This window comes from Diospyros lotus, chromosome 5 (genome assembly GCF_014633365.1).
Source record: "Diospyros lotus cultivar Yz01 chromosome 5, ASM1463336v1, whole genome shotgun sequence".
In the NCBI taxonomy this organism is placed as follows: Eukaryota; Viridiplantae; Streptophyta; class Magnoliopsida; order Ericales; family Ebenaceae; genus Diospyros; species Diospyros lotus.
The window spans coordinates 26,158,839-26,230,927 of NC_068342.1; the positions used below are offsets into that span (position 1 = coordinate 26,158,839).

The window sequence follows — 72,089 nt, forward strand, 5'->3', positions numbered from 1 at the left end:
TTACTATAAATCAGAGAGACTGTTCTTCCATTTTCATATTCTTTCTAATCTTTGTTTGTTTGAGAGAAGCCGCTTATTGTCTGAGTGCTATAGTGTAAGCTTCTTTGAGTGATCTATTTTTTTAGCTTCTTAAGCTATTGAGCTTTGTGCTTGAGCCCTAAAAAAGCACACGTAAAGGTTTAAGCTAATCCTTGTAAAAGTTGTGTAAAGAGGTTTTAACTTATCCTGTTAAAAGCTAAATAGTAAATTGTTTTAAAATCCTTAATGATGAGTTATAGTAGTAGACATAGGTAGTGGGGCCGAACCACTATACATACAGTGTACTACAATTTTCAATTTGTTTACATTCAACAATTTTTTCTTGAATTAATTGTGAGCTTAATTCACCTTCTCCCCTTCTTAAGCTTATTGTTTCTTTCAATTTCGTTCATCAAAATTGGCTATATTTGAGCTTAAAATACACATATAACCATTGAAAAACAAAAAAAATAGAAATATCTTATAGGTCACAGGACTTAATGCTTTCATCATCTAGAAAATTCAACAAGTGCATTGAAGAAGCAAAAGGAAAATGAAAAAGAACAAAAAGAAAAAGAAATAGTTGAGCTGAAAGCCATCATCCTCTAAGATCATATTGCTTCAAATATTTCATTGCTTCAGAGAAAAGAGAGCTTCCACTTTCTATTTTTTAATTCTCTCTATCTGTATTGTAAAATCCCTCATAGCTTTTTTCATATTCTTTTAGAGGATTATTTGTTGTGTGAACTTTTGTTCCACATTTGTTTGAGAGTGTTTTCTTTGTGAGCTTTTGCTCAATACTTCTCTATCTCAACTTACTAAAAGGTTACAACTAAGCCTTATAAAAGCTATTGTAAAAGTTGTAACTAAGCTCATTAATAGCTATTGAAAGGTTGTAGTGGAGCCTATTTGTAATACCCAGAATTTGACATATATAATAATTTATGGAATTTTTTCGAGCCAAAATGAAATTTTTGGTACATGAGGGGTAAAATTGTAATTTTTGAATTTTGGCCAAGAGTGATGAAATGATTGAGGCAAAGACATAAATTAGAGTTAAAGGTGAGGAAATGAGGTTTAGGGACTTCTAAACCCAAGAGATTCGCAAAATAGGGGTCAAACGTGGTTTCTATGTAGTTGGGTCTAAGTGTAGGTCTTGAAATTTTAGCAGATAGGGTCAAAAAGAGGTTTTTCCCAAAGTTTTGAGATTGATATGAGGAATTTGGAATTCAGGGGGCTTGATGGAAGTGTTGGAATTCTCAAGGGCTTTGTGGAAAGGTCCAAACTATGTTTAGAAATTAATTTGGGGGTTGAAGTGTAAATAATAAAAGTCAGGTGGGAAACCTGCCATTTTCTAGCCAGCCGCCCAGAGACTGTTGACCAGCCACCTATGGCCATTGGTAAGGTTTCCCAAGGGGTCCAGAGGATGCCCTAGGTCATGATGGTTCGACCTATGGTGGCCATTGGCCGAAATCGGCCATGTCTTGGTTGAATTTAATGCTGGAAGTGACCAAAAAATTTGGCCAGCAAAACGTGGAATTTTTCTCATCATTCAGGGCTACTCGAGCCATTTAGTGTCTAGATCTAGACCTTAGGGGGTGAGTAACTCAGGAGTTGGAGGTTAGTGACTGAGAGTTAGCTACAAATAGAGAATTCGGGGTTGAGCGTTTTATTAAATTTTTTATTCAAATTCGTGTTGTTTTAGTAAGATTTGAACATTCTTAATAAGGGGCTTTTGTTCCTTGATTTCTAAGGAGTGTTTTTGGAGAATTTGGGAGGATTTGGTGTAGGTTTTAAGGGGTTTCAACAAATTGGCCGAAAAATTAAGTTTTGCTGGAAGCCGAACCTGCAATCGCCCTTTTAATACTTTTTCTGGTGGGGGTTTTAGGCAACTCGAGGTACCCCTAGGACTAACTTGAGAATGGCTACAAGGTGGTAGGGTCAGATCAAGCATTAGAGTAAAGTTTGCAGTGGTCGAAACCCAGGAAGATAACTGGAGAAGATGTGGTGTGTGGGTACACGTGAGGACTTCACCCTCAGTCCACGCGCCTAGCACGTGAGGTACGATTTTTTCCTGAAATTAATTTTATAATTTTTAAAAAATTATTTTAGAAATATATGTAGGAAAATATTTGAAGAAAATAGATGATAAATATTTATTGTGTAATTTTTGAAGAAATAAGAGTTTAAGGAAATTAGAGAAAAATAAGGAAAAAATAGAAAAATATAAAAATATTGATTTCCTTGGATACGATGTTGATCAGGAGGTGATTTGGCTATTAGGATCGAGGATTGCACGATGTTCAGAATCAGCACGTGTTTTGAGATTTTAACATAAATCGTGTTAAGGTGAGTGGTTCGATCCAGCACTTGGTTTTGGTTTATTATAAATGATTTTGGTGACTCATGGTTGGTTAGTGAGTGGTTTTACCCTCCAAACCTGTGGCTCATGGTTGGTTAGTGCGTTTACCCTCCAGACCCTGAATTATGCCTTGTGAGTGCTTCACCAAATTATTTGATTCAATAGCATATTGAGCATATTATATTCTGTACATAATGAATCAACTGAGTATGTTTCATAAAAACGCATGGCATGTGGTTTTCATGGCATTGATATGTTAGGGCTGTGTCATTGTCATAATGTTCGGTGAAATGGGATGGGGTCTTCTTGAGGATATCGCTATGTTAATCCTACTGGAGCTGTGGAATAGGTTTCCATAGGTGACCGCCGATATGCACCCTGGGGATTGAGTATGCTGAGGTGTTTTCTCTAGGTTGAATGTTTATTTGTATATGTCATGCTCATGATCATATATGCATTCTATAAGTCTATTTTTATGCTATCACTTAGATGTTTCAACATCTAATCAAGATTGTGCCCTTGGAACATTCAAATTCCATACAGGGATTGCAGTAGGGGCAAAGGCATGGCCATTTGAGGATCGCCGGAGAACGAGCGTGATAGTTACAATTTATATTTTTCAAGTTATGTAATCCTTATTTGATTTAGAAGTCAATGTATTTGAACGATTGCGATAATCTATGATATTTAGATCTTGTTATCTCCACTGCATAATGATATATCTTACTTGGCTTAAGTCTATTGAACTTGTTAGTTAAGTAACCAAGATTGGGTGTAGTGGCCCACTACCGGATAGTCCCGCTAGCATAGGATATCCGAAAGGAGGTCATCACAAGTGTGATATAGAACAATAACATACAACACCATAATACTATCCTTAGATAAACTCAGCGGAAGCTAACATAAAGGTTTACAACATCTTAGACCATAGTCTAAACAAAATGAAATACAATGGCACTAACAAATTTTACAACATAAAATTTCCTCACACTTGCCCTCATCACAAATGCTAACATAAACCATCTAATTTGGAAGGTCTCTGTACACTTCTAACCCTGGGCTTTAGCCCCACTGGGCTCGCCCTCAACCACTGCTCTACTTGTACCTGGAATGACATGAGAGTAAACAAGGTGAGCCACAAGGCTCAGCAAGTGTATTTATAAAGCATGGAGATATAGAATCAAAGGCAGGGATAATCAAGATAGAATAAACAACTCTATGAGGAGATATTAGTATAACGCGACTCATAAGTTCTCGGTTTACATTAATTTCCCATGCCGTGATTATTACATATATTATGCACTCGTTCCCATGCTCATGCATATGCACCAATAGTAGGGAATTTTTCTGCATAATTCTCAAGGCTCTCACGGCCTATATATATATATATCCATTCATGAATATATATGCATCATGAAAATACATCAACAAATGATAACAATTTGAGCCACGCCTTCTGGGTTGATGGCCACCTCACCCGCGTCAAGCGCTCATAGGATATCCTTTCTCATCCACGGACTTAGCCGTCGCGCAAAATAATAGGTGCGCAAATCAGTATAATCATGCATCACATATGCATATCCCCATTTCATGTCAATCCTCAATGATTAAGAAAAATCTCAAATCATGCTTAACATGCACAATTACATAAATTAAAGTGTGCACTATCTTATGATCACAGGGTAAATTTTAATACATTTATTGACTCATACTTATAGAAATGCCCAAACCAATATTTACGGTATATTTTTACCCCAATAATAATCGCAAGGAATCAAAATTTATACATGCAAGAAACACTAAATCTTGCATGACACTAGACCCTAATGAATAAATGTCATTCCTTAAGAAATGTAGGGTGACACAAAACCTTATTTAGATTTTTGCAATGTTCAACAAGAAAACGAATTAATATTGCAAGATTTATCGAAATAAGGAAAATAAAACCCTTTTATCCAACAATGAGGGTTATCAAGAATAATTCAAAAAAACAATGGAATAACTATACAAAAATCATAATTTTAAACGTAGGAAGGATAGACTACATAGGAAGAGTTGAATAACAACATATTTCAGAAATTTCCAGATTTCAAGCATATTTTCAAAAATCCAATCTGGGCTCAATATTTGGTCAAATACCACAAACGATATACCAAATCAAAGTCTAATGAGTCTAGTTTCTGGAACATCAACTGGATTTGAAATCGGAAATAACCACAAGGAGATATTCCACAAAAACCGAAACAAGGCAGAATTTGTAACAGTAATTTACAGAATTCTACATAGAATTCAACAAGGTTGTTATGGGTACAAATCATAACCAAAAATTTCAAATCTTATACCGAATCGAAGCCCATGAAGTATGTTTTATAGAAAAAATAAATGGATCACAATTTGGATATAACCACAGAGCATTATACCCCAAAAACCGAAGCAAGAACAGATTATTCAAAAACAGAGCAGAAAATTTCCAGATTCTGGGCAAGAATTTACAAGGATACTGTAGGCTCAAAACATAGCCAAAAATTCTAAAACATTTACCAAATGAATATTATCAAGTCTAGTTTATATAGAAACAAACGGATCTTGAATCGGATATAACCACAGAGAGTTATACCCTAAAGAGTACAACAAGGTCAGTTTACTCGAAAGCAGTAAAATTTCCAGATCTTAGCAGGGATTTACAAGGCTATAACATGATCAAATCTTAGTCAAAAAAAATCGATTCTTGTGTCTAAAATTGAGCTTAAGATGTCTAGTTTACAACCCAACAAACGGATCTCAATTTGGATATAAAAACAAGGAGTTATAGACCAAAGAACATAACATGGTCAGTGAATCCGAGAATAAGAATTTAAGAGCAACAACTTAAAAATGAAGGAAACAAGCCTTCTAAGATGGAAACAAGGTTCAAGAACTTGCATTAAAAGATAAAAAAGAGAAGAAAAACTTACACAATCATAAGGAGAAGAAGAAGAAGAAGATCTTGAATTTGAAACAAGAAGGAAGGGAACTTGCCTTAGATGGTTGCAATCCAAAGAGATGAAGACACCCCTTGAAATTGAAAATTCCATAGTCTCCACTTAAAGCTTCAATGAAGAAGAACAATGGAGGAAGAAGAGACAATCGGGAGAGGGAGAAGAAGAAGGGAACAAGAAAGTAAGAAGAAAGAAAAGGAGGAAAAAAAATGTGGGAGACTTGTCTCCCAACTCCTTTCAATCCATCTCCCTTTTAATTTTCTCTAATTTACCGTTCATACTAACACACACAATTCACATATCTCTTACCCATTTTGGTCATTTTACTATTTTCTTAATCTTTTTTTCTTTTTAATTAAGATACCATTCTCTATGCCCATGGCCCAAGCCCAAGTCAAAATATATAGCCCAAGCCCAAGTCAAAATATATGGCCCAATCCAATTAAGGCCCAATGGACTTTTCTTGAGATTTGGGTTCAACCCAATTCATTTACACTTAAGATTTAATTATTTATCAATGGTCTAATTCAAATAAGGCCCAAACCCATTTAGCCCACAACTTTGAGACTTTTTCACACCAAATATTATTTTCATTAATTTACCCCCATTACCAACTCATATAATATTTTTAACAATTAATTAATAAAGGCAACAACTCTAATGTGCAAACTAAAATACCCATAACACCTAGACCCACTAACGGGTCGTTACAGTTTCTCCCCCCCTTAAGGGAATTTGGTCCCCCAAATTCATACTTAGTCAGTCAAATAGCCGGGGAAAGAGACGTATCATCTCATTCGAGCTCTTAAGTAGCCTCATCTGAAGAATGACGTTGCCACTAGACTTTAACAAACGGAATTGACCGATTTCGCAACACTTTTTCTTTTCGCTCCAAAATGCTAACAGGCATTTCTTCATATGAAGCATCCTGTCTAACCTCTAAAGCTCGATAATCTATCACGTGTTGGGGGTTTGACACATATTTCCTCAATATAGATACATGAAAAACATTGTGCACCCCCAACAACTGAGGAAGTAATGTTAACTTGTAAACCAAGGATCCATTTCCTCCAAAATCTCAAACGGCCCGATATAGTAAGGATTGAGTTTCCCTAAAACTCCAAATTAGCACACACCTATCATGGCATTACCCTAGTCCATACCTCGAGCTTAACGAGATATTCACCACACCACTCTCCTAACTAGGAATTATTTCATGTTCAACAAAGATAATGAGACTTTTCTTACTATCCGACGTCACTTGCCAACTGGGATCACTTCCCTTACCTAATTACCAACCTAGCCTCAATCATCTTTGTTTAGGCTACAATCTCCATATTCTCAAACTTATTGGGCTACCTCGATATTCGTGCCTTACATTGAAATAAGCGCATCATCTTGATTTGCGTGTTAACTTCAAAATTTGAACAAGTCACTTCATCTTAAGCCCCGAAGCACCTTTGACTGAGCCTCAAAGCACTTCCTTGGTATGTGTGCCTTGACCTTGAAACGCATGCAAATTCTCGATTCTCGTGCATCACCTCAATTCTGGTGCACTATCTCGATTTTTGTGCACTGTCTCAAAACACGTGCCCGAACCCTTTTTTTTTTTTTCCAAAATCTCCGAAATATTAGTAAATCTCCATTTCCTATTTTCTAGGAATTTTTCCCATATATATATATATATTTTTAAGGATTTTCTGGTATATATATTATATATATATTTATATATATATTTTTTTTACATATATATTATTATTATATATATATATATTTTTTTTTTTCTCCTTCCTTCTCATTCTTCTCCCGAATTCCCTTCTTCTTCCTTCTTCCTTCTTCTTTCCTCTTCTGCAACGCACAATTAGGGCAACAGCCACCGTGCACCGCCTCCATCGGCCGTCTCCACCATAGCCATCGCAGCACCTGCGTAACCAGCAACCGCAAGCCATCGCGTGACTTCCTCATGCCCTAGCCGCCGATCACCATCTTCTTCTTCCTCTTCCTTTTCTCTGCAACTCACAAATCGGCCAATCAGCAACCGACCGCGAGCCTCGCCACCACCTCCGACGGCCACCATCGCCGGCTCGGCAACCACCCCAGCGTTGCATCGCCATCGGCCGCAAGCCATCGCTTGGCTTCCTCACGCCTAGTCACTAATCACCAGCTCCTCCCAGCCATCACTGCCGGCACAATCGGCCGACACCTTGGCCAGATCTGGTCACGCAGTCACCGTTGCTTACTCCCTCGCACAGCCGTCAGCCCTCGCTCGGCTTCCTTCAGCCGCCACAGCGACCCTCGTCGCCTCTGCAACTGCTGCCATATCGGGGTCGATTCGACCCAATCGGTCTGACCCGACCCGACTCGGCACGACCCGACCCGATCTAACTCGGCCCGACCCGACCAAATCCGACTCAGCCTGACCCGACCCGATCCAACTCGGCCTGACCCGACCCGATCCAACTCGGCCCGACCCGACCGTACTTGATCCGCTTCAGGTTTGACATCTGACCCCTATCTAATTTGACTTATCAGATTAGATCTAACCCATATCTGATTTGATCCATTCAATTAGATCTAACACATATCTGATTTGCTTAGATCTAACCAAATCCATATCTATCATGCCAAGGCACAACACAATGAACCCCCGGTCTCGATGTGGTGCCTGTGTAGTCTTAAATAGAGGATGTCATCCACAGTGCATTTTTGCTCCTTATTTTCGTTGTGAGAGTGGTACTGCTCATTTTGCTACCGTTCGTGAAGTTTATACTATCAGAAATGTCGTCAACCTCTTGACTCCGCTTTCGGTAAATGACCGATTTTGGGCTTCCGATACACTTCTCTTTGAAGCTCAAGCCCGGCTTCAGGATCCTGTTTATGGGTGTGTATCTCACATTCTTGCTCTTCAGCAACAGGTTAGTGAGCTGCAAGCCTATCGAGCTTATTTGCAAGATTCACTATTCGCATATTATTCTTCGCATCCCCAACTTGTTCCTCCATTTGATCCAAATTTCAACTGGAGCTCTAGTCCTCCCACCATCCCAAAGGCTACTCTACCTCACCCTGGCGAAACGAGCAGCAGCCAGATGCCGCTCTTGGATGACCTTGATGAGCTAGGTCCAGTCATCTTTGGCCACCGCCGACGTCCTTCAGCATTGGCACATTATCAGTTTTTATGGTTTGCCCCCCTCTTTTTTTTTTTTTTTTTTTTTTTTGACTGTACGGCTTGATCTCTTGTATTATATTTGAACATATGGAATGAATGTTATGTTTTGAGTACTTTCACATTTCATTCCCTTGTCCTTCCCTCGATAGCATATCAATTACAAACAAATTATATCAACCTCTTGCAATTTTTAATAATTAATCACATCGAGGTAAATGATATTGAATCTTAATTATCATCTCATTCGAAGATTGAAAATTTACATCCTAAGTCAGGCTACACAAACTTCTGAACCGCCGCGCCATGCTAGTGGCACTACCATGACACTACAATCCCCACGAAAATTAGGCTTAGTCCAGACATAACCTATAGTTCACTCTAAGTCTTCGGCGTTTAATCGTCTCTACAACAGACTGGTTATTCCATATAGAGGGTCACGGTCCCTCAACATGAGCTAACCTAGTGGCCACCTCCCACCTGCATTCAGTGGTCCCTAGCATTAAACCCGTCACTGATAGGCATCACCTGTAGTATTATTCCATGCTAGAGCCATTCCTCATTCCGTGGGTTTCACTCTCTATGGACATCTTGAGACAATACATGGTCTCAATATTCGGCGAACCACTTCATCACCTCTTCACTGCTATAAAGGACTTAACCCCTCATTTTCAAACACAATCAAATTATCTTTTGAACGTTATCTTAGCTTAACTTCATTCAAACCACTAAACACACCCTTAACTCTACTTGTCATTCCTATGTGTACAAAGACTCCTCTCATCCCAACTTTTGCTCTTATAACCTACCAATAATCCCCCGTCCAGTGTCCCCGGTCCAGTACCCCCAGCCTGTGGCTAATACACGGTAACTGGTCCAGTACCCCCAGCCTTAGGCTAGTACACGGTCCCAACACACGGCCCGAGTTGCTCTGATACCAAAACTGTAGTGGCCCACCACGGAAACAAAAAACCACCAACAATTTTAAAAGATTCACTCGCTACACACAATAAGTACAACAACTATATACAATAGATCTATTTAAGTACAACACATTTGATCATTTAGAAAGATCGATCTTGTCTTGTCTCATTACACAATACCATTCAAAAGCACATACAAATCAACCCTAAACTAAAACATGTCCAAGTGACCTCAGATAACCCTTGATTAGGCCACCATACCATTCTCCAACCAAAATTGCATATCATATTTTTTCGATTTGCATTGGAAAACAATAGATCTATTTAAGTATGTACGTTAATTATGAAATTGCATAAAACATGTCCAAAATTTCATAAACACTTACATCAAAGACCCTCCACAGTATACAAAAACAATTGTATACAACTGTATACAAAAACACTTACATCAAAGACCCTCCACGGTATCGTAGTTTTACTATTATTAGCATCCCTCAAGACACGCATCCCAGAAAATTGTCAAGGCAATGGATATAAAGGCTTTAACACTTTCTGAATACTCATTTCAACAAACTCATTACCTAGCTCTACTCCCCCTACAGACTTGGTCAGATCAATGGACACAATGATTGCCTCAGCAACAATGTGGCAAGGTATTCATCCATTCATCAAGTGAACAAATTCACCAATCTATGTTTAAACAAGCATAAATGATTTTGAAGTATATTTTACATTTCAATATATTAACTATTTGGTGGTGAATTACCTCTAAATGATGACCACATTCTGGTGTCGATAATCCAGCGCATTCAGCTTCGGGTGATGGTGTGCTTGCATGTGTGGTAGAAGCACTAGCATGTGAGGATGCCTATATTTCAAAATAGTTTAGTTAATAAATATAGTAAACATGCAATTTTAAATCACGAAATGCACTAATGGAATGACATACCTATCTTGGTTGTGGTGTATTGTCTGGAGTTGGTGGTGTATGTCCCATTGCCTCAAGTATTGCACGAACTTGCATTTGAACTTGACTTTGGATTTGAGCTTGAAATTTTTCTTCTAGCTGGACAGTAATTTGCGCACGCATTTGGTCATACTGCTCTTGGGGCACCTGATACTGTTGTCTTCGCCTAACCTTAGTTGGGCATGTTCTAAGTCCTCCCATCCTTACCCTGCCATGCCCATCTTTGCCTAGTATTTGAGCAAAGACATCCTCTAGCGAATCTGGGGTTTATTCATCATCAAGTATTTGTGACAACCTTTCATCCATTTGTTCCTTAAGAAACATTTCACAAGTTAGTTACATAAGTCGACAAGTAAAAGAAACAAAATATATCTATAACTTTCAAATTTTAGAAAGACATATGATTACATATGAAGATGTAGAGTCTACTATCTCTCCGCTCTTTTTGGTGTGTCTTTTTAAAAAGCTTGATTCTATCTGGCTCATCTCCACTTTCAATAGTCATCTAAAAACATATATAAGAGATGAAATATATTAAATGTTTAAAGTTTAGGCATTACTAATAATATTATCAATAAATATATATAACTAATATTCATTCTATTCTTACTTGGTGCCTTAACCTGAGGATGTGATCGCCTACCGCTGGTGTGACCCATCTTTTGCTTATCTCAATTGACACTATTTGTCACACTACATTCCTACTTGTAATATGATATTAGAATTAGGTATATATAATCCATCTGATATATCTACCATACATAAATCATACATACCTATGCTTGGTCACATCCCCAATACTCCACAAGAACCTTCCACTGTTCTAGGTCCACCCCAAGCGGTATTTTGGACAGATGAGCCGCATGTGTCTCATGGCAATCATAATGCCTCTTCAAGGTGGCTTTGTACTCTCTCCACTTCTTGGAATCATGTTGCAAACAAATTAATCTCCATGTTGTGGGTACATCAGTGTTATCCTGCAATGATACCCTTATTAGAGTATAAAAGTTTAGGGTCCAATAGCTAAGAATCAGAGATATTATTTACTCACCAAGACCTCTTTCCATATGTGCTCCTTATATGGTTCCATCCCTGGTGACCTCCAATCAGTAAATGTAAGGGGAACAATACTCCTTACCATCACACCTAGTTAGGTTTTCAACTTAGTTGCCATCTCCCCAACTGGTTGTCCTTCAGCATCTAAATCAATATAAATCTTTTCCTTTCCCCACTTTGAAATTTGTATTGATATTCCTCTTCCTTTCTTGGCCGTAGATGACATGGAGCTTGTACTTGCTAAAACATAATAACACAGTAAATTCACATTGAATTAGGAAAGAATAGTAATTTATTGTTGTTCATATAAATTATTGGTATTTACCTTACTGACTATGTGGGTCTTGGGGGTTGGATTGTGAGTGGATCAAATCCTCTTCAGGATGCTGGGGATGTGATGGGACTAGGTTTGGGGTTGGATGATGGATGAAACTGATTGTGAATCATTGTGGTGTGAATCTGTACTACGTGACATGGATCCAATTGGCCAACAAGTCTGCCTCTTAGGTGCTATCAGTGTAATTGCCTATTATTGATTTGAATGTAAAAAATAATATGTTAGCATATCAATTTAGGTTAAACAAAAATAACATATCAAAACATAAAAAGCTAAAAACATAAACATATATACATACCACATCATTAAATATTATGCAAGGAAGACATATACATGCCATTTCAATATTAGAAATCATTATCATCACTATGTGCAATATAAGGAATGGAATTGTTGTTGTCATCTAATACATCAACTAGCATACCATCCTCATCAGATTCTCCTAACTCTACATGTAAGGACTGATCACTGTTGATTTCAACATGATTACTAATTAAATCACCTTCCTCGTCACAGCTCCCTGCCACATTTCTTTGACCCATGTTATACAAATCTCTAGGTGTCATCTTCACGACAACGTGCAATTCTTCATTAAGAGGATCAGCCACATACCACACTTGTGATGCTTGAGTTTCAAGTTTAAAAGGTTCATCTGTTGGTTTATTCTCTTGATACATTAAACAATTAAAATTTACAGTTATGAAATTCAAACTGTTAACCTTCATCCCTTTGTTATTGTCAACCCAGTCACACTTAAACAAAACAAATTTGAATTAGTTAGAGTACCGTATCTCAACAACATCTGTTAAGACTCTATAGAAGGTAACATCACCACTAATAGGATGTTTATCTTTTGAACTAGCATAATTTTTAGTATTTGCAGTTAGTAATACTCCACTGTTTTGAGTCATTCTTCTCCTTTCTCGACACCTCGTGTGGAATTTGAATCCATTTATGATGTACCCAGAATACTTCCATGCCCATGAGTGAGGCCCAGCAGCTAATGTTTTCACTTCATTAGGTACATTGTGACCACTTACTTGCAATTCATAAACCTGTTTTGTAACATGTTTATAATTCGTTACGCAAATAAATAAATGCAAATTCTAAGATGGTTAGACATGGATGTTTAGGGTGTGGTGGCAGCATGTTAAGACGTCACTTACATGTTTTTCAAACTATGATGGGAAGTTTTCGTGGTGCTTTTATGTAATTTCACGATTGCTAGCACCTCTTCTTTCCAATCTAATAGATTGTAAGTGTGTCTTGCATTGTATGCAAATGATAGGAATTATGAAAATAAAGTACAATCTTGATTTTTTTATTATGAAACAAAATTGATCAACCAAATTAGGTTATAATAATCTTACTCTCGATAAGACCAAATTGTACCACAATTTGCTAGCATATAACGATGAGCTTACTGCAATGAAATCTCATCCAATGTGACTAATTTCCCTTTTTTTGGGATAGGTTGACCATGTGCACCCTCATAATTTCGAACCGGCCTATTAAACTTTGTTTTCACGTCATCCAAGTACCTTGCACAAAAGGTCAAACACTCTTCTGCTAAGTAACTTTCAGCAATAGATCCTTCTGGATGACTTCTAGTCCTTACATACTTTTTCAACGTTAATAAGAACCTACATGATAAGTTATATTGTTAAGTAAATCCACAATATTTACTTAAAAATGAACAAAAAAATTCACAAATAAAAAAAATCATGGCTTATTGTACCTCTCGACTGGATACATCCACTAGAACATTACTGGTCCCACAATTTGGACTTAGTCAGGCAGGTGAACAACTAAATGCTCCATTATATTAAAGAAACTCAGTAGAAATATTTTCTCGAGGTGACAGAGCACCAATATAATGCGTGACCTCAATTGGTTACACTTGTCTACTATAATGTTTTTAGAACACAACTGTTTAAAGTAATTGCATAGTTCAATCAAAGTTTTACTAACATACTTCCTCTTGAACACCCTCCTAATTGCCAATGGAAGCAAATGTTGCATCAAAACATGATTGTCATGGCTCTTAAGTCCACTCATTGTGTGTTCTTTGAGTTGGACACGATGTGATATGTTTGATGAGAATCCATCAGGTGATTTTATACTTTTCAATACTTTTAAAAATATATGTTTTTGTTCTCGATTCAACGTGAAAGATACAGGAGGTAAATACTTCTTCCCACCTAAACGATCTTCAAGATGCAACTTTTTTCTTACCCCTAGTTCTTTCAAATCAAGATGTGCTTTCAAGTTGTCCTTTGTTTTACCTAAAACATTTAATAACGTCCAAATTATGTTGTCACAAACATTTTTCTCAATGTGCATGACGTCGAGATTATGTCAGATCAAATTGTCTTGCCAATATGAAAGCTCAAAGAATATACTATGTTTTCTCCAACCGCCCATTCCTCTCCCAGCATTAGCTCTAGAATTCTCACGGTTTCCATACATCTTTTTAAAAAATTCAACATCTTTGAATACACCGTAGCCAGATAACTGAGAAGGAGCAACATGATTCTCAATGGTTGCGTCAAAATTCTTCTTGTCTAACCGAAAAGGATGACTCATGTCCTCCAAAAATCTACAGTGACCCATATAACAAAACTTACCACCATGTTTTAACCATTTAGACTCCTCCTCTTTCATGTAACAAGGACAAGCAACTCTTCCTCGAGTACTCCATCCATATAAATTAGCATACGCAGAAAAATCATTAATCTTCCACAACAATGTTGCATGCATGTGAAACGTTTCTTTTCTTAAAGCATCGTAAGTTTCTATCCCCTCGCTCCATAATTCCCATAACTCTTGAATCAACAGTTGCAAAAACACATCAATATTTGTCTCCTGGTGCACGAGATCCATCAATCAATAAAGACAAGATGAAGTAAGGTTGTTTCATACACAACCAAGGCCATAGATTATATGGTATTAATACAACTGGCCAAATGCTATAGCTAATGGTCATTGATCGAAACAGATTAAACCCATTAGAATCCAAACCAAGTCTAACATTGCGACTATCTTCAACGAATTTCAGATGTTGTTCATCAAAAGATTGCTAAGCCAATGAATCAACAGGGTGCCTCGTTATACCATCCTTTGTTCTACCTTCTTAATGCCACCTCATTAATGATGTTGTTTTATTAGACATAAATAATCTTTGTAGTCTCAAAATCAAAGGAAAGTATCGTACTTGTTTAGAAGCGACTTTTTTCACCTTCGTTATATCGTCATCTACGTGCAATTCGTATTCTTTGTACCTTGACTCCCTATAAAAAGTACATCTGTCCAACTTTGATGCATCTTTCCAAAAGAGCATACAATTGTAGGACATATATCATACTTATAGTACTTAAAACCTAAATCCTCACTCAATTTCTTAGCCTCCCAACACGATCATAGCAATGACACTCATTCTGGGAATGCCTCATTCAACAACTCAAGCAACATATCAAATATTTTATTCGAAAACCCACCCAATAGCTTTAAGTGTTGTAAACGAACAATAAATGATAATGTCGTGAAGTTCTTACAACCAGGCCATAACTCTATTTCTGCCTTCTCCAACAATTCATAGAATCTCGTAGCTTCTTCACTGCTTCCAACATTGTGTCTGGGAACTCCATGTGTATCATGTATCATTCCCACTATATCATCTCCAATATTACATTCCTGATCTTGAAATTCTTCTCGACTATGATGAGGCACATATAGCTCTCCATGAACCATCCATATTATGTAATTAGTGTCAAACCCATTCAGAATGAGTGTTCCTCCACAACATCTCGTTTCTGAAAATATCTATTAACACATTTAATACATGGACAATATATGCTTGCCCTAGGAGCCTTATGTCTATAGGCAAACTGAAGGAACTCCTGAATTTCTTATGCGTATCGAGGATCTAGCCTGTTCTATATGTTAATCCAACTCTTATTCAGCTCCATTAAAATAATTTATATATCAAACCTGATAAGAATAAGGATTCAAAGGGTACTCTAAGAATCGGAATAAAGATACATTACTTAAACTAAATAAAACCATACAAATATTGAATAGCTTGGTTAGTCAAAAAACCTAAATAGAGAAAATAAAGATATGATGACATAGAGATTTCAACTCCTAATATCCATTGAATTAGTTAGATTTCTCACCACCATTACGTACCCTACATTATTTTAATTATTTCACAAGAGGCTAAAATTTCCTATTTAATTATATAATAATGGAACAAAGTGTATAAATAGAGGACAATGTGAGTGATTTTTATCACATCAGTTGCAAGTGCACCATGATTATCATATCAGTTGCAAGTGCACCATCACAAGCATGCATCTTCTTTCACTCTCTTTGAACTCTTATTGCTACTATCTCAAGTCCAACTATCCTAGGAAAAAATTGCTTAGAAATAGTTAAATAAATGAATGAAAGTGCCTCGTAATTTTTTGTGGAAAGCTTTGTGTGTTATCTAATCTATTGCAAATTGGGGTCATCAAGTAAGGGATTTGATGTGTGCCCACCCTCTACCATTCCCCAAAGGTTGTAGGCAATAAGATATGCTTTTATTTTCATTGAAAAAAATGATAGTTTTCACTAGAGAAAGCTGGTGGAACTGGTAAAAAGAAACACTGTTAACTTAAGCCATTTTGGAAAAACAAAACTCCCTATTGGAAAAAATTCTCAAGCTCCATTGATTCTATACCAAACAAAATTCTTGACCTTTAAAAAGGGTTTTGATACTAACTATAAACACTCAAGGAATAAAACAAAGAATAGAGGAAGAAAAAGTTAAAAATTTCTCTAAGAAATTTACATAGATTGTCTTTATATAGCAACAATAAAAGAAAAATGAATCAAAACAAATCTCAACTAATACTTATCTTAAGCTAGTTGCATTCCTAAAAACAAGGATAAGATCAACAACCCTTTCCTATTAGTGTAGGTGCTCTAGACCCAATCAGATTGGGCATGTTGTACACTGACAATTGTAATCATGTTATTATTTGAATAAGGAGTTGTTCAAATTCACAAGAAATCATTCTATTAGGTTCTTGTTATTATTTTAATAGCTGAATGAAACTAGATAGAAGTCCATTTGATGTATACTGTGATTAATTTATAAAGATGTGAGATGATGCATCACAGTTTCTAGACATCATTAAACGTCCCAAGTCATAGCAATGTCAAGAATGGACATTGAAAATTACAGTAAGACTTGTATGTGCTATGTTTTTACTATGTGATAGCAATGGAGGTCTCACACCCATAGGCATGGGGATGCCTAGACAAGTACATAGGTGACCAATGTTGTAGAACGTGTCACTGGACATGACTTGCTATGAGAATCTATTTTGGTTATATGTTGATGGAATTCTCATACGAGATGGGTGTAACTAATCCTTGGACCTGAGGTTGTCACAGTCATCTCATAAGAAGATTGGTATGCTTTGACATCATTTCGATGGGCCTAGACAAAGGCTGCACGTGGGCGATCGTTGGGTATATCGTGAGGCTTATGGAGATGGGTGCATAGCCAAGATGGGACTCGTCTATCCCTTGATAGAGGATGATGTATCTAAGGCGCCTTCAGTGGATATTCACTTTAAATCCATAGCCATGGTGAAAGAGATCAATAAGGAGTTATTGATTCACTTTCTATTAAGTAAAGATATCCAGATGACCGAAGAAAAACTTATGTGATCATAATCAAGAAACACATTGCCAACTTGAGATCAAATAGGATACATTAACGAGAGGATCGAACTACACGATAACCATGCTCGTGAAATGTTATTTGCGGATTATGAATCCTTCTGAATAATTGGGTAGGCATGATGCCTTGCTAGAGGCCAATCTTGTCTTATGTGTTTGTACCGACACATTGTCAACATATTTGGAAGCCTAATGAGTCATACGCAATAGACATGGTCCCTAACTTAAACCAAGAGAGTGGATGTGTGGTTAAGTGGGACATTTCAGCAAGAAATTGTGCCGTCATAGGTTCTCACAGAAAAAGAACAAATAGACGTAATGTCGTCGATATGACGAGGAGTCATCATAATGGAAAGAGTTTCCTAAAATGGCAATTGATTAAATTAGGAAGGAGTTTCTAATTTAATAATTTTCTATTTGTTGGAGTGGCAAATAGGAAATAAAATATATTTGGACTTAAGTTAATATTTGGACTAAATTAGATTTAAGCCAAATATTAAATTAAATATTATATTTAGACTAAATTGGATTTAGACTAAATATTAAAATAAATATTATATTTAGACTAAATTAGATTTGGACCAAATATTAAATATTATATTTGGACCAAATTAGATTTGGACTAAATATTAAATATTATATTTGGGCTTGAATTAGATTTGGGCCAAAATATTTTATTTAAACCTATAAAAGGATTTGGGCCATTTAATTATATTTTTAATTAGACTAGAATAATCCAACTTAAATTAGAATTAATGGGCTAGCCCAATCCATTAGCATTTTAGAAACCCTAGGATATTTCTTTATAAATATCCCTTTATGGGTTGCCCAAAATAGAAGTGAGTTTTGGTATCATTTTTCAAGAGTTGAAAAACGTATTGTCATTCACTCTTCCCTATTTCTTTTTGGCATCAATTTGAAACGAGCGCCTTCTTTTTCGTCCATACACAAGCCACGAAAAGGAGAACGACTCGATAATCTAAAGGTTAGATTTATTTATTTGTTTGTGAATGATTTGATTTCGACGTTGATCCAATCGCTGGGATCAGGGTAAGGTTCAAAAGTTTTAAACTACGCTGCTTGCCCCGTAGGGATCTTGCTTTACTTTCATTTTCGACAAACCATACCTAGATAAAACTAAATTTGAAAGCTAAAGATAAAAATTAAAAAAATAGAAAATATCTTCATAAAATATCCAAATAAATCTAAACTCGTTAACAAATAGATTAAAGCATACATTGTGGTTGGGAAAGACAAAATTGATTATTGCCAAGCTAGAGAGAAGAGACCACACAACTCACAAAACATAGGTATTCCATGAGAATAAGTAGCCAAAATATCATAATAGGTTTTTCCAATCTATATATGCAAATTACACCAAAAGCGTTAAAATTTGTAAATCCTCATCTAATACACAAAATTATTTGTACATGAAACCAATTCAACATTGTAGAACCATAACGAACTCTTCAAATTATATAAATTATTTGTATAAAATTATTAGTACAAAATTATTTGTACAAGAGCGAATCACAAAATTATTTGAAATTAACCGATTCAACATTGCAAAATCACAAAATTATTTGTACAAAATTATTAGTAGTTACCATACTAAATGGAGCAGCAGGCAGCAGCGAGCGAGACGAGAGCGAGGGCAGAGAATGAGTAACAGCGACCTAGAGGCGAGAGTGAGGATGAGCTAGAGGTAGGGCAGTGAAAAAGAGGAGGGCGACTAGGCGAGAGAGATAGAGACTAAGCGAGGGCGAGGGAGAGACTGAGCGAGACCGATTGAGGGCAAGGGCGAGAGAGACAGGGACTAAGAAAGGCAGTTAGGCAGCCAGGGCGAGCATGACTAAGAGTGAGCGAATGATGGTGAACGAGGGTGAGGGAAGCAACGACTTAGCGGCGAGAGCGAGCGAGAGAGACATAGCGAGGCGTGAGCGAGAGAGGGTTAGGGTTTGCAGGGGGGATTTTGGAAGAGAAGGGGGTGAGGGGAAGATTTGGGCGGGGGCAGGGGAATGTGTTATATAAATCATATCCCAGCGGTTTTTAAAACCGCCGGGGATGGGTAGCCATAGCCGGTGGTTTTGTAAACCGCCGGAGATTGTGGTGTTTTCTCGACAGATGTTCAAACCATTGGGAAAAGTTCGCCGACAATACCCTTCTTCTTGTAGTGCAAGTTTTATTTCAACACTTCCAATTTACATTTACTGCATTGTTTTTCAAAGGCATAAAGAACTTTAAAATAGTTTGTGTAAAATATTTTATCAAACTAGAAAAAGTTTGAAACACCCAATTCATCCCTCCTCTTAGGTGTACACTCCTATACTTTCAAAGAGAAAGATGCTACTCTAGAGAAAGAAATCAATCATTGACTCTAAGAAAAGAAGAGATCCAGTTAATGGAAGAGCCATAATAGTTTCCATCTTCTACACTTTGGTAAATGGTACCATGCTTGGAAGAAGCATAGAATAAAGCTTGGACACTTATAAATACTTGAGAAGGGGATCACCCCACTTCTTATGTACTCTCGCTTCTAACTCAATGAAGTATTTTTTCAAGCACTTGATACTTGTTAGTGTAAAGACCAGGGATCACCTTGAGTAACAAAGGCTATTTAGGGACCACTTCCAAGACCTTGTCAAGACATCAATGTACCAAGACATAGGGTTATGTTAAGGGTGTCAAGTCTAGCCAAGGTGTTAGATCCAAGGTACGGAGCTACAAGGCTGCACTAAAGGTGTTTAACACATAGGCATATACTAAATGGTGTTAAGCCACTAGGTCACTCTATTGCCTAGTACTCCTCCTATGGAGACGAGTGGCAAGGGGACAATCCTAGTTGAGCACTTCTCCTCAAGAGTTAAGTGACAAGGGGACCACCCCAGCTGACCATTCATCTTTTAAGTTTGAGTAACATAGGGACCACCTTAAATCAACATGGAAATCTAGGGACCACCCTAGATTAGCAAAGTTGAGGACCACCTCGAATTAAAATGGAAATCTAGAACACCCTAGATATGAGCAAGGGAACCAACCTTATCTATCCCTACGGGGAATGCTTTTTCATTTCATGAATGATAACTAGCTCACCTGAACTGAGCCCAACCCAAGCACTAAAAAATTTATTGTTTAATCCTAAGTTTGTCACCTCAACCAAGGCGATAAAGACTAGAATCTAAGGGTCAACTAAGAGGTCCTAGGTTGCTTACGTTCACAAATGTTAGGGCAACGAAAACCTAAATAATTCCAAATCCCCCATTTAGCCAAGTAATAAGAAAAAGGGGACTAAAGAGAAGGTCAACTACTCCAAATCCCCTACCTCAGTCAAATTCCAACCAAGAAGGGACCAAAGAACCAACTATGAGCTAGCAATCCAAGAAGCAAAACGTCCAATATCCTCCTCAGTCAATAGTGGAGTAAGCTTGGGAAAAATCCTCAAGTAAAGTAGTGACTTTTTAACTTCTTTTCTAGCTTGATTAGATGCCCCATGTCTAAAAAGCCCAACTCCTAATTCAATAAGGTGAGAGGATAACTCCCCTTTCATTCCTTGTAGGACTATGAGAGCTAGACTTCGATGAATTCCTATTGAGCGAAGCCATCGAGTAAAATCTAATTGAGGAATGAGGGCAAGCAAGATTCAACCAAGTGATCAAGCCAAACTTATCTCAATTAATATTAAGCTACTTGTGGACTTAACTAAGCATGGATGACAACTAGGTATTAATTAACCTCAATGATAAGAAAAGCCAAAAGAAAATAGGATAAAGAAAGCTAATCAGCAAGGCTTAGTAATTTGTTAAGCCAAAGAGAAAGAAGAAAAGAAAAAGCGGAGCAACCAACATTTAAAAAAAAAAGGCCTAATAACCAAAATCGACACCATTATTGTTAAAATTGTGAGTCAACTCTTATGATTTTACGAGTTTATGAGTCAACAGCCATAAAACGAGTCAACTCTCTTGTAAGATCATTTTTTGGTAGAATCAACCAAGGATTGCAAGTCAACTCGTTAAACTCGATAAACCCAGACCGAGTTTGTTGAGTTCACTCTTTGGCTTAGTTACCAGGTTAGAGATGGAAATATTTCTATCTCTAACCAATGTATATATATATATAATGCCTGGTTCCCCATTTTGGTCCTTCTGTGCAAACCCTAAACAGCTAAGAGTAAGCGATCAGTGGTCCCCCTTGCTATGATATGCTTGATCGGTGTCGATGCTTACTGTGATGTGCTTGATTAGTGCCGGTGGTTGCTGTGACAAGGTTGATCGGTGGCAGTGCATCCTATTACTGTTTGTGTGCGGTTGTGTGCTCTAGCTCCGTTACTCTATTTTGGCTTCGTTCGTTCACCTTCCTTCAAATTTTAAATCCTCAAAGGTATAGTGAATGAATTTGACCCATCACCTATGTACGAGTGTGTTCAGTTGTTGTTTTATTACTTCTGCTTTTGACCCATGTACGAGTCATATAATACATATATACATATATTTTTTATAGATATTACTCTCATTGCTACAATTTTTAGGGAATTTTTTTGTTTAACTATCCACTATGTTATAATTTTATTGTATCTTTATTTGTGATTCTGTATCCTTTAGTCCATATCTGTATTTGATTGTTGTATGTGTAAGTATCCTGATTATTGTATCTGTAAGTAAGCATTATTATGCTTGGGCATTTGTTTTTAGCCTTATCTAAATGCTATGAACACTCAAAATAGATTTGAGAATGCTCTTTATCAATTGTGATAGAGATCCATAGTAAAGGAAAGAAAAAGATGGAAAAGGAATTAAGTAATTATTATATCTATTTGGAGTTTATTTTTTGGGGTCAATGATAATTAATTACTATGTGAATGGAAATTAATTATGATGTCTATGTGTTTATGTTTTAGCTAAAAGGACAATTATTGTAATTTGCAAAATCACTTTGAATTACTATGTGGATTGGGTTTGAATTTCCATTATTGTTTTAACTAAAAGGAAATTAATTACTATGTGTTTGAATTCTAGTTTACAAATTATTTCTATCCTGGCCTTATTTCTAGTTTGAATTTATTTTGGATCACATTTCATAGGATTACTATTTACTAATAGTCAATAAAGAATGTCAACAATTGGGTCTTCAAAATTTAAAGTTATGAAAAAATATGCAGCATGAAATAGGTCTAATGTGGGATGACAATATGTCATTGATGTGGATAAGAACTCAAGAAAAGTGCAATGTAAATTTTGTGATAAGATCTTTTCTAGAGCCATTTTTCACCTTAAGCATCACTTAGCTTGTACTCGTAAAGATGTGGAGCCTTGTGTAAGTGTTCCAGATGATGTTAAAAAGGAAGTGTTGACAATTTTGGTGAAAAATGCTGAAGTTATAGAAAGAAAAAGAAAGACAATTCATAGTATTGATGATTATGATAATGAGGTTGATCAAGTGCAACACATTACATCAAAAGAAAAGGGTAAGAGTATTGGTTTGGATGTTTTTTTGAAAAGGGGAAGTGTGCAAGTGCAACTAGAAGTACTCAAATAAAAATTAATCATATATTGAAAAAAGAATTAAGAGAATAATGTTGCCAACAAATTGGTGGATTTTTTTATGCATGTGCTATTCCTTTTAAATGTGTAAGGCATCCTGAGTTTGCAAAGATGCTTAAATTGGTAGGTAAATATGGATGTGGACTTAAACCTCCTTCCTATCATGAGATTATACTGAAATATTTGAAAAAAGAAGTAACTCGCACCATGGAATTGCTTGAGGAGTACAAAGCTGAATGGAAAGAAACAAGTTACTCAATTATGTTAGATGGTGGACTGATAAAAAAAGGCGTTCAATTTGTAATTTCTTAGTTAATAACCCAAAGGGGACAATTTTTTTTTACCTCAATTGATACATCTGATGTTTCTAAAACTATTGACAAAGTGTTTGAGATGCTAAATGCGATAGTGGAGAAAGTAGGAGAGAAGAATGTGGTGCAAGTTGTAATTGATAATGTTGTTAATTATAAAACTGCAGGTGAGATGCTAATGGAGAAAAGAAAAGGGTTGTATTGGACTTCATGTGTTGCCACCGTATTAACTTGATATTAGGATTTTGAAAAGAAACTCAAAGTCCATAATACTACCATTACAAAGGCTAGGAGGATATCAACATGCATCTATTCTAGAACTCTTCTCATTTCTATGTTGAGACATTTTATAAAAAGAAGAGACATGATAAGACTAGCTGTTACTCGCTTTGCAACTGCATATTTGACTTTAAGTTGTCTTAGTGAGCTAAAAGGTCCCTTGATAACAATGTTCACTTCAAAGTCATGGAAGTCCAATAGGTTTGCCTCTCAGCAAGATGGGAAATGAGTTCAACAAATGGTGTTAGATTCTATATTTTGGAAGAATATAATTTATTATCTGAAGGTAGCATGGCCATTGGTAAAAGTTCTTCGATTGGTTGATTCAGATGAGCAATCGAAAATGGGCTTTCTTTATCAAGAGATGGATCGAGGTAAAGAGAAGATTAAAACAAATTTTAACAATCTAAAGAAAAAGTAAGTTCATAACTATATATGGTTTTACTTTTATCATTTTACAATCATTTCATTCTTTTATATACACCTATTTATTTAATTTTGTTATTCCTTTATGTAGCTTTGAGCCAATTTTGAAGATTGTTAATGAAATATGGGAATTTCAATTGCATAGGTCATTACATGCTACAACATATTTCTTGAACCCTCATTATCATTATAGTCCAAATTTTAAAGTTAATATGAAAATAAAATTGGGACTATTTAATTGCATTGAAATAATTGTTAGAGATCTAGATGATAGGGTCAAAATAGATATGCAAATTGAAATATTTAAGGATGCAAAAGGGTTATTTGACATTGAATCTGCTAAGCGTTCAAGGGATAAAAGGGCTCTCACACAGTGGTGGGACACCTATAGAGATACATGTCTTAAATTGCAAAGGTTTGTTATTCGTGTGTTGAGCTTGACATAGAACTTTTCTGGGTGTGAACGAAATTGGAATGCATTTGAGATGGTAAGCAAAATATACTTAGTCATTATTTTAATTATGCTTTAAATTTTGAACACCATGTTTTGATGTAAACTACCAATTGATTTGTGATAACTTTATAAATTATGTTTCAGGTTCACACAAAGCAAAGAAATCATTTGCATCAAAAGAAGATGAATGACTTGGTTTTTGTAATGTAGAATTTAAAGTTTAGATGCATGACCAAGACAAAGATGATGATGAAGGTCCATCAGAGCCTTTAGGAGGTTCAGAATTGGATAGTAATGATATTTTTGTTATTGATTTTGATGGTGATGGTCATAGCTTGGACTTGGATGAAGATTTAAATATTTCTGCTAATGATTTATTTTAGTTTGTATTTTATGCTTGTAATGACATGCAACAGAAGTTTAACAATGTTATTTTTATAACTTATTTTTATTTATATTTAAGAATAATGTTTGTTGATGCATGATGGTGGTAAAGTTTGTTGTTTGGAATTTTGACTATGGATGGATGGATGAATGATGAATTGATGATAAATAATTGACTTAATATTTAAAATTTTCGTATTATTAATGTTTTTGAAATTGATAGATGGAGCAATTTTGAAATAGGTACATGTATTTCATTTATAATAAGGGTTATGTCATTAAAAACACATATTTACGTAAACTAAAGGGTATTTTTAATTATTAGTAAAATCTTACGATTTTATGATTCTATTTTATTAACCCTCTTACGATCCCACTTAAAATCTTGATTTTAACAACCTTGAGCATGCCTATGCCACATGCAGCCTAACCATGCATAATAGTAGCAAGGCTTGGCAATTTGCCGAGTCGATTCACTTGAGCAGCATGTGCTCGAGCTGGAGCAGACTAAGTTGGGGCAAGCTGATAAAACTAAGCTAGAGAATATTGAATTGGAAAAATTGAGTCAAAGAAGACAAATATGACCAAACCAAGCCTAGATAAGACCAATCTAGCAAAAACCCAATAAGGAGACAAAAAGAGCCACAATATTGAGTGACAAACTTAGAAGTAATTTATACTACTCCATGAACTAAATGTATTCTTCAACTCAAGAAGTGGGGGCAAGTGATAAGTGTTGAGCCAAATTGCTCCAATCAATCTATTGTGTATTTTGATGCTTAAAAAAACATAATCTTAGTACAACTATTTTTGGTATATTTAAATCTCCTAATAAAATTTTCATGTCTTATGGTGAAAAACATATTTTAAGTATTATAGTATGTTGTGTATCAAAATGAACCAAGAAATGCTATTTTTTCTAAGTCTCACTATAAGGGAACATATAAGAAAATATTTTCTTTTTGGAAAACTATCTTCCCGTATTTTGATAGCTAATATTCATTATTGTTAAAATAATTTTTGATGAATTTTTCAAGAAATGAAAAGTATGTATTTTGGAAGTGCTAAAATAGTCAAATTCTGAATTTGTTCTAAAACCAAAATTCTACTTTCTTATTGATTTGGATTTTGATTTTTTAGATATTTTTATTAAATCCAAATGGGAGGTACTTTCTTATTTACATTTATGTATTAAAGTAAATTAAAGGTAAAATATAAATTAAGGAAAATGTAAATATCTTGTAATGAATTCATGCTATGTATTCTATCATCAAGCAAATCTTTATTTTTCTGAAAAACTGGATTGAGAGTCGACTCCCAGAAAGGGACAGTCGATTGTGTGTTATGCAGAGTCGAGATAGCTGAGAGTAGGTTTTGGCCAGTCGATTGTAGGCCAATGAGAGTCAATTGTCGGCGTCGAGAGTCAATTGCTGGCTTCAAGAGTCGACTATGGGTGTCACAGAGTCAACTGTAGATTAGAACAATCGACTACCGGACTCCAACAGTCGGATTTTTCTAATTGTTGCAGGTCATTTGGAAGCTTCATTATAAATATCAAGAGGAGATTTTTGGAGAAGACTAATGCTCTATCATTTCCTATCACTCTAAAGCACACCTAAGCTCTCAAGCATTCAAGTAAAGCAATCCAAGGCTCAAGCTTAAAGTTTAATCCATTTGGAGCCCAAGTCAAAGGAGAAGACATTTTCTCCATTTGTGGTAACTTGTATTATTTCTATTTTGCCTTGTACATCACTGTGTTTAATTCCATATTAGTCTAAGGTTGTTTGGACATAGGATTTATTTGTATTAATTTGTGGATTGTGAGTGGCATCCTAAAGCCCAAGTAATCTAAGTGTATTATTGTGTTGTATTAGTTTTCGGGGTGAGCTAAAGGGATAACCTCGATGTTGTGTAAAAGTTCCCTAGGTGAGCTTGTTGGAAAACCTAGGTGTGTTTTAATGGAATCTCAAGTGTCAAGTTGACCTTAAGAGAGTGGAGTAGGTGTTGGAGACACCGAACCACTATATATTCATGTGTTGATTATTGTTGTTTGTGTATTTATATTGCTATCACTCTCAAACAATATATATATTTATAACAAGTATTTTCTTTGTATAAAAAAAGCTCAAGAGTTTTTAAAAGAAAAAAATTCGGTTGAATAAGTTTTTAATTTCTCAATTCACCCCCCCTTGAATGGTTATTGTGTGTCAAGGGACCAACAATAAGAAAGTACCCAAAAATATGAAATCACCAAGAAACCCCTAAAAAGTAGTGAGTCACATTTAACCACATGTTCTTATTGTCAAGCAATAGGAAACTGACACATGTCCCTTTATCTAGCTCAAATCTAGATCTAACTCTCGGATCTCAATCCATAGGATCTAGGTTAGATTTGATAGATCTATCCAGATGTAAACTCAAACCAAAGATCCCATTATCTAAAAAAATAATCAAATTTGGGAATCTCATAGAGAATCCCAACAAATCTCGAGAATCATTTCAAATATCTCGCTTTCTTTAGTTTATATAAAGGAATGACATCTACAAGTAAAATCATTTAACTACGAGCTTGTTATGGCCCTTCCTCTAGGGGTAGTTCTCCCGAAGAAGGTAGCATTCTTGGGAGGAGCAATTCTCCCAAGAGGGTCTTTCTGAAAGGACCTTGCAACCACTTTCTCAAGACTAGCTTCCTAAAATAGTTGTCCACTCGATCGAGCCCCGCTCCCGGAGGAAGCCTAGGAAGACTCATCTCCCAAACACTTTTGCCCCATGTTGTTTCACACAACATGGCCACATGCTCCAGGCTCTTATTCATCTGGATCCTTCCTCCAAGGGGGTTTCTCACGAAGGCCCTCTTTTGAGCTTAACCACGGGACAACACCACATTCCCAGAAGTGCTTTGCATTCCCGCATATGCATGTCACATGTCCCAGTCACAGTTGACGACTATAAATGGCCCTCGACTCCTCATGTTTCTGGACTTCAAATGGACCTTCAACTTCTTCTTTCCACAACTTCAAGCTCACCCCAATTTTCAAACCCTTAACCTTCCTCTTTGGAGACTTCTCTCTCTACTTCCACTTTGGGCAATCTCTTGCATCCTAGACACTCGATGACATTTTTCCTTTTGCAAAGCCCTTTATCTTGGATAATTAGCACGACATTCCATTGCATGGTGCATTCTAGACTTTACCATGACACTATCTAACTTATGCATTGGAGGGTTTGCGTAGGATAAATCCCCACGTGCCTCCTCACCTGTTCCTATCTTGCTGACCATTTTCAAGGAACATGGCAACTCTTTTGAACAATGGGGATTCGCCCCTCAAATTGTTGTGGTCTCCATTTCTCCTCTAGTCCCATTCAAGCTCTCCCAAACCTGAACAACAGATTGAGCTCTCTTTGAGGCCCACCCTAGCTCTCCTAAGCAACGGATCAAGCCTACCCTAGATGACCGCTTATCTCCCCCTCACTGTAGTGGACCAAGCATAACATCATGTTCTCGCCTAAGCCCTGTTGACTGCTCATTGAGTTTTTCCAAAATAAACAAATGTTAATTGTTATATTCTAGCAACAACATAGCTCATATCCTAGTTGGTGCGTGTATCATACATACATGATTGTGGAGACCAAATAATTGAAGAGAAACAAATAATGAAAGAAAGAATGATTGACTGAATCAAAAAACAAGGAGCAACATTAATTTGCATCTGGGATGTGGACATAATATATAAATTAATGGACTCTCGAATAATTAATTATTCTATTAACTTATTTAATGTTTAGTATTTACTGTTTAGTGTTTGGCCTGAGTTCAATGCCTTCAATTATAAGACCTGCTTTGAGTTGGTAACCTTTGACCTCCTTCAAAGTCATGGTGATTGCCTCATCATCATCACCGTCCATAGTCGTTTGGCCACTGAAGAACTCTCCAAGCTCAATCTCCGTCCACCCATCTTTTCTTTTACAGGGAAGTCGATGCTCATCGCAACCGTTGTTAATCTTCATCTTCTTCTGCATGCTGCGGTTCGTGTAAAATGGGCGTTCTGTCTGCTGTTTGTTACTGTGAGGACACTGTAAGTAGGCTGTGGTCGCAGATACATGATGACGATGATTCCCAACCACTTCAACTGAAGTCTCACAGGGCATTGAGTCAAGGCCATAAGCTCTTTCTGTGATTTCCATGATGAGATAGGCTCCATATTTGGTGTTTGGACTTAGCATTCCACTTCTCATCTTTGCTTTGATTTCTAGCCAACTCGTGGCCCTAAGAACAGCCACCTCGCTAAACCTGCCATCCACATTAGCCTCATATTAATTAATTAATAACATTAACTTAAGCAGTTAATGCTTAGTTGTGCCATGCATGCTTCCGAGACAAAGAATGAGAAAATTCATATTTATCCAGAAAAAGAATTGGGTATCTAATTAAATGTAACTATCTAGCTAGCTAGCCATCCACAATTTTATTTTTCTCAATGTGTTAGTTAATATCTTCTATTTTTTTGTACTTAATAAATATATATATATATATATGCTTCCTTTGTACAATTTATCCAAAATGTCTAATTGAATTGAGCTAATCTAAAGGTCTCTCCCTAAAATAGTCTTAATGATTATAATTGTGAATGAATGTATAGTCCAATTGGCCATTAGGTTTGATTTTAAAATTTAAAGTATTGGGTGGGTAAAAGATTGGAGCTGGTTGCAATTAAAAGAGATTTTAGCACGAGAGAGTTTTGTGAATTAATCATCAAAAGAGTGATTTTGGGGGGGTAAATTCTATAGATTTTCTGGCAAATTAATTATATAGATTTTTCTGTTATTTTGGTTATTTGTATGGAGACTTTTGTATTTTTAAAGATGCTTCTGAGATTCATGTGGTTTATTTTTCTTGCTCAAACAACCCCTCTATTACTAACACCGTTAATTAAATTCTAATTAAATCATAATTAACTTAAATTTAATTTTAACTAAGATCAAAAAAATATATATATGAAAGAAATAAAAGAAAAGCTATCGCCAGCTAGACCCATCGTCAACCGTACGTGTGGGTTCCAACCAACCAATAGGTTACAAGAACTCATTGGCCAGCTAGAATTGAACCACCATCGTGGGTGGGTTCTCAAGTATATACCCACCACTGATGGCTTTCAAAGAACCATCATCCAAATGGCTTCTCTAAATCCATTGGTCAGTTGGAATCAAACCATTGTCGCCAATGGGTTATTGAAGAAAAGGAGATATCTCATTGTTGAGATAACTACTCTTCAATTTTTTTTTTTTTTTTTGTGATTGTATTTTATCTCATTGTTTGGATTAGAAATAATGTAATGATAATTTGATGGAGAAAAAATCTCTTAAATTAATCTTAATTTGATGGTGAGTGATCTAATTAGGAGATTAGAATAAGTTTAGGGGGAATCTCAATTTCGATATGACTCGATTTTGTTGCTTATAAATGACTAATTTAATATAGACTGTATGTTTCACACCTTGATAACCAAAGTCTCGGTATGTGGTATTACTAGTTATCTAAAGTTGAGATTAGTATACTTTGATTGGTGGATTATTTTCTTATGGTGGGATTATAGACATAAACTATTAAGTAAAACCACATTAATTTTTTTTCTTTATTTTCTCGTTTGATTTTTGTTTATATTTATGGTTTACATGATTCAATCATAACAAATGGTTTTAGAACCATAGTTGGGTTTCGATATGCTCTGCAAATAGCAGACAATTCGAATATGGAGCGGGCCCAAACGACAGATCCAAGTCAAAATCTACAACTGGCCACTCGGTTAAGGGCGATTGTAACACCCAGAATTTTTACAAGAGTGATGTCTTTTAAAGAATAATATGATGGGTTCAGGATTCAAGAAGAAACAGGAAGATTTCGGGCACAATATGGAATGTTTCGGAGATTTCGGGCAAAAGCGTAATTTCTCAAAAATAATTGAAGGCCATTTTGGAGTCAAGAATGGTACCTAAAAGTATAAGGAGGATTTCTAGAATCCATAGAAAGAGAAGAATAGCATTTTGAGGGTTAAAACAAGATTTCCAAAAGTTATAAGGGGTAAAAGTGCAATTTATGGAAAATGTGGGCCAAAACGATAAAAACTAAAACTAATAAATCATGAGCAATCATGAAATTATCAAAATATCAACAATTGGCCAATAAGGAATGGCCAAGTGTCCCCTAAGTTGTTGAAATTTGATTGGTTGGAGGCTTTTATAAATTAATTAAGCCTTTGGTTAAGGCTTTTGGGTGAGTTCAGGTCTAATTTTTGAAGGTTTGAGAAGTCTCCAAGAGAGAAGTGAGGAAGGTAAATCTGTTCTTGAGAGATAGGGAGAAATTCTGCAAAAAGAACGAAGTGGATCGGTGAAGAAACGAAGGAGTTTCGAGCTTCGACGGGAAATCAGCGCATCATCGGAATCTGAGCCCGAATCGCTGAAAAAAACGAGGTAAGTCTCATTTAAATTGATAATATTGTAGAGGGAAGAAAGAAGGAGATGTAGGAAAAAACGAAGGTCGAATCGGAGTTAAAACGGAGAAAAGTCGATTAAACCAAGCTGCTGCGCAACCGTCGCTAGAGAAGACATGGCGCGTGTAACACACGCACCGCTGCTGTCCGAGAGTGAGGGTGCGTGGGGATCCTTCTAGGGGCGCATAAGGGCGCGTGTGGGGTAATTTTTGCCTAAAATTTTGACCACCTATTCCTATTTTTATCCCCTACAATCCTATGTAAAAATATTTAACTTTGATTTTATGAAATCTTACGTTTTATGCAGAACAACCCAACCGACACTCGTGAACAGTATCGGGTCAGGTAAAATTGGTGGGTGACTCCTCATCTTTGAACTCTTACATCTCTTACATGTTGTACTTTCATTTGAGTGGTTTGCATATCATTTAATACCGTTGGTTCGCATTTCTATACACATGGACATGCATCACTACATTCATGGCTAGTGGCATTGAAATGGTTGCATCATGTACGTGGTCTAGGACCACACCATCCCAAGTCAAGGAATGGCTATGATTTCATGATTGCATGATGGCCAGCGCGGATGATTACAACACCCTAGCGTCACTACCATTGTTGTTCACGACATTCTGCATAATGCATTTGCACGCATCTCCAATATTGAGTTATCCACTTAAATATCGCTATCTAACTTGGGTTGATGCCCCTGGAACATTCAACGTTCCAGGTACAATAAGTGTTTCAGGTACTCGGGAGCAAGCAAAGGCAAAGAGGAAACGGCTACCTAATATTTACTTCATTCTGTTTACATTCCATTAAATCAAGTTGTTGTAATCAAACTACTAAATGATCATTTATCTATTACCAATTTCCATTCAGATATCTTGTGAAATCAACTATTTATATAGAGATACTAAGGATTTGAAGCATGGTAAGCTTTTAAGCCAATCTTGTGGTATATTTATATTCCTATTCGCATTCCAAAGAAAGGCAATATACATAGAACCGTTTGTATTAAATACCATTTTGTTCTTAAGTTTGGAGTTCATACTTACAACAATACCACGTACGTATTACTTTCTTTATTCAAATCCCTAAAGGAATATCCTTCGTACTTATACTTTTACTCAAATCTGTAAACAGTGTTATTGAAACCCAAGGTACCGAAGATTGATTGGTTCACGCTATAACCCAGTGAACAGCCATATGATTATCCCTTGCACATCGATTTCCTATTGATTAAATTGGAGTAAATAATTGGAACCACCAGGTTATAGAAGAATCAAGGTACAATGCTATGGTGATTCTCTTAAGGGTTTCAAACTACATTCTCGTATTATCCCACCTTTGTTTTAATCTTCTATTCTAAATCTGGGAAAAAAATTAAGACATTTAAATACCATAAGGAAATGGGATAAACGTTAATGAGTTAAATAACGCCTCTTATATTTAAATTTCGAAACTAATGCGTTAGAAACTATCCTGGGATTAGCAGGCGTTACAGGTGGTATCGGAGATCAAGTTAGGAAGATAGTCCATTGGTGAGCAAAAACAAATCAAACCAAACCAAAGGAAGAAGTATCACCAAGCTAGGGAAAGGGCAACTCAGCCATGACCAAGTGCCCACTCGGTCATCTCACGAAAGGGCCACTCGATAAAGGAAGTCCAACATGCAAGTGTTATGCCAAGCTTCAAACAAGTTTCGAAACAAGTAGCAAGAACACTTCGCAAGGCAATGACTAAGAAGCAAGAAGAACCAAGCCAAGGGGAGGTGAATGATGACCGAGTGGCCACCACTCGGTCATGAGTGGCCACTCACCCCCAAGAGCCTCCCTTGTAGTCGACGAACCCTCCTAGGGCGTTCCTCAAACTAAACTTGGCTTGGGACCAACAAGAATATTATAAGATTTTGCAAAATGTGCCAAGAATATGTCATGAATATGTTGGGAATATACTCGAAATATGCCACTCGAAAAGCCCGAGATGGCTGGCACGTGTCCCCCTCCCATCCTCTATAAATAGGAGGCTCACCTTCTTTCTTAGGTATGCTCACTAGGATACTCAAACTCCATTTTTGGGCTCAAGCACTTGAAGACTAACTTAAGCATCGGAGGGTTTGCGTTAGAACAGCCTCCCGTACCCCTAACCATTTATTTGTCGTGGAAGGCCTATCGATTATTCGAGACCTCTCATTTATCTAAGACCTCTTAGTCATTTGAGGGTATTAGTTCATCATAGGTCTCTCGTTCATCAACAAGCCATCCTTTCTCCAAGCCACCTGATCATCCTCGCACAAGAACATCTAGATCACATTTCCCACCTTACAAATTCATTATTGTATTTTGGGCAACAACAATTGGTGCTGTCTGTGGGAAGATGACAAAAAGTTAATCAAGAACCACTATAAATGGTAAACACTAGAAGCAATTGATAAACTCTTTCCCAAGGTGTAAAGGGTCACCCACCTCCACAAGACCCTCAACACCCAATGGGAGAGCACTTGCCCCCAATAGACTCTCAACAACAAGGGAGCACCCAGCCAACTCCCCTGGAGCCCTAACAGTAGATGGGGACTCAGCCACCTCCATCGGGTCTCCAACATCAGTACGAATGTCATAACTAACCTGGCACATCTCAACAAGCTCCCGCCATGGTCTCTTAGGTAGAATACGAAGCACTACAATAGCAACATATTGAGGGCATGCAAACACTATGAGACATGGTAAGGATACTTCAAAACATAGTCCCCAATATGGCACTACTCACGACACTGAGGAGATTCATACCAGAGGATGCCCCACCAAGGAAAGTCTAGCAAAGAGAAGAGGAAATCAGTTCCTATCAGGAAGCCACACCCAATATAGGTCATCTCCTTACCGAGGAAATTAGTCAAAACTCCGACCACGAGCAACTAATGCCACTCCATGGCAAAATTGGGAGCAAAAATGAAATTATACAGGAGATAGGCGAATCCTAAGAAAAGGAAGGCATCACGAAATTGTGGCAAGCACGCCAACATGGAGGAAGCAAAGCCCTACTAGGGGTTTGACACCAAGGGAATAGAGGGACAAATAACCACACCGCAATAAGTATACGAAATGATATTAAGAGGGTGGTTGAAGAAGTACTCAAACAAAAGAGATTGGTTCCAATCACAGAAGAACAACCAAGAAGGGAGTCCTCGTTCACTGAGAACATATTGGGGAAACCACTGCTAAGAAAATTCAAGATGCCGCAAATTACTCCCTATACCGGCAAAGATGATCTTGACTATCACATTCAGAATTACGAGTCCCTCATGACATTTTATGGTTGGGATGATGAAATTACATGCCTAGCATTCTCGCTAACTCTAACAAGACACACCCGAATCTAGTTCAATAGCTTACTCGAATATCCATCTCTTCATTCGGGCAGCTAAGGAAAGAATTCACCAAAGCATTCGTCATTAATGGCTAGAAAAAAGAAAAACGCAATGTAGCTCCTCTGTATTAGACAATGAGGCAAAGAGACCCTTCGCCAGTACATGGACAAGTTCCGTAATGCCACCCTTGAGAGTCATGACTTACCAATTGAAATGGTAATATCCACCATGTTGCAAGGGATGTGGTTAACTTCCCTAATCTTTATCCCTGAACCCGCTAAAGTTCTTGACAGATTTATTTGCTAGGGAAAAAAAATACATACACCATACAGAGGTAATGAAGATTGTGGCAATAGATGAAGATAGAAAGCAGAAAAGAAAAGAGTGAGATGTTGAAGAAGACCTTAACCGACAACAGGAGACAGCCCAAAGACTAGATGTTTTTAGCCCTCAATTTAATCACTATGCCTGACTCACCCAACCATGATCAGCCATACTGGCGGCCATAGAGGGGCGAGGACTTATCAGACTTTCGAAATAATTGATCATCCTATAGTAAAGAACCATGATGAGTATTGCTGATACCATAGAACTCGTGGTCATTCCATTGATTAATGTCGAGAGTTAAAAAATCAAATTAAGATGCTTATTCGGGAAGGACGCTTATAAAGATATATACAAGAAGAAGGGGGGAATGACAAGGAGCTATAAAGAAGGGAAGGGAGGCCTAAAGGACGTGAGAGGCATAATTAGAGACAACAAGAAAGAATGAAGGACTACAAACAAAATCCACCTCTTGATAATGAGCCAACTCATCAAGTTATACACGTCATATCAGGTGGCAAAATCTTACTTGGTGACAACTCATTTTCTCGAAAGACTTATGCCCGTCTAGCTTACCAAGTCAACTCGATAATGGAAACTAGAGAGAATGAAAAATCCATTACGTTCACACTAGTTGACAGGGGCGACGTAATCATCTTGCATGATGATCTGATGGTAATTTTATCCATAATTGCAAAACACCCCATCAAGAGAATTCTAGTGGACAGTAACAATTCAATCAACCTTATTTATTGGAACTACTTTGAACATATGCAAATTGCCCATGACTGACAGAAAAAGGTCTCCTTCCTTTTATACAGTTTCATTGGGGAGATTGTTCCAGTAGCTAGTTTAATTCAGTTACCAATCACACCGGGATCCAATTCTCAAAGCATAACATGACAAGCTAACTTCATGGTGGTTAAAACCACCTTGACTACATACAATGTGATTTTGGTTCGCCCCTTACTCAATGACATGAAGGTTGTAGTCTCCTCCTACTATCTATTAATGAAGTTTCATATGCCTAAAGGTGTGGGACAGGTTCAAAGGGATCAGCGAAAGGCATGCACTTGTTATGTGTCATCCACAAAAGAGAAGAAGAGTGAAGAGACTTTATCCATTACCAAACAAGCTGTGCAAGACTAACCGCTCATAAATCCCAAGTCATATTGTTTCCCTCATATGAACTTTATGCATAATAATTGCTAATAATTGAGCCCAAGGCGAGACTATGGACGTAGGCACATTTGGCTTAACCACGTCACAAAAATGCTTGTACTCTCTCATATAATACATTATCATTATTGCGTCCATTATTATCTATTTGTTTCAATTCTTAGGATGAAAGGAAAGATCAATCAAAAGTTCTTTTCGAACAAAAGGCCCATTGCCCCGCGCATAGCCCCATAACAAGGTTTCCAAGGACCATTGTCCTATTAACAGCTCAACAACGAGGAGAACAACAAGTCTATAGCCCCACACATAGCCCGACAACAAAGAGGAAACAAGGCTCGTTATCTCGTTAATAGCCTGACACCGATGTAAAAACAAAAGGCCCATTGCCCTGCTTATAGCTTGGCAACGAGGTGAAAATCTAAGACCTGTTGTCTCACTAACAGCCCGAAAATGAGATAAACACAAAAGGCCCATTGCCTTATAGCCTATCACAAGGTGAAAATCCAAAGCTCGTTACCCAGTGCATAGCTCGACAAACGGGGTAAAAACCAAAGTCCCATTATCCTATTAATAGCTAGACAATGAGGAGAACAACAAGCTTGTTGCCAACACATAGCCTGACAAAGAGGAAGAAACAAGGCGCGTTGTCCCATTAACAACTTGACAACAAGGTAAAAGCAAAAGGCCCATTACCCTGCTTATAGCCTGACCACAAGGTGAAAAAACCCAAGATCGATTATCCCGCTAACAACCCAACAACTAGGTAAACACAAAAGAAAAGTTGTATTTCTTATACCCCGACAACAAGGTGAAAAACCCAAGGCCCATTATCTCGCCAACAGCCCAACAACAAGGCAAACACAAAAGGCACGTTGTCCTGCACATAGCCTGGTAACGAGGAGAAAACAAAGCCCATTGTCCCGCTATCAACCCAATAACAAGGAAAAAATAAGCTCGTTGTCCAACTTATAGCCTGACAAAGAGGTGAAAAATTCAAGGCCTATTATCCCACTAATAGCAAGACACGAGGTAAACACAAAAGGCCTAATGTCCCATGCATAGCCCGGTAATAAGGAGAAAACAAAGTTCGTTGTCCCACTAATTGAAGGATCATTACGAGGATACATAGCATGCAACGGAAGCGTTTTTAAATAAAAACTTTCCTCGTACTGATTAGAATCTAGGAAACTTACTTTTCCTTCGGATTACTGGACGGAATGAAGCGACAGGCGGAGGATGGGCGGGAGCTTCTTCTCGTGGTGGAGACGACGGATGTCCTGCAATCCTACGGCTCCTTCGCATCAGAACTTGAAGGCTCTCTTTTGATCTTCCGAAGTATGACTCGAACTCGTGGCCTCTCTTTCAGTGAAGAAGAGTAAAAAAAACCTTAGATGAAAAACAACCAAGGAGAGAATATATAGGGAGAACCCTAGGGTTAAAACCCTAGTGGGCCAAGTCCATTTAATTAATTTTCTAATTGGGTTAGCCCAATTAATTAATTAAAAAGCAATGAACTATTATTTTATTCTAGCCCAATTAATTATGGACCATTCTGAATAAAATAATTTTCTCTCAATGTAATTCACCCAACAAGCCAAATGTATTAAATAATACATGAGTTATATCAAGCTACCCCGGGGACCAAAAGACAAATTATTCACGGCTACTAAAATGACCAACATATCCCTGCTACCTAGTAGCTATATTTTGTCATTCTAAGTGTTCCAACTATCACCATATGGTAACACTGACCCCACGAATAATTTTGCATATGCAATGTCTTTGACCTACTAGTGTAATGACGAAAATACCCCTCTGCGTAACACCCATCATTTAGAAAGGAATAATGTACTAACACCTCTCTAAATGATTTCTACCATCCTTAGATCACTAGTCCAATAATCCGTGACTACTCGAATGTACTTGCTTATCACTAGGAGCTACCCAGAAGCACACACTCTTAAGTCACGTTCCCAGGGCCCTGGATTATTTGATTATTCTTGGACAATCACAAGGGGGTGAATCACAGAAACTATCTTGTATTAGTCTGTCTTAGCTAATTAGAAACCATACTCCCAACTCAAAAGGTTATTGATCTTTGATAGACCTCATCTACAGTGAATCTAAGAATATAGCTCTAGGTTCACTAGACCACTAACTAATACTCAAGTGTTAGAGTACTCGTCCACGTAGTAACAATGATAGACTAGCTCCATGATAATTAGTACTTTGTCATTAGCTTCTATCACAGGTCCACTCTACGTATTCCAAATGTGCTTGTACAATTAGAGTAAACGGACTGTTTACTGGCTAAGGCAAGCCATCCTCCATTAAGATCTATTGTACAATGATCTTATCATGATAGAATGCCCAGTTCTATCAAAAGATCAAGAGTAATATTTTCTTGCTTATTAAGTACACATGATTCATGCCTAACTGTGAAGAACGACCCATCACATGAATCACTTACTTAATAGCATGGACACTTTTCCAACAATTAAATGCAAATAATATATGTGCCACAAACTGACTAAAAGAAACATCATTACCATAAATTAAACAAAACGTGTCTTTAGGGCATACATTTCCAACACTAATAGCCTGACAGCAAGGTAAACACAAAAGGCTTGTTGTCCTATGCATAACCTGGCAACAAGGAGAAAACAAAACCAGTTTTTCCACTAACAGCCTAATAATGAGGAAAAAACAAACCCATTATCCTACTTATAGCCCAATAATAAGGAGAAAAAAAAACCCATTGTCCCATAAGTAGTCCGATAATGGAGGAAAAATAAAACTGTTGTACTGCAAGTAACTCGATAATAGGAAGGTATAAGACCGTTATCCCACAAATAGCTCAGCAATAAGAAGGTATAAGACTGTTCTCTCGCAAGTAGCCTAACAGCGATGAGGTATAATATTTGTTGCCAGCGAGCTACTTGTACCACTTCACCTGGTGACCGAATGTCATAATATTTGTTGCCTTGGGAATGACTTACATCGCTTCGCCTAATGACTAAATGGCATAATATTCTTTACCCCACAAGCAACTTACATTGCTTCGCCTCGTGATCAAATGGCATAATATTTGTTGTCCTGTAAGAATCTCGACAATGAAGAAGTGTTACATCCATCATCCCGCAAGTAACCCAACAACAAAGAAATAGAATGTTAACCATCACGACCATCCACGGTTCGAAGAAAGTTCCCAATATACCATTGCTCCTCCCAGTGAAATATAAACACGTATATGAGCCAACACCAAGCACAATCACTAAGTCCGTGTCTAACACTCTTGAGCAGATTTGAAGAACTTTCGCGTGAAGCATTGAGTTTTTAGCAAGCATCACCAGAAATAAGGAAAAGAATAGCCCCTACCCCCCTAGGTAGCTAGGAGCGCATGAAGGAGTCCTTCCTACACCCTCAAGAAATGGAGAACGTTGAGATTTCTCCTACAAAAATAGAAGCTTCATCACCATGTGCACTTTTTGAGACACTTCCCTCATCATCTCTGGGCTTTTAGTAATTATGAAAGTCAAAATATGAAAATGTCGAAGCTACAAATGATCTAAAGACTTGAAATGATACGGAGAGTTGAAATAACCTTGAGACTTGAGAGTCACTTGGAAAAGAGCTCCAAGAGAAAGAAGTGAAATGAAGGCACATGTGAGATTTGCGGGGCGAAATACTCTTCCACCCAGGACTTCTAGTTAAAAGAGTAGAGAGTAATTGATATACCCTGCTGTTGATATTTAGGATTGTTTAACCGAAGCCAACCAAAGAGAATTCCCTCTCGAATTCTTAGAAACTCGTAGAAACAAAAACCGAATTAAAGAATCAAAGTAAAATAGAAATGAAACAGAAATAAGGAAAGATAAAATAAACCAAAGAGCCAAAATTTATCTTGGTTCGGAATGCCTTTGGCAAACCTACATCCAACAATCAACACCCACTCCAAACAACCTTTATTAGGATGAAAATGATCAGTACACCAAGCTTCTAAACACTCATCTATCTCCTTGAGCACAAGCACACATTCTCCCAAGAAATACACAAGACTCAAATCACTTTTCTCTTCATTAAGAACGGAAACTCCTCACTCGAACATAGACAAAATCAGAAGCTCTCTCCTATATGTTATCGACTGCCTACCTCGCCCTCCTATAAATAGAAAGGGTGAGATTCCCAAGGTAACTACTATGGGAAAATTACAATTAGGCCCCCAAAATTACAAAGTAATTACACTTATATTTAAAAGCCCTAATTAATCTAAAACTTCTAGCCAATAGACTTTAACATTTACTGATCTTCTATCGCATCAAAACTCTAGGCAAACTTAACAATTCTCCACCATTTTCCTTGAGTTCTTCACTCGATAGCCTGGAACCTGCTCTTATCTGGATGAAGACAAACACTGATCATATTAAACGCAAACAACATTAAGAATGGATAAACATTGTTGTAATTTAGACTTAGGGACAACTTTGGTAAACATGTCAACTACATTTTCTTCTCCTACAACTTTTATTAGGGCTATCTCTTCTTTTTCAAGAATTTCCCTAATGAAATGATACCTAACATCTATGTGTTTGGTTCTTTCATGGTGTGAGGGATTTTTAGCCAAATGAATAGCACTTTGTCTATCACATATTAGCCTAACCTTAACATCATTTCCTAGTAGTTCACTAATGATTCCTTTAAGCCAAAGACCTTCTTTTATTGCTTCTGTTACAATAATATACTCTGCTTTGGTTGTGGATAAAGCCACTACCGATTACAGGTTTGTTTTCCAACTTATGGTAGATCCCCATAGCTAAAATACATAACTTGTAGAAGACCTTCTCTTATCGATATCTACAACAAAATCTACATCTGTAAACCCTACGATGTAAGGTTTTGATTCTAATTTTCCTCCACCATAAACCAAAGACATACCTAAAGTCCCTTTAACATACTTAAAAGTCCATTTTACAGCATCCCAATGAGCTTTACCCGGATTGGCCATAAATCTACTAGATACACTTATAGACCAAATCTAGTCTTGAATAGACCATGTTGTACATTAAGCTCCCAACTGCATTAGAGTAAGGAATCTTACTCATTTCCTTAATGTCTTTTCCATCCTTTGGAGACTGCTCATGAGATAATTTAAAGTGTTGGGAAAATGGTACTGATACACCCTTTGCATCCCTCATGTTGTATTTCTTAACCAACTTGCTAAGATTGGATTGTTGAGACAAGATTAGCTGCCTATGTTGTCTGTTCGTTTTAATTTCTATACCTAATATTTTCCTAACTTCTCCTAATTCTTTCATTTCAAAGACTGATTTTAAACTAAGTTTTAAATTCATGATTTCCTTAGTTGTTTGACTTGCAATCAACATATCATCTACATATAAGAGAAGATATATGGATACATTATTGGGCATATGTTTAAAATAGACACAGCTATCATATGAGCTCCTCTTAAACCCTTAGGACAACATAAATGAGTCAAACTTCTTATACCATTGCCTAGGGGATTGTTTTAAACCGTAAAGAGATTTCTTAAGAAGACATGCTAGTTCTTTCTTACCTCTTACTTCAAATCCCTTAGGCTGCTCCGTAAGAATAGTTTCTTCTAAATCTCCATGTAGAAAAGATGTAGTAACATCCATTTGTTCTAAAATTAAGTCTTGATGAGCTAAGATAACAAGCAAGATTCTTATTGAGATGTGTCTCACAACAGGTGAAAATACCTCATTGAAATCTATACCAGCTACTTGAGTAAAACCTCTAGCCACTAACCTAGCTTTATACCTAAGTTTATCTTCTTTTCTAGCTCCTTCCTTAATTTTATATATCCATTTACAGCTAACAACCTGCTTTCCTAAGGGTTTTTCTATAAGGACAAAAGTTTTATGTTGATTAAGAGAGTCCATCTCAGATTTCATGGCTTCCTGCCACTTCTGAGAATCTCTGGACTTTACTGTTGCTTCATATGAAAGGGGTTCTTCCCCTACTTCTGTAGCTGCACTTAACAAGGCATAGGAAACTAAATTAGAATAGCCATACCTTACCGGAGGTCTGGAAACCCTCATTTTCCTATCTCTAGATACATTATTTCTCTCTGGATCAGGAGGATTTTTTGAACAGGAGGATTCTTCATAATCCTCTTGCTGACCAGCAGAGGATCCCTCATAATCATCCTACTGACTTGGAGAAAATTCTTCATACCCTTCATTTTCTTCTTGAAGACTTAACTTCTAATCTTTAGAGTTATTTTGGCCTCTATCCATTGGTTCTTCAGATAGATCTATATCTACTGATTTTTCTTTCTCAGCATCCTTTAATTCTTCATTTCCCTCAAAGTCTTTTATGTTAGATTCTTTATTGAAAGTAACATCTCTGCTTACAAAGGTCCTAGGCATATATGGATCTAAACTACATAGCTTGTAGCCCTTAACTCCTTCAGGATATCCTATAAACAAACACCTAATAGCTCTAGGGTCCATCTTACCTTGTTTGGAATGAGCATAAGCTATACACCCAAACACCCTAATATGATCTATATTAGGCTTGTGACCAGTCCACATTTCATAGGGAGTTTTAAATCCTATGGCTGTGAATTGTGACCTATTAATAACATAAGCTACCGAGACTAAGGCTTCTCCCCAAAATGATTTGGATAGCCTAACATGAATAATCATGCACCTAACTCTCTCTAAGAGAGTTATATTCATTCTCTCGGTCAAACCATTCTGTTTTGGATTTCCTGGAACCGATAGATGCCTTAGGATACGTTCTTGTTTACATAGGTGGTTAAATTCCTTGTTACAAAATTCCAAACCATTGTCAGTCCTAATGATTTTAATTTTGCGTCTTTTCTGATTTTCTATCATGATTTTCCAAGTTTTAAAGGTTTCAAAAGTTTTATCCATTGATTTTAAAACATAAACCCAAACCATTCTAGAATAATCATCAATTATGGATAGGAAATACTTAGCTCCACCATGAGATAAGGTTTGGAAGGACCCCACATGTCAGAATGGATATATTCTAAAGGGGCCTTAGTGGAGTGAATAGCCTTTTTAGGGAATTTAACTTTTACAGATTTTCCAAATATGCATGTTTCACATTTGTCTATAGCTATAACTTTCTCAGTACTTAAAATCCCTTACTTAGCCAATTCTTTAAGTCCTTGCTCACTGATGTGAGCCATCCTATAATGCCACAATCTAGACTGCCCATAGGATTTTCCCTTTTCTAATGCTGCCTCTCCCCCCCTACAGTGGATGCCTACAACATATATATGCCATTTTGAAGGATAGCCTTCATGCATATGGGAGATCCTTTTACAATCTTAAGGACTCCACCAACTCCTCTATAAGAGTATCCGATATTGTCTAATTCTCTAAGGGATATCAGATTTCTTTTCAAATCTGGTACATATCTTACAGCAAGCAATGTCCTAATTATTCCATCATGCATTTTGATTTTAACATCCCCAACCCCTTTGATTTTACATTCCTAGTTATTTCCTAGAAGGACTTTAGCCCTATCTGTGTCCCTAAAGCTTAGGAACCAATCCCTATGAGAAGTCATGTGGAAGGAACAACCAGAGTCTAATACCCAAGCCTGGTTTTCCTCGATTTTTGACACAACTAGAGCATCAGCACTATCACAGATTGAGGATGATATCCTAGTATTCAATTTATTCTGAAATTCCCTCTTTTTCTTAGGGCAATTTCTCTTAATATGACCTTTTTCATGACATAAGAAACACCTTACTGTTTTCTTACCATTTTTAGACTTTGATCTAGACCTTCCTTTGGTCTTTTGATCCTTCTTTTCTGTCCTTGACCTAGGTGTAAGGGCATCTCCTATAGAATTCTTGACTTCTAACTTTTGTTGAACTTCCTTGGAGTTTAAAGCTCCAATAACATCATCTAGAGACAGGCTTTATCTACCGTATTTTAATATATCAACAAAAATCTCATAAGATCTTGGTAAAGAATGCAATAAGATAAGAGCCTTATCCTCATCATCATATTTTATATCAATATTTTCAAGATCTAAACATAACTTTGTGAAGTCATCTATATGTTCTTGCAGTTTCTGCCCCTCTCCCATCTTAAATGAGAAAAACCTAGTTTTTAAGAACAGCCAGGCGGAAAGATTTTTGGTCAAATATAAGGTTTCTAACCTATTCCATAAGGATAGAGCAGTGGTCATTTTTGAGACCTCTCGAAGAACCTTATCACTAAGACTAAGAATTAAAGTATTATATGCCTTTTCATCTATTTCTTCCCTCTGTTTACTATATTCTTGTTTCTGTTCATGGGTACTAGATTTGGGTAACTTTTTCTCTTCCTCTAATGCTCCTTTTAGTCCTAGATTTCCTAGAAGCGCCTTCATTTTAATTCTCCAAAGGCCAAAATCATTTTGGCCAGTGAATTTTTCTATATCATATCTTGTCGCAACCATAATTAGAACTAGAGTCTAATAAAAACAACAAGAAAGATATCAAGAAAAGCATTAAGAAGACTTATCTTGGACGAAGGATGGCTCTGATACCAGATTGTTGATATTTACGACTATTTAACAGAAGCCAACCAAAGAGAATTCCCTATCGAATTCTAAGAAACTCGCAGAAACAGAAACTAAATTAAAGAATCAAAGCAAAATAGAAATGAAACAGAAATAAGGAAAGATAAAACAAACCAAAGAGCCAAGATTTATCTTGGTTCGAAATGCTTTTAGCAAGCCTACATCCAGCAGTCAACACCCACTCCAAACAGCTTTTATTAGAATGAAAATGATCAGTACACCAAGCTTCTAAACACTCATCTATCTCCCCGAGTACAAGCACACATTCTCCCAAGAAATACACAAGACTCAAACCGCTTTTCTCTTCCTTAAGAACGAAAACTCCTCACTCGAACATAGACAAAATCAAAAGCTCTCTCCTATGTGTTATCAACTACCTACCTCGCCCTCCTATAAATAAAAAGTGTGAGATTCCCAAGGTAACTAACTAATATGGGAAAATTATAATTAGGCCCCCAAAATTACAAAGTAATTACACTTATATTTAAATGCCCTAATTGATCTAAAACTTCTAGCCAATAGACTTCAACATTTACTGATCTTCTACTACATCAAAACTCTAGGCAAACTCAACACCTACAAACAGCAAACAATTCGAATATGGAGCAGGCCCAAGCGACAAATTTGGGTCAAAATCTATGAGTGTCCACCCGATCAAGGGAGATTAAGTTATGAAGATAGTTTATTGGTGAGCAAAACCAAATCAGATCAAGCAAAAGGAAGAAGTATCACCAAGCTAGGGGAAGGACAACTCGATCATGGCTCACCAAGAGAAACTTAGCCATAAGATTTCCCACTAAGTCATCTTACCAAAGGGCTACTCAGTCATGACTAAGTGCGAAAGTCCAACATGCAAGTGTTATGCCAAGCTTCAAACAATTTTCAAAACAAGTAGTAAGAATAATCTGCAAGACAATGGCCAAGAAGCAAGAAGAACCAAGCCAAGGGGAGGTGAGTGTGGCCACCACTCAGTTATGAGTGGCCACTCGATCATGATGGCCTTCTTTTTAGTCGACAGACTCTTCCGGGGCATTCATCAAACCAAACCCGGCTTGGGATTTAATACCCCAAAAGCCCAGAGAATGGTAGTATATATTGAAAATAAGTAAGAAATGAAACAATACCAACTAGATACCTTTTGGGTTGAATATAGGCAAAGAACTCCGGGGTTAAGTGTGCTTGAGTTGGGGAAGTTCAAGGATGAGTGACCCCCTAGGAAGTTCGCGTAGGCGCATCAGGGTAAGTTGTTTCGATCCTTCCTATTGCTCGATACGAGATGTTACAGGTGGTATCAGAGTTAATCCTTGGTGAAGGCGGTCCGATGAGGGTGAGGAGTGGCGCCGGGGCTCTAAGGCCTGTACAAGGAGTGATTTTTGGCAGGTTTTTAGGATGGCAACCCCTAAATGGGAGAAGGTCTGGGAGCAGTTGTAAGGTCGCATGACAAGAACATCATGTGCTTAAGGGAGGGAGAATGTAATACCCCAAGAGCCCAAAAAATGGTAGTATATATTGAGGATAAGTAATGAATAAAACAACACCAATTAGATACCTTTTGGGCTGAATGTAGACAAAGAGCTCCAGGGTTAAGCGTGCTTGAGCTGGGGAATTTCAAGGATGGGTGACCCCCTGGGAAGTTCGCGTAAGCCCATCAGAATAAGTTGTTTCAGTCATTCCTATCGCTAAATACGGGATGTTACATGGGACCCACGAGAATATTATAAGATTTTACAAAATATGTCAAGAATATGCTGGGAATATATTTGGAATATGTCACTCGGGAAGTCTGGGATGGCTACCATGTGTTTCTCTTTCCCTCATCTATAAATAAAATGTTCATCTCCTCTCTCATGTATACTCACTCAGACACTTAGACTCTATTTTTGCACTTAAGCACTTGAAAACTAATTTAAGTATCAGAGAAATTGAGTGAAATCAGTCTCATTTGGGACTTTTCAATTATTCAGGGTCTCTCGGTCATTAGAGAACACTCGTTCGTCAAAAGAGACCTCTTCATTAGCAAGCCATCCTTTCTTCAGGCACCTAATCATTTGGTACCTTGATCATTTGTCTCAAGACCTGCTGATTATCTTTGCACAAGAACATCAAGATCATATTTCTCACCTTATGAATTCATTATTATATTTTAGGTAACATCAGGTTTGTTCGTGAGATTACTTTCTTTAAAAATCCTTGTATGAGAGAAAATTTGTTAAGAGAGAGAGATATTTTATTGTGTGTTGACGAACACGGAAGTTACATGTTATTTCATTGTTAGGTGGAAAACTACTGGCAAAAGTTGAGATTTGAGAAGCCATCGGGCGCTGCAGATCGTTGAGGAAATTGCCATCATATATACATCTTTGCTTGTCATTGTCGTTCACAGCTTGACGAAGAGCTGGAAGAAGACCAGTGGTTGCCTTTGGTATTTCTGTTAACTAATTAAGAAAGGTTGACTTTGAGATTAGGTTCGTAATTTTGACAAGGTTGTTTATGTATAGTTTGGGTGTCTGTGCAAATGACCTAAACTACAAGGATCTGGTGCAATTTACCCGTTTTTACAATTATCAAAACATAATATTTTCATTTTTTTATGGCAACAAAAAAAAAGATAGAGTTAATTACTAATAAATTATTAAATTAATATTTTGACTAATTTTATACTTATCAATTGTAATATTTTTATAATAAAAATATTTTATAACAAAGGATATAAAATAACTTATCAATTATAGATTCGTAAACCATTTTCCTATTTACACTAAAATTAACAAAATTATTATTTCTCTTGTTAAAATATCTTTACATGCCTAGCTATATACATAATATGTATACATATATACAAACACATACACACACGTATATATACATACACATGCACACAGATAAACATTCATGATTCATTTATTATGCATACACACACAACCAATTTTTGGAAAATAATTTACAATAATGCAAACAAACACCAAAATGGCGACGCTAATTATATCAGCTAATTAGGGCATCCTGTTGGGTTGCCGAAACAGCGTCTTCGGATCGTTTTCGTACTTCAGAATGACCTATTATTTAGGTACGTAGGTGTTGAACACTTGTTTTTTTTTTTTTGTTTAATAATTTTATTATATGTAAAAATAGCTAGCATTACTTAAAACAGATGGAAGGGAGAAAACTGACCTTGACTTAGGCGTGGATGACCAGACCCAGTACATTGGTTCATTACTCCATGTAATGGATAGCTCTCTTGCCGACAGTATGTACGATTTCTTTCCCGATTCTTTCTCTAGTACGAAACTCTGCAATATTTATTCATTCATTCATTCATTCATTAAATTAAGAAAAACACGAGATCGATATCGCATGCATGCAGATATGAAAGAATGGGTATGTATATATATGCACCCATGCACCTTGGTACCGCCATGAAGGAGAAGGGGGCTGCAGAGGCGAGCATAGAGCTGTTTTTTTGAAGAGAAGTTGATCGTGGGAGTAGTGAGTGATGATGCGGATACGATCTGCGGGTAATCAGAGGGCAAGAATTTGTCCCAGACGGCGTCCGAATCGGCAACGGAGCGCAGCGACGAAGAAACGAGGGACGAGGTGCATGCATCGAGAGGAGTGGTCCAAGAGAGAATTGCAGAGACACAGTCGTCGGGCAACATGCACAAATACTCCTCCTCCATTAATATCCAAATCCAGAAAGCCAAGGAGCTAGAGGCAACCACGTACCGTACGTATATATGGGGAGGGAGAGGGAGATATAGGTCCAATAATTCTAAATGTGAAATGAAATTGCGGCAAAGAGAGATTCAGATTTCATGGCGTCACAATCACGTCCACACGCAGATACATATATACATATGAATATGTTGGGGGGGGGGGGGGGGCTAATTAAGAAGAGTGCTTCTTTTCTTTTCTTTTCTTTTCTTATTTATTTATTTATTAGTTAATAGTAGTAGTAGTAGTAGTAGTAGTATTGTCAAACTTATCAGTTTGGCCAAAAGCGACGGCTTCCAGCTGACCCATTCTCCTTCTCGAATATATTCTAAATTAATCAACGTAACCCCCCATGCAACCACCCCCTCTTTTAATTATATCTATCTATATATATATATATATATATCCAACTCTCCATCATTTTTATTTATTTACAAACCAATTAATAGATAATGATATACCAATCAAAATTATACACACCCACACACATATTTAAAAAAATAAATAAAAACTCATTAAAGCAATTCATAATTATTTTTAAAAGTCGACAGTACTCATGGTTTAGCCAGCCAGCCAATCTTACTAATTAAATTGATGAGCTCTATATATATCCATGAAGTTCAACATGATATAGGATTGACAATCTTGTCCAATAACTGTTTATATCCGCCCGCGGGTGGGGGGTGTGTTGTTTTTGAAAGGTCTTGTTCAAAGGCCAGACTCAGCCAACCATTTCCACACAACTCCAGCAATCTTAATTAGTGGGAATTAATTACTAGTTAATTCAGCGGCTGAGGACGACTGGAATTAAGATATTGACCCAATTTGGATAGCACGCCCAGCTCAGCCCGCCAGCTCAGTCAGCCTGCCCGCCGTTGTCTTCTTACATTAAATCTTCTCTCACTTGTTAACTGACAGCGTGGCGTATGGGGGGGGGAGCTTTCAATAAAGAAAGAGACTCAGCGCTTCTCTTGTCAAATCTGGCTCCCTTAGTTTCCACATTCTTCCTCTTTTTAACTAATAATAATATTTAATTTAATTTGTTTCGTAGCACCGCTGAGGCTGATCACGAGGTGCTGGCGGCGGCCACTCCGTCCTATCCTCGTTCCTCTCACATTTTGCCTACCTCATCATCATCTGAGCCAAGTTTAAATTATATTCTTTGTCTTCATTTTCATAGTTCGTAATAAATTACTTAATATACTTTAATTTTTATTATTATTATTATTATAGTCATTAATTTGTCAAAAAAATTATAAAAAAATAAATTTTAAAATTATTTGATTGTGTAGTTTAAGTTAATTTTATTATAAAGTACTTTTTTTTTTTTGTGGAGTTTATACTAATGTATTTCACATTGATTTTTATTAAAAACATTTGTCAAAAATTTAAAAAGAACATTAAATTTTCATAAAAATCAAAATTTAATAACTACTTTGACAAAAATTAAAATTTAGTAATCAATTTATTATAAAAAAACAAAATTTAGTGATTGATAATATAATATACCCACTTATCAAACTTCAATATGTGATTTTTTTACACATAAATAAATGTGTTGTGGGCATAGCCTGCTAGGAGAGCTCTTTCGAAATAGGCAGTGCATTGCATGACGACCTCATCTAACTTAAACGTCAAAAGGCCTAAGTAGGAGAAATCTCTGTGTGCCTCTAATTGGTTTTTGTCTTATATACCTGCTCGTGAGGTAGAGGATCTCTCATTGTCTCTTAGAAACCCTAGTTCCTCTAGCTCCACAACTCTCTCAACTAGGGGATCAAGCCTTTTTCGAGCTAGTGGACTGAGTCCACCTTACACGACTTTCACTATAAAAAAATTAATTAGTTGCAGTGGTTTTAAAAATCACCGCAAAACATGGTGTTTTGCGGCAGTTTCAAAATCGTCGCAAAATTCAGTAAAACATTTAATTTTGCGGCAGTTTTCAAAAAACTATCGCTAAATTTAAAAATAATTAAAATTTTTAATTTAATTTCACGACGATTTTTGAGAAACCACTGTTAAATTCAAAAAATTAAATAATTTAAAATTAAAAATAAAATAATATTTACGACGATTTTCAAAAATCACTGTAAAATTCATTAACAAATTAAATTTAGCGACGGTTCTCGAAAACGTCGGCTAAATTAAAAAAAATAATTTAAAATTAAAATTAAATTAACATTTGCGGCATTTTTCAAAAATTGCTGCAAAATTCATTAAAAATTAAATTTAGCAACGGTTTTCAAAAATTGTCGCTAAATTCAAAAAAAAATTAAATAATTCAAAATTAAAATTAAATTAACATTTGCGACGATATTCAAAAATCACCGCAAAATTCATTAAAAAATTAAATTTAGCGGCGATTTTTGAAAAATCGTCCCTAAATTCAAAAAATTAAATAATTTAAAATTAAAATTAAATTAACATTTGTTGCGGTTTGTATAAACCGCTGCAAAATTCATTAAAAAAATTAAATTTTACTTAAGAAAATAATTAAAAATTAAATTAATAAAAATAAATATAAAATCTTAAAAATAAATTTAAAATTGCATTTAAATTAATAGCAAAATTCATTAAAAATTTAATTTAAAAAAATAAAAATAAATTTAACAAAATTTCAATAATTTTTAAAAAATATATAAAATCTTCTTTTTTATTTTTAATCAATTAATTTATTTAATTTAACTCAATTAATTTATTTTTAATTTATTCTATTATTCTTTTAAAAAAATAATCAATTAATAAATGTTTTTAATATATATTAAAAAATATAAAATATAATTCTAAAAATTAGTTGTTAGATTAGTATATAATATATATATATATATGTGCATATATGTTAAGGGATGCTTCGTAGATCAAGCGGTTCGCGTGCGCGCGCACACTTGAGATCCTGGGTTCGAAACTTGGGGAGGGGAAGGCGCTGGGATTTAATTTCTAGCACCGCCGCTAAAATTGAAATTTTAATTTTTTTATTAATTTTCGCAGCGATTTTGAAACCGCCTCTAAAATTAAAAATTTAATTTTTTTTATTAATTTTTGTGGCGATTTTGAAACCGCCACTAAAATTAAAATTTTAATTTTTTAAAATTTTTTGCTGCTATTTCAAAACCGCCACTAAATATTATAGAAACCACCGCTAAATCACTTATTTTGCAGCGATTTTTTAAACAACCGCAAAAAATATAATTAGCGGCGATTATTCTAGCAGTTGCTGAAAATCGCCGCTAAACGCTCCGCGATGGCTGACTCAGTGACGGTTTTCAAAACCGCGGCTAAATTACTTAGCGGCGGTTAAAAACAACCGCCGCTAAATGTCGATTTTTTTGTAGTCTTTTTTTCTCTTAAGTCTTATGGTCAGGGCAGAGAGGCCAAAGGACACCTCGGGTTTTTTCAGATGCTCGTTGAGTTTCCTCACAACAAACAAATTTTAATTGTCCTATACTAGCAACAACAATTTGGTATTGTCTGTGAGAACGTACAAAAAGTCAAAGACAAGGTCCCTTCAAAACACTTCAAAACTTTTCTGTCTATTGTCAAATTCACAGCCCTAACAATTGGAACCACTCCTGATATGGGTAAGGTCTCAAGCCTAACATTTGGGGAGAAAAAGGCAGCCATGCATATACCTTCTCTAAAAGACTCCCTAACTTTCGAATGAAGAAAATGCCCCATAACTCCTTCTTGATTGCCCCCCTCCTCATGTTCCACGAGCCAACTTGAGGGCTACTAGAGGACACATCATGGAACATCAAGATCTCTTAGAATGGGAGACAAGCGCAAATGTGACCTTATATTACCCTACTAAGTTTCTGACCCTTCTTTCCATGTTCAATTTTTCCCATTGCAAAGGCATTTGCCATAGTCATCTAGCTATGTGTTCCATACCCATCGTTCCTCGAGACTACCCTTATTAGAGTTATGTCCCACAAGCCAATTATATTTTATGTAATTGATCATATTTTTCATTGGGATTCTTTATCTTCAATCAATTGTTATTGCAAGACATTATGTTTTATTTATCATTGATGTGTGTCATTATTATTTATTGCGATCTATACTTGACAAAGTCCATAGATCAAATAGGCTCATGGAATATGGTCATGCATGGAGATGACAATCGTGAAACATATTTCTTATAAGCCTTAATCTTAAATGTTCCTAGTCATAGAGTTATTAGGAATAGACACTAATAACTCGGATAGTCTAGCACATATGATGCATGCTCAATCAGGAGAATGTCTTGTTTCTTGAACATTAGTGTGAGGACACTAGTGCATAATATGGGTGCTTATTATAAAAATAAACACACTGAACTAACCCGCTATAGAATTCCTAATGGTTATTATTTAATGTCGAATTGGAATTCTTATGTTGCAATTGTGCAAATTGATCCTTAGACTTAAGACATCATGGTAGTCTTATATTTGATTGGTTACGCCTTGGTGCTTTTTGGATTCTAATTTAGTCATTGACAAACTGTCACTAGGCGTGGCTTTGTCACATATGAAGGCTTGCGAATGTTGAAATAAGATTCATCACTTATCGTCAAGATGAGAAGATGTCCTATGTATTCTGATGATTTCATGACTGTAGAAATCCTTAGCCAATGTGAATGGATATATAGTTATTGAATGACTAGGGTTTCGTCATAAAACCATGTCCTAAATTCAATCAGGACATAGATCGATGAAATGATTTTACTGCACGGTAATTGCAATTGAAAAGGTCCGCGTTTATTTCATCATTGACTAGGTATTCATGACTTGTTGCTAGACGTTAACCATGATATGTAGGGGTTTAGAATTAATTTGATTAATTCTAAAACTATTAATTAAAGAGTTTAATTAATAAGCACATGAGATGTGTTTAATTAGTTTAATAAGTTGAGCCCTAATATAGCCCAAAAGAACTAGCCCCTACATCTAGTCTAATGGTGGACCTAAGGGGTCACACATTTAAATCGAGTCCATTCCACAATTAAAAAAGAAGAGAGCCGACTCAATGTGATTAGGGGGCTGGACCTAAAATGTTTAGGGTTTTCTATGGCGTGATTAGAGTTCTTGAACTCTATATGTTTAGATAAGGGCTGCCACGTAATTTTAATAGGTTTAGAATACCGAAAAATAGATTTTATAGCAATTTCAGGTACCGAATCAACTACAGGGAATGCCTCGAAGTGAAATTGTCTAAGGAAAAGTATATAGTCTCGACGAGCGTATCGATTTGGGATTTACGGAGTCGAAAGAAATCAGATCAGGAACAATTTTTGGTACAGCTAAAATACAGCTGCTATTTAGACTGTAAAACCGAATCGTTGTAAGAGGCTCCCAAAAAATCAACGATACCCCAGGGGGGCCCTGGTTTTGCATAACGAACAACCCTTCAATGGTTTCAAGAGGAAACAACAGCCCGGTAAGGACACTGGGGCGAAATCGTCTTTTTTAACTAGGCTTCAAGTTATTAATTTTATGTTTTCGATATCGTAATGTCAATTAAATCAGTGTTTGAGGATATTATTATAATTAGATAATTATTTTAATAAATTTAAAATAAAATTTGGGGTTAATGCATAATTTTTATATATATTAAATGTAATATACAATATATAGTATATATAAATATACAAATATGCGTGTGCGCGTGTGTGCAAAGGCCAGCTTCTGTGGCCGAGATTTTGGCTGCAATTGGAGAGATTTGGCAGCCATCCTCTGCAAAATTTTCATGGCCGAGCGAGATTCACGCAAATTGGAAGTAAATGGCAGCAAGATTTGAGGCGAGATTTGTGGGTTCTTTCAGATATGCGTGGCAAGCAAGCAAGCATGCAACAGTGTGTGTATATATATATATATATATTGGAGAGCAAGCCGTGGCTGCCTATAAATAGGCAAGAAGATCGATCGATTGAGGAGCACCAAGCAAGGAAGATCGAGAGAGAGCGAGAGCTGCAGCCAAATGGTGGCTGAAGGAAGCAACAGCAAGTAGCCATGGCCACGAACAGCAAGTTGCGCCCATGGCAACTCAGTTGAAAGCGAGCAACAGGGGCGGCACGACGGGCCAGCAAGGTGTGTGGTGGCTGGCAGAAGCGGGGGAGACCGGCCGAAGTGGCCGAAGGAGGCCAAGCCAGCCGCACGGCAGCGGCAGCCATGGCAGCCGCTACAAGCAGCAGCGACAGGGGCGGCGCGCGGGCGCTGCAGCGGGCGGAGGAGGCTGCGGCGGCCGGCGGCGAAGGCGGACGAAGGCGCTAGTAGTGGTGGCGGCCGTGGGAAAGAGATGAAGCAGGGGTGGATCGCGCGCAGGCAGGAAGGAGAAGAAGAAGAAGAAGAAAAATAGAAGAAAAAGAAAGAAAGAAAAGAAGGAAGAAGAAAGGGAGTTGCAGGAGCAGGGAAGGCGGGAAGAAGAAGAAGGAGGAGGAGGAAGAAGAAGAAGAAGAAGAAGAGAGAAAAAAAAAAGGAAGAAAAGAAAAGAAAATAAGAAAAATTAAGGAAAAATCCTAGGAAATTCCCGAAAAGTAGGAAATTATATTTCAGTAATATCCCGGAGATTTTGGCAAGAAAAACGGCCCGAGCACACGTTTCAGGAATATGGCACGCATACCGAGGAAATCAGAGATGCTAAGTTAAGGTGAGTAAAATTTTCTAGAAAATTTCAAAAATTCCAGAATATTATTTTATGAATTTTCGTAGTGAAATATTTGAGAAAATATTTTTAGAAATATTTAATTTTGAATTATTGAGGGAAAATGGGAAGAAATAGAGAGAAAATTATAGAAAATGCCAGAAATTATGAAAAAAAATATTTTAAAGTTTATTTAAATAATTATGGTGATTATGATGATTTGAGGCTTGAATTGAAGTGGCTCGCACAAATTTTGAGGTTGGCACGCAAATCGAGGCAAGGCACGGATATCGAGGTAGCCCGATAAGCTCTAGAAGGTAAGTGGTACTTTCTCAAAAAAAAAATTATCATATTGACATGCCCTGATATGTATCCATCACGTAGATTGCATACATGACTATGAAATTCATAAATACACGTTAATATCATTGATCACACGCATATGAGGTCGTAGGGAGTACGAACTGGCACCGCTGCCTTACCAAGGGTGCACCCATACACCCCGGCTTCGAAAGAGGTGGCCGCTAAAATGGTAGGTAGCATGAGGGGTGCAGTTGACACCTACGATGAAAGACATTGCATACACTCATGACATAGCATTATGTACCCTTATTTAGATGGTTCATCATCTAACTTGGGTTCGCCCCTGGAACATTCAACGTTCCAGTCCGGACTTGCAAAGATGATTCCGAGATTGGTGATGTGTAGTGACGCGAGACGTCAAGAAGCGAGTAAATGTACCATGTTATGTTGAAATATGAGTAATTTAAGAATTATGTACATTGTATTTATTGTCAGACGCTTATGAATTAACTTTGTAATGAATGTCATGTCCAGTTATTATTATATGCATTACCATGAGCAGGTTCGATTCAGCTTCCACTTAGTAATTATTTTCTAGTGTAGATATCTCGCACTAGATAAGGTCTTAGGGAATTTCGGGATAATGTAATGATAAAAAAAAAAAAAAATAGACCAAATTTCCTAAGGCATAACATGCCCTGAAGAAGTGGGCTGTTACATCACACACTTAAATCGAGTCCATTCCACAATTAAAAAAAGAATAGAGCCGGCTCAATGTGATTAGGGGGCTGGACCTAAAATGTTTAGGGTTTTCTATGGCGTGATTAGGGTTCTTGAACTCTATTTATATGCTACTTAAAAAGCTGAAAACGGTGGTAGAAAATTCGTCACTCTCTAAGGCATATAGGGTTGCTAGCACGACTAAGGACGTTGTGGAAGGGTCAATCGTGTGGACCGACTTGGAGGAGACCACACTTGCATCTCTACGGATCGTAATTAGACGGAATCAAAGGTTACACAGTCGCGGTTTCTAACAACCCTTACAGACCACACGCAAAAAAAAAAAAAAAAAAAAAGAATGAAAAGATGGTGGAGAAGACTAAGAAGGCCTCTACACCCCTCAGATCGCCAAGAAGGGGGTTGTTTATTTTCAACTATCCCACAGAAGCCCCAATTGTTAGTGTAAGTGCTCTAGACCCAATCAGATTAGGCATGTTATATACTGACAATTGCAATCATATTTATTATTAAATAATAAATTATTCAATTTCACAAGAAGTCGTTCTATTAGTTTCTTGTTATTATTGTAATGATCGGATGAAACTAGATATGAGTCCATATGATGTATACTGTAATTAATCTATAAAGAAGTGAGATGATGCATCACAATTTCTAGATATTATTAAATGTCCCAAGTCATAGCAATGTCAATAATGGACATTGACAATTGCAGTAAGATTTATGTGTGCTATATTTTTGCTATCAATTAGCATTAGGGGTCTCACAACCATAGGCATGGGGATGCCTAGACAAATACATAGGTGACCAATGTTGGAGAACGTGTCACTAAACAAGATTCGTCATGAAAATCCATTTTGGTTATATGTTAATGGAATTCCTATACGAGATGAGTGTAACTAATCCTTGAACCTAAGGTTGTCACAATCATCTCATAAGAAAACTGATATATTTTGACATCATTTCGATGGGCCTAGACAAAGGCTACATATGGGCGATCGTTAGGCATATCGTGAGGCTTATAGAGATGGGTGCATAACCAAGATGGGTCTCGTCTATCCCTTAATAGAGGATGATGTATCTAAGGCGCCTTCGGTAAATATTCATTTTAAATCCATGGCCATGATGAAAAAGATCAATGAGGAGTTATTTATTCACTTTTTATTAAGTGAGGATATTCGGAAGGACCAAAGAAAACTCATGTGATAGTAATCAAGCAACACATCACTAGACTTCAGATCACAGAAGATACATTGACGAGAGGATCGAATTACATGATAACCATACTCATGAAAGATTATTTGCGAATTATGAATCCTTTTAAATAATTAGGTAGGCATGACCCCTTGTTAGAGGTCAATCTTGTCTTAAGTGTTCATATCGACACATTGTTTCAAGAGTTGAAAATTTTCCATTCACTCTCTCCCGTTTCTTTTTCACATCGATTTGAAACGGGAGGTTCTTTCCATCCTTACACATGCCACAAAAAGGAGAAGGAGTTAGCACTCTCATTTCGCTCTCATCGCTAAAGGACACGTGTTGCATATCACGACTTAGAGGTTGGATATTTGGATGGCTCAAATCTGCAAACGACTTGAAAATCTAAATGTTAAATTTATTTTATTATGTATGTGATTGTTTTGATTTCGACGTTGGTCCAATCGGGAGGATCAGGGTAAGGTTCAAAATTTTTGAACTACCCTACTTGGCCCCGTAACGATCTTACTTTACTTTCACCTACTCCTGGTGGTCTCCAGCAGCCATTTCTCCTGAGTTGCGAAGGAGATGGTGCACTAGCATCCCATAAGTTTCTGCACCTTCCACAAAGGAAATATATCTACCATCATAAGGACCTATCCAACATTCTATCTGCCTTATCTAATTAGTAAAGGATAAGTAAAAAATGCATGTCGAACGCAACTCCCTGAGAGAGTGTATCTCCTAAAGCACCTAGGCAGTCCACTCTTTTGGAAGCACTCTAAGAAATTTTCTCTTTCTTTTAAGTAGTTTATGTATACACCAAAGTTTCCACACTAGCTCACCTTGAAAACTAGATACACACCTAGATTACAATTGGTTCTAGGTAACCGCTACACCAAAGTTTTCTTCCTAACTTATCTTGGAAACTAGATTCACCTAGATTTTAATGGTTCTAGAAAACCTATACAATTCACAATAGTAATTTAAATGTTACAAATAATTTTTCCACACTTAGACACAAATAAGAAATTAAGAACAAATTATACAAGGCAATAATATTTAAATAAATAAATAAATTTGTAACCTCAAATGGAGAAGTTCGGATTTATCGTAGAAGAGTTGAAGAACTTTTCTCCTATTGCCTTGTGGCTCTTCGGTGGATGTGTAATAATATTTCGAGAGTCTCGAATTGCTTGGATGCTTTGTTTGAGAGCGTTTGAGAGCTTTCGAATGCTTTGAATATGCAATAGAAGTACTTGAATGCTCAAAAAATGAGTTTGGGGGGGGGTATTTATAAGTATTTTAGCCACTAAAAAAATGGTTAATATGAAGTTTGAAATTCAAAAAATATTTAAACTTTCTCAAATAATAAGAAAACATGTCTCACCTTTAATTCAAAATAAATTTACTTTTTGCATGAGAAATCAAAATTTGAAAATTCAAATATAATTTTTTGAGACATAAATGATTAAAACAAGAAAACATGTCTAAAAGTAATTTCCTTTAATTAAAAATAAATTTTCTTTTTGTATGAGTAAGAGAAAACATGTCTAAAAATAATTTTCATTTAATTCAAAATTTTAAATTTTAAATATAAGCTTTTGAGACATAAATGATTAAAACAAGAAAATATGTCTAAAAACAATTCTCTTTTAATTCAAAATAAATCTACTTTTTGCATGAGTAAGAGAAAACATTTATATCATAAAAATATTTTTGTAAATAATCAAAACTTAATTAATATGAGCAAGTTGGCTCAACATTCTCCCCCTTTTTGATGATGACAAAAAAATATGATTTATAAGGTGATTAATGTGATAAAATATTTTTGAACTCCCCCTTAATTTTATACTATGAGCTCTCCCTTTAAAAAATACTAATAGTATAAAAATGTTTTGGATATAGCTTAATAGATAAAATAATTTTTAAGAGTTTTAAAAATCAAACATGATTACCAAATCTGATTGCCTTGATTGCACCTGCTTAATGTCCTATCTTAGATGTACTATTTCCTCACATAAACGAAAAAATATCATAATACATTTTTCTCTCCCATACAAAAATAATATACAATTCACAATCTCATAACATCTCACTTTTCTCCCCCTTTTTGTCATAATCAAAAAGACATTGTTAGTGAAGAGAATACAGATTTAAAGAATATAGTCCATGAGAGACATTTACCAAGCATAATCCACATAAACAATATGATGAATAATGAACAAAGAGTATGAAAAATATAGATGCAATGTTAAGTACCAAAAACAGTACGTCATACCCATCATGGAATTTCGCGCTAACCATTCCAACTATAAATCTAAGATTACACAACATAGAATATATTTACAAAGAAAACAATTATAGAATAGTCAAGGGGTACAGTAGCATTATAGAATCTACAAAGTAGTAATCTAAGTCTCCACGTTGATAGCTTTGGATTTCTCCAATGCTCAGTGCTGATGATGGTTGTCGAACATGACAGATCCAAGTTCATCGATATCATATGGGAATGGGTACTGGATGCTGCTAGTTTCGACTGGGTAAGGTTGCGAACTAGACTCTTGGAAATAAGGAAACGACACATTTTCTTCTTAGATGATTGGGTTTTCAAAATTTCAAATAGGGTTTAGATCATCTACGAGGAAAGATCCATTATCATAATATGGGTTTGAATTAATTTCTAGGTGAAACCAATTTTAAACATTGAGAGGATTTACATACAAGTTTGTAAATAGTAATTCCTCCAATAAAGATAAATGAAATTGAAGATCAACAATCTGCTGTTGGAGGGAAAAAATGTAAGAAACACAGTTGTAAATAAGATCTTGAAGCCTAGCTTGACCTTCATACAAGAGTGTAGCGATAGCCCCATAACGATCACTTACCGGAAGCTGGGCCAGGAGCTTGGAAGCATTACTGGCACCAAAAACCTTGTGGATAGCTACAAAATCAATAGGTCCTTCTTCATGACAGAAGTAAGGGGCAAATACACATAATTGGATACATTTTCTTCTCAAGAATTTGTATGCACTGCACGGAGAACTGGGTCCTGACATGATTTTCTAGTTTTTTTTATTATTATTATTTTTTTATTTAATATTTTTTTTTATGTTTGGTTGGTGAGCAAGTCGCGGATGAACTACTGTGGGCGACTGGGTTGATTTGGGCGAATCTGAGTAGATCTGGCTAGATGAATAGACAAACAAACAAACGGATCGACAGACGAACAGATAGACAAACAGAGGAACAAGCGGACGAACAAGTAGAAGAACAGATGGACGAATGGCTGGAGGCGATGAAAGGCTAAAATGGCAGTTGAAAGGTTGACCACTGTTACCTAGACCCGTGCCGCCAACGCTCAGATTTACACCTCACTCATTCAGATCTGACCCTTGTCGTTCATATAAACATCTCATTCAACCAGATCTGACACTATTGTTCAGATTGTATATCTGAGTAACCACGAAAGAAGTTGAAAAATCGCTCTAGGTGAATCAAACCTGCCTCGAAAAACTAGATAGGCGCTAATTTAAACTAACTTTGAATACTAGAATGAAACTTTTGAGAGATCTACTGAATATAAGACTTGAAACAATAGCTACTAAAGGGTAAACTACTTGTTTTTCTTTCCCCGTGAGAATAGCATGATGAGCCCAAGTTACAGTAGCTTTGGATGAAGGGGGAAGATCATTGAGGGAAAGCAAACAAATGTTCGATCAGGATACTGAGAAAGTAAACAGACAAACAAGAGGCGTTGAAAATAAGAACTCACCGTGGAACTGGTTGGCAGGACGACAGAGAAGCGTTAAAAATACGGTGAACCACTGAGCTCGAAGAGGGAGATCGAAGATGGAACGGCGTGGGAAGAATAGAGGTGATAACGACGGCGACAACCAACGAAGACAATGCTGGCAATGAGAGAGGGAACGAAAGAGTGAGAGAGAGAGATGGGGGTATTCGGGTGAGAGGAGGAAGAGCATGAGAGAGAAAACTGAGAGGTGATCGAGTGAGAAGAGAAAGAGAGAGAGAAAGACAAGGGTTCGACCTTATCCGGGTCGACCTTTTTTTTTTAAATTTAATTTAATTTAATTTAATTTATTATTATTATTTTTTTTTAAAACAAAAACCAAATTTGTACAAGAAATTTTCTCACTTCAATATTCTAAGCTACCCAAAGGGATTTATTATCCCTAATTCTCTTCTAATTTATTCTTGAAAATTCATTATGTTCCAAATATAGAAAAATCTTTTGATTTTGGAATTAATTTTCAATCTTCATTTTTCTTGCACAACATTGATCCAAAATTCATCTTCTAAGGCTTAATCCATGCAAGTTGGCTCAATCATTACATATGAAGGCCGCATTATAAAATATATAGTCCTTACACCTTGAATTGGTTCTCCAATTATTTTGATTCATATGATGATTACAAATTTGTTTCTTAGGAAGCTCATCTAAATCTCCTTAAATGGATCTATTGTTACCTCATCTTCATCTTCATTATTTCTTTTTGGCTCAAATTATTTATTAAATTTAATATAAATAGATTCTTCCAAAGAGTTTGTCCTAAGATTATAAATTTTATAAGTCTTACTTGTATTTGAATATCAAAGAAAGATTCCTTTGTCACTTTTAATCTCAAATATTTATACATTGTCCTTTGTATTCAAGATAAAATATTTATATCCAAAGGCTCTAAGATAGAATACGTTAGGCTTTTTGTCATAGTATAATTCAAATGGTGTTTTTCTTGATGACTTGCCTTAAAATAAATCTATTTAAAGTGTAATGAGCGATATTAATCGTTTCGGCCCAAAAATAGGTAGACAATCTATTTTTCAAAAGCATAGTTCTAACCATTTCTTAAAGAGACAATTTTATCATTTAGCTCTCTTTGAACTATTTTAGCTTTCTTCACAAAGTTTTGAAAAACTTCATCCTTTGAAGTAAAAACATAACCCAAGCATCACAAAAAATTTCTTCACTGATTTTCATTTTAAGAAGCCCGACAACTAAATCAAAATTTTCTTGATTAGATTTGGATTTGCATGACCTATTATGTCTTGTATGCCATAAAAATAATATTCTAATTCTTTACTATTAGACATTATGTCCAAAAGGTGACAAACCTTCCTTCTTTGGAAATGAAATCTATATATCTCTTCCACTAGTCATGTGCTATGAGCATCCACTATCTATATACCATTTTGCTTCACATTGTGGTCCTCACGCACGTCTACATATTTGATAAGATCATATTTTAGGTTTGGGTACCCATCTATAGACGGGTCCCTTGAATCTTTCTTCATTGGGATCAAATAATTTAATTATTCTTGATGTATGTGGATAAGGAGCAACATTTAAAATTTTATGATCTAACTCATTCATTTTTTGTACTACCCCTTTGGATATCCACATTTGTACTATGTTATTTTTCTTAGGTTGAGGACTTCATCTAGGTTGTTTCCATTTTTTCTTAGGTGTTTTGTACCTTGGTTTGGGTTTTTAATTTTTCTTTCAAATTAATGTGGCTTAACTTTTCTCTATTGCATTCTTTTCCACTAATATTTTATTATTTTGAGTTTTTAATATTTTATTTTCTTCTTGAAGATTAGTTAACTAATCTTTTAATTTATCTTCATTTTCTTTCTTGAGTTCTTGTGATTTTTCTTTTAATTTCTTTATTTCACTCTTTAATTTCTCGATTTCTTCTTTGTGGGATTTCTTAGAAGTTTTTAATTCTTTCTAAGTGGATAGAAATTTTATATATAGTTCTTCGTATGCTTTTTGTAATTCTTCTAGCTCCATGTTATCTCCTCTTCTTCACCTTTTTCCATAGACATAAAGCATTTCTCCTCATTTACTTTTAGGCCCGAGGTTTTCTTATCTTTCTTGCCCTTTATGTCTTCATTCATTTTTTTAAACATTTTAAAAATATTTGAGACTTTTTCGAACCATCCATTCAAAATACTAATTCACTACAAAAAAAAAGGGTTTTTTGCGACAATTTTTCTGCGACAATTTTGAAAACCGTCGCAAAGCATGGTATTTGTGGTCGTTTTCCAACCGCCGCAAAATATGTTTTTTACGGTGATTTATCCAATATTTTGCGACGGTTTCAAAAAATCCCCGCAAAATTAATTAATTAAAATTATAAAATTAAATTTTGTGGCTGTTTTAAAAAATTGCTGCTAAACTCACTAATAAAAAAATAAAAAATTAAATTTAGCGACGATTTTGGCGAAACCACCGCCAAATTCATTAATAAAAAAATTAAATTTAGCGGCGGTTTTGGCGAAACCGCCACCAAATTCTTTAATAAAAAATTCAAAAAAAATAAATTTAACGACGGTTTTGTCGAAATCGCCGCAAAAATCAATAATAAAAAAAATCAAAAAAATTAAATTTAGCGGTGGTTTTGTCGAAACTGCCGCAAAATTCAATAATAAAAAAATCAAAAATTAAATTTCGCGGCGGTTTTAAAAAATCGCTGCAAAATTCAGTAATAAAAAAATTAATAATTTAAAAATTAAATTAAATTAAATTTTACAAAATAATCTAATTTTTTTATTTTTTAATCAATTAATTTATTTAATTTCATTCAATTAAATTAAATAATTTATTTATTTTAAATTTATCAATTAATTGGTTTAAAACATTTTATGTTCAATTAATTAAGTTAATATGTTAACTCTTTTTTAGGTGTTTTGAGAGTTCAATTAATTAATTTAATTTAATTCAATTCAATTAAAAATAAAATTATTTTTTTATTTTATTTAATTTGGGGCCAAGTGTAATTTCAAAAACTTGAGTTTGTGGGTGCAAAGTGAATTTTGAAGAATAGTGGTTCGATTACTTTATAATTAATATGCGCTAGTTTATTACAAAGTGGGGTTTGCAGATCAGCTGGCTTCGCGCAAGTACGCGCGTATGGGTGGTCAGGGGATGGAAACTTGGGATCACATTTGCTGGGCAGGCGCGTGCATGGTGCGAGGGTTCGCGGCAGTGGGCCCGCAAGGGTGGGGCCTGGTGCATGCTTGCTTTTGACTAGCATGTGGTAAATAGCGGCGGTTTCAAAACTGCCACAAAAAAATTAAAAAAAATCACTGTTAAATTATTTTTGATAATTAAATTTAATATCAAATTAAATAATTTAATATTAAATTCAATTAAATTTAGCGGTGGTTTTAAAACCGCCTCTAAATTTAAAAAATTGCCGCCAATTGCAGCGATTTTCAAGCTACCGCTAAAAATATCACTTAGCGGCAGTTATACCAGTAGTTGATAAAAACCGTCGCTAAATGCTGCGCGACGGTTGTATCAGCGACGATATTCAAAACCGCGCTAAATGCTAGAAAAATTGCTGCTAAAAATCAATCTTTTTGTAGTAATTGTCTCACTAATCAATAATTTACATATTTGATATTGAGATATAAGAAAACTCATCTTAAAATTATTAATTAGTTCTTTCATGAATTATCTCTAATTCTTTCCATAATTCATGAGATGTAGAGCATGACGATAATTTTTCACACTCACTATACATTAAAGAACTAAGAATTAAATACCTTGCCCTAAGGTCCATTTCTATTTTTCTTAGCTCTTCCTTTAACCATTCTTCCTCATATTGAGAGAATATATCAAATTCATCCCTAACAAGTCTCCATAAAAGATAGCTTATGGAAATGATATAGGATTCCATCCTAATCTTCCAAAAAGTATAATTCTTTCTAATAAGCATTAGAGGATCAGAAGGGATTGAGACATTACCTAGAGATTGACTAAAATAAGAGGCCATTATAAGATCTTATCCTAAAATTTGAAATTTGAAACACAAATATTTTAGGACCTGCTTTGATACCAATTGTTCGTCCCTTAGGGTATAGCTACTCAAGAGCGGGTGTGAATTGAGTGATTAATTTTTTTTCCCTTTTAATAAATATTCTTGATTAATGATTTTATTGAAAAATATATATTTGATAAATGTAATAAATTATATTTGAAATTAGTAATTAATGAAAGCCACAAAATATAACAAGAATAAATAATATGAGGCACAACACAATTTATAGTGATTCGGAGTTTTCACATGCACCTAATCCACTCTCCCAAGGTCTCAACCACCCTTGGAGTTGCACTAAATCAAAATCACCAAGGTTTCTACACTAGCTCACCTTGAAAACTAGATACACACCTAGATTACAATGGATTCTAGGCAACCACTACACCAAGATTTCCTTTCTAGCTTATCTTGAAAACTAAATTCACTTAGATTTTAATGGTTCTAGAAAACCCATATAATCAACAACAGTAATTTAAATGTTACAAATAATTTTTTCACATTTGGAAACAAATAAGCAATTAAGAACAAATTATACAGGCAATAATATTTAAATAAATAAATAAATTTGTAACCTCAAATGGAGAAGTTCAGATTTGTCATAGAAGATTTGAAGAACTTTTCTCCTCTTGCCTTGTGGCTCTTCGGTGGATGTGCAATAATATTTCGAAAGCCTCAAATTGTTTGGATGGTTTGCTTGAGTGCATTTGAGAGCTTTCGAGTACTTTGGATATGTAATGAAAGTACTTGGATGCTCAAAAAATGAGTTAGGGGGGATATTTATAAGCATTTTAGCCACTAAAGGAAGGGTTAATATGAAGTTTAAAATTCAAAAAATGTTTAGCCTTTCTTAAACAATAAGAAAACATGTCTCACCTTTAATTCAAAATAAATTTACTTTTTGCATAAAAAGTCAAGATTTGAAAATTCAAATATAAGCTTTTGAGACATAAATGTTTAAACAAGAAAATATGTTTAAAAGCAATCTCTTTTAATTCAAAATAAATTTACTTTTTGTATGAATAAAAGAAAACATGTCTAAAAATAATTCTCATTTCATTCAAAATTGAAAATTCAAATATAAGCTTTTGAGACTAAATGATTAAAATAAGAAAACATGTCTAAAAACAATTCTGTTTTAATTTAAATAAATCTACTTTTTGCATGAGTAAGAGAAAATATTTATATTTAAAAAAAAACATTTATATCATAAAAATATTTTGTTAATCATCAAAACTTAATTAATATAAGTAAGTTGGCTCAACAATATAATATTACTTATTATTTAAATGGTCATATTTTCATTCATAGCTCTCCATTTATATAAAAATGAGTCTCTAGATATTCTAATGATTTTTATTCTTAATTTGTTAAGAATATGTGACAAAGATCTATAACGCATGATTTCTTAAAGATATTCCTAGTCCTAAGATTTCTCTAAAGGGGACAAAAATTAATCAATTACGGACTAGCACATGGGCTACTACCTTTGATTAGTATAAGATGGAGATCATAGATATATGGGTAGGTGTTAGTTGAACATCTACTAAATGTGACACCTGTAAGAGATCACATGGCTAAAAATATTAATGATATGTTACTGACTTTCGATTGTGTATCTGGTCCTTTGACCAGAAGTGACAAAATTGTTTTGTACTATGTTAGGGATTTACTGTTGAACTTAACCATCCAGAGTGAGAGAGGGAAAGCTTTCTATGTGGTCTCTATTCAATAGTGTATGGAGGCAGATGCTTGCTAATGGGATCCATTGTCCTCCAACATAGGGTGAACATCCTATACTATCTCGATTGGTTGGTGATTGTAGAAATCCTTGGACAAGGTACACACAATCGAAAATGAGACTTCATTGTCGAAAGGAGTTTCAGTATGTCATCTCAATCACCCAGATTGGATCTTGTATAGTTACCGAGTCCTATGAATTTAGTCAATCTATGGCTCTCACTTGGTTGAAATGTTAGTTAGTGGGAGGATTACAGTGCATAGTAATTGAGAGTCCAAATAGGTTTACAAGAAGTTCTAACTTCATTACCATTAGGATGGTCTTAAGTCCTGGCTAAATGATACTCAAAATATTTCAGGATGTCTTTGGGAGATGGAAAGATCCTCTCAGTAGATTGAAGTGTTCAATTAGCATCAAAGAGTTGAAGTGTCTTGATTGCTATGTGACTGTTGTTGAGTTTGTTGTTAAGAATGTTTTGATGATGATTACTTTATGGTAAAACTTTAATGTTCTCATATTGTTATACCCTCATATTGCTTAAGGATATATTAAGATTATCTTGATAGAATACATGTTGAGGTTGATTTGAGAATATATAAACTCAAGTAATCTTGATATGTTTATCTATTAATATGTATTAACATGTTTTTTTATGTATTAACATGTTAAATCTATGCTTTGTCTAGCAGTATGCTCTATCTATTGTTATGCTTCTCTTTAGGGTCATTCTAAAAGTAGTGTATGAGTGTTATATAAAGTTCATGATATTTCAAGTATATAAGGTGTGAGGCAGCTTTACTCTAAGCTTAAAAGCAACTTGTTTCATTTTTGTATTCATGATGTCTGTTGTGAGACATCAAGTTCTGACGTAAATGATCATACACTCAAAGTATTTGTTCTTGAGTCTTGATCCATAGAGACTAATTTGTCTATGTGATACTAAGTATCAAATTTCTAAGGTTCTCAATATTCTGAAAATTTTCAAAAAGAACACTTGAAGAACTTGTCACTTGGATGTTTGTTGCTTGAAAAGCAAAATCACTCAAATATCTCTCTAAGTATCCAATTGTAACACGCCACCTACTCAGGGCGTGTTATGTCTTAGGAAATTTTGGAACTTATTTTTTTTTTTTATGCCAAATTACATTATTCTCGAAATTCCCTTAGACCTATTTAGTGCCCGATGAAGTAATTTGTACACTAGATATAAATAAAATCTTATAAAGCAGAAGCTAAAATCGAACCTGTTCATAGCATTTCATACATAGATAACCGAACATAGTACTTGTTACAAAGTTCTCAAGATACATAAACTTCCAAAGATAATTTAAAACGTACATTCTTGCTATACATAATACTTGAAATATTCATGCTACAACATAACATGGTACACTTGCTCATTCCTCGACAACTCGTGTCATTACACATCTTCGACTTCCGTACCATCACTACAAGTCCCAACTGGAACGTTGAATATTCCAGGTGCAAAACCCGAATTAGATGATGAACCATCTAAGTAAGGGTACAAAATGTTTTAACATATGTGTATGCAATGTCTTACTCATCGTAGGTGTCAACTGCACCCTTCACGCTACCTACCATTTTTACGGCCACCTCTTTCGAAGCCGGGGTGTATAGGGGCACCATTGGTACAGTAGCGGTGCTAGTTCGTACTCCTTACGGCCACGATGCATGTGATCAATGATATCAACGTGTACATATACATTTCATAGCATGTCATGTGTGCAGTTTACGTGATGGATACATATCAGAGCATGCCAATATGATGAAAGTATTCCCGAAGATCTGGTTTAAACGTAAACATTTATAATCGTACTAAACTTGTAACAGTACACTTATGCTTCCCAACTAAGCTGTCTCGATAAGTGTGACGATCTCGATAAACGTGTCAAATGAGCTATTTCCCAATCCTTGTGCCTTAAGGATTCCTAACATATTAAATTTATTTCAAAATATCAATTTACTATTTTTCTCATAATTTCCACAATTTCTCCTTATTTTCTAAGTCTTATTTCCTCAAAATTCATGATAAATATATAAACCCTCATTTAACCCAATTTTTCTTCACTAATATTCTTAAAATAACATTTCTAACCTTCTGGAATTTTCTTGTAATTTTTCAGATTAAATTCCTATTTTTTCCTTATTTCCATAATAACAAAATCACTTAAATAAATAATTAATTTAGCATTTTCCAAAAAACAATTCCCAAAATAAGGCATAAACGAAATTCTAGATTTTCTGGAATTTTTTTCAAAATTTTTGCAATCTTCTCCTATTTTATTTTATTTTTTCTTCTTTTCTTTTCTTTTTCACCTGGTGCGCGCATGCAGGCCACGCGTAGCCTCCTCACACTCTGGCGCGTGTGGTCAAGCGCCCGAGCTTGGCTCGTCTTCTTCGGCGGCCACTTCACCGCCGGCAAGCCTGCCGCACCACGAAGCTTTGAAACGAGCTTCTACCCCCCCTAAACCCGACCCCCTGATCTCGAAAATGGCTTCAGAATTAAAAAAGAAATAACTAAAAATATCTCGTTTAGGCGTTCGAAGGCGCGACTCCGGTGGTGGCGCGATTTTTCAGCGAGGCTACGTTTCCTTGCTTCTACTGCTCCATTAGCCACCAAATGCTCTAGAAATCTTGCTCACGATGCAAGGATTAAAACCCCACTCACCAATCTCTCAAACACTACCCCAAACACCCGATCTTTGAAGTAAAATTTCGGATGAAAAGCCTTGCTTGAACTCGGCTATTTATAGCCCAAAACTGACGTGACTTGTCCCATCAAGGGCGGCCATGCGTCCTGAAGGCCACTCCGATGACCATTGAGGCATTAATGCCCCCCCTCACCTCTGATTGCTTGTTGCAGGCGTGAGCAGAGCATGGCCATCACGCCTGCTTCGATTTTTTGATTTTCTGATTTTTTTTTTATATAATATAATATACATATATACATACATATGAATTTATCATATATAATATACTTATATACATACAACAGTATAAAAATCCCAATTTTAATACATAATACTTATATAATTTCTGGTATTTTTTAACTATGATTAAACTATATACTTTATACAATTTAATTACAACATAAGTAAATTTATACATACCTAACCCTATTAAATTTACTAATAACACTAAAATTCTAATAATTTCTCTAGGGTCTAAAATACCAAAATTATGATTATTATTCACGATGTCTTAGGGTATTACACCAATATTAGATAAATTTATACATACCTAACCCTATTACTTTAGAGCACATAGAATAGAAATAAAATGTATGTTCTATTTTACTCGAATATTAGATAAGTTATTTGATTAATGTGTGCTTTTGATTAGGTAGACATGAATAAAAAATCATGTTACTATGTTTGCTGCATTTTAATGTTATATACTTTGATTTGATGTATGAGCTAACTAAAATGTTTTTTATTTGAATCTAGAAAATGAAATCTTCTAGTTGAGTAACATATATTATGCTCGAACGTATTTGTAATCTTCCATATTTTTTGTCTCAATCAAGTAGCAAGTAAGCTACTTGACTTATGTGTGTTTCATCTATGAATGTGAATGAATAGTTACTTGGGTAATTGTATTTCTATGGAAAATGTCATGTTGTGTGCTTAGTAGAATAATCTTCCTTTGATCAAGAACTTCCTTTTAGTTAAGTAGCAAGTATTGTACTCAACTTGTTATCATTTTATCAAAGTCATTAGAGTATCTCATTTAGTGCTAATAGAGCTTTCTAGATAATCAAGTACAAAATATCAGTTACTTGAGTAAAACATCAATTTGAGCAATTGAGTCTTTGTACTCATTGTTTTAATCGAGTAAGGAATCAATTGTAATTGAGTATATCCCATATACTTTAACTTATAATCGAGTAAAATTCTAGTGTAATTGAGTAAGTCAATTCTACATAATATATAATTGATTACAAGTTAAAATATATTCAAGTATAAGTTTGTACTTGACTAAATAGACTATTATAATCAAGTGGTTATTGCAAGTTTCAAGTAGAACAAAAGTAATTGAGTAATCAAATTTATAATCGAGTAAGTATCTTAATATACTCGAGTAAATCTAAATTATAATCAAGTACTTATTCTTTATTAATTTTTCAAAGTCTCTAGATCTTTTGTAATCGGTTGTATGAATTTGTAATCGAGTAAATGTTAAAGTTTAATCAATTAAAATCTCAGTTGTAATTGAATAATTATTTCAAGTTTCTGTTGTAGAATTGTAAACATAAACTTTGTAATCGAGTAAAAGTTTAAGTTTAATTGATTACAATTTTAATATATTCGATTAAATGCAAAAATTAATCGATTATTATTCTTTTATAATCGAGTATAATTCTCTTCTAATTGAGTAAGAAAAAGGCTCACTCGAGTAAGAATTAGCTAGCAAAGTATAGGTCTCTAGTTCTGCAACATTTAATCGAGTAAACAATTTTTTACTCGAGTATAGACAAAAATTAATCGATTACAAATGTTTTTTACTTGAGTAACATCAAAAAATATTTGATTAATCTTTACTCGAGTAATGATAAAAAATACTCAATTACAAATAGTTTTTACACAAGTAAAAATATGCTAAAACTTAAAATTATAGCTGTTGAACTAGCTGTTAAAATAGTTGTTACAAGTGCATTTAATGCACAATTTTGACTATTAAGACACATATTTTGCTCTAATTTTTTTGTCACACATTTAGCATGATTCTTGAATATTCTAATCATTTTTTTTTAGAGAAAATAAAGTTTTTTTTTTTTTGCAGATATCCATCAACATGTATAAAAAGGAAAACAGGCTAAAGAAAAAACAAGAGAATTCTAATTCTTTCTACTCCAATCTTAAGACAAATAAACACATTCAATCTTTCATTTTCAATTGGTTTTAAAAATAAAGAGAGTGAGCTTAGCTTCCTATTCTTAAATCTCTATTAATTGAGAGAAGCATGATCTTTCTATTGTGAGCTTTCTTTGTAAGTTTCTCTTGTATCATTTTCACCTTTACTTCTTGCAAGCTTTCTATGGTTC

General features: G+C 35.6%; 2 protein-coding genes across 2 annotated transcripts; one reads left to right on the forward strand and one right to left on the reverse strand.

The window, feature by feature from the left end:
* Positions 1 to 7,997: 7,997 nt before the first annotated feature.
* On the forward strand, positions 7,998 to 11,865 carry LOC127802166 (LOB domain-containing protein 18-like). The gene is made up of 2 exons (XM_052337869.1): positions 7,998 to 8,536; positions 11,850 to 11,865. Exons 1-2 carry the CDS (start codon positions 7,998 to 8,000, stop codon positions 11,863 to 11,865), a joined length of 555 nt encoding a protein of 184 aa, XP_052193829.1.
* A 16,651-nt stretch (positions 11,866 to 28,516) lies between these two features.
* Positions 28,517 to 48,682, reverse strand: LOC127802412 (F-box protein PP2-B15-like). Its single transcript, XM_052338204.1, has 3 exons — positions 48,280 to 48,682; positions 48,047 to 48,165; positions 28,517 to 29,219 (listed from the first exon to the last, which is right to left on the reverse strand). The coding sequence occupies exons 1-3, from the start codon at positions 48,550 to 48,552 to the stop codon at positions 28,718 to 28,720; spliced, it is 894 nt and encodes a 297-aa protein (XP_052194164.1). The 5' UTR covers positions 48,553 to 48,682; the 3' UTR covers positions 28,517 to 28,717.
* Positions 48,683 to 72,089: the final 23,407 nt, after the last annotated feature.

Excerpts from the sequence above, each read along its gene's own strand:
- LOC127802166 (XM_052337869.1), top strand. The coding sequence starts at position 7,998 with ATGAACCCCCGGTCTCGATGTGGTGCCTGTGTAGTCTTAAATAGAGGA.
- LOC127802412 (XM_052338204.1), bottom strand. The coding sequence starts at position 48,552 with ATGGAGGAGGAGTATTTGTGCATGTTGCCCGACGACTGTGTCTCTGCA. Across the intron at positions 48,166-48,279 it reads TCCTTCATGGCGGTACCAAG|AGTTTCGTACTAGAGAAAGA; the intron begins GTGCATGGGTGC and ends TAAATATTGCAG. Across the intron at positions 29,220-48,046 it reads TCATCCACGCCTAAGTCAAG|GTTTAGCGAGGTGGCTGTTC; the intron begins GTCAGTTTTCTC and ends TGTGGATGGCAG.